The following is a 72,089-nucleotide window of genomic DNA, read 5'->3' on the forward strand; positions in this document are numbered from 1 at the left end:
TAAAGAGAAGAGATCCCTGTTCTGTGTTTTAGATGCCCACTTCTTACTTTCCACTGGGCTTCTTAAGTTTCTCCCATTTATATATGTCAGCCAGACACAGGTTTGGGGGTTCCTTCTTTATGTCTCCCTCCTTCCAGGATTTCCCTTCTTAATTTATAGCCACCTTAACACTATCCTCTCATGCCTCAAGCCAGTGCTGTTGCAGCTTCCTGGACTCAGAAAAAGTCACACAAACATGGATCTCACCCGGTGAGATGTTCCAATTATCAAATCCTATCCAGTTCCTGCCTGCTTTTGTTTGCTCTTTAGTGCTTGTATAAATACATTTTTTTTTTTCCCGTTTTCAGTTTATCAATCTGCAGAAGAGTCAATAAGATAAAGTTCCTCTGCTATTACCTACCTGCCCAGGAGTTTTGTCTTGATTATAGTTGTCATGTATTATGTATATAGTCTTTCTGTTTATGGACAAAGAAGTTGGGGTGTTACTTTTGCTTTGAAGGACTTAAAGAGTTTCTAAAAATTGGTGGGGGTATTGTCTGAGCTGTCAGCCCAGAGCCTGACATGGGGCTGGAATTCACAAACTGTGAGATCATGACCTGAGCAGAAGTCAGACGCTTAACCGACTGAGCTACCCAGATTTGTAAAAATTTGTAATTAAATCCAACAGCTATTTGAAGGTCCCTTATATAAGAATGATATCAAAAACCTGAAAGTGACTAATCTATTCCAGATAAGAGTAACTCACCTTTTAACTGGGGGTAACTAATGCAAAGTATAGGATAATCACTAAGGAGGAGTCTAAAGCTAGGGAGTTTACTTGGAAATAGAAATTATACCTGACTGAATGGACAAAGAAAAATTTCATGGGAAAATTAGCCTTTGAGACTATACTTGCTGGGGACAGATAAAGACATTGTGAAAAACATTCCAGGCAGCATAAAGGGGCATGGATAGAAATTGCATAGTAAAACTTTGGCACTTGAGTAGTAGGTAATGATAACTGACCAGTATTAATGGAATGCTTGCTATGTACTAGGCACTGGTCTAAGTCTTAAATATGGATTAATTTAAGTCTCATAACTGTGAGGCAAATGCGATTATCCCCATTTTATTGATGAGGAAAGTGAGGTACAGGAAGTTGAAACCTTGCAAACTTAGGAAGTGTGGCTCCAGGACCACTTGCCCTTTTATGCAAAGTGCTACACTAATTCCAAACTTGTATAATCTGACAACCTATCCTTCAAAGGAGTTGAGATTATTTTTATATAAAAAATAGGTAGAAAATGTTCTGCTATATGCAATGAGGAGCAAAGAGAACACACATCCTATAAGCAGACCCTATGATAAGTGGGGCTGAAAGAAAAATAGCTATTATTTGAGAAAGGATGTCCAGAAGATGAAGAGGAAGGGAATTGCTCTGTAGTCCCTCCTCAGATCCTGTTATACATGGTACAGAGACCAGGGAGAAGGACATTCTTAATAAGCAGCATGAAAGGTTGAAGGGGGCACCCTAAAACTAGCCTGAAAGATTTTGAAGCTGAGAGATGTAGCCTTGTTGGGAGAAACGTTTCATGAGAGGAAATAGGTATCTATTAGTGTTTTTCAGTAAGTACTGTTCAGTGCATTTTTTTTTTTTTTTTTTTATTTTACAATCTGTCAGTCTCTAAACGTATGGTGAAAGAACCAAATGTAGGTTAAGAAACCTGGCCTGACTTGGAATGTTAACTTTAAGTAATACCTGTGTACTCGGTTGGTCTTATGACTGGTTGACCAAATGTACTGCAAAGTCGCAGAGGTGTAAGGAGGCCCTTGGATTAGGGAGATCCATAAGTAGAGGAGACATTTCTGATCTAGGATATCAATTTTTAATTAACCCACCTAGAAATCTATGCCTTCATCATAAAACTTTGTCCCTTTTTGATACAATGCAGGGGAAAATAACACATTAAGGCTAATCAGGCATTTACGTTTTAGTATCATATGAGAATATCTATGTGTGTCTCCTCCAAGCCTCCAGCCATCACCATCCTCACCCCTACCCCCCTCACTACCCACCTACATATGTGCAAGTACTTCTGGGGATGGTGAGCATGAGCACTTCAGGAATATTGCCAGGAAAAAAAGGAAAGTGAAGTAGGAAGACTGAAGAAAGAGTAAGGGCCAGCAAGAAATGGTAGCCCAGAGAGGAAACATTTCTTCATATGTTATTGACTCTCAGAATTTATTAAAATAATTTATTTAGGGGGCATCTGAGTGGCCCAGTCAGGTAAGCATCCAACTTTGACTCAGGTCATGATCTTGTGATTCATGAGTTCCAGCCCCACGTCTGGCTCCGTGCAGACAGTGCAGAGCCTGCTTGGGATTCTCTCTCTGTCCCTCAGCCCCTTCCCCACTTGTGCTGCATCTCTCTCAAAATAAATATACTTTGAAACAAATACTTTATTCAGGTGGCTCATTTCTTATGGAATGCATACAAAATACTGATGTGAAAAGAAAGAAGAATGTCACAGGATCTGGGTTGAAAGACCATACTGATCTCTGCTTGCACAATTGAAATCCAGAGTAATGTTAATTTTTTAGTGGGGATAACTGGGCAACTTTTAATCCCCTTTTTGCTCATCTTGTTTTCAAAATTCATTATTCTCAATTGCACTGAAGGTGGCAATCTTGGACATCTTTTCCAGTTAGTGTTACGGGAACTTTATACCATTTTATTTACCTATATAATGTTACAAATACTAATGATTTTTTCATTATCTTTTGAAAGACATTCTTTAAATACGCTTAGCTTTAGGCAAATGTTACTTATTTTTTGTCAGGGAGCATTTTGGAAACGTGACCAGTACAAACTTGAATCAGATAATTAACAACTGCATTCCATTCCTCATTATTATGTGAAAAACTTTATATTTTCTACTTACATTTTCACTTAGAATACCAGTAAAACCTGGAGTTTATAAATACAGTTTTAATTCCTATGGAATTTATTTTATGTGTGTAATATATGTGTTCCCCAAAAGGTTTGTCGATGGGAAATTCTTGTTTTCCTTCCATCTGGCCATTACACAAGAAGTCAGCCATTCTCTGACAGCTGAGCTATGGAGCTGGTTACTTGATAAGGGAAGAAAGTGAAGTAATTGTATATGTAATGCTGTATGAGTAACATGGAAAGTGAATGTTTTAAATAATCATTCATTTTAGCTGAAATAAGTGCAATTTAAAGTTTCTGCAAGTCTCCCAATAGTTTTCAGTGATATTTTATGTGACTTGACAGACTATTTGTGGGTCTTTTGTGATTTATAATGTTTGATATTATAGTGGCTCTTTCTTTATGTTAGTTTTTCCATATATATGTATGTATGAAAACTTCCATGGACTATTTATCATCCAATGGTATTTTCTCAGTCTCAAGAGATAAATAATTCAGTTTGGAAGATCATAAATTTATTATCATGAGATCTTTGAATCTCTGGATGTACTCTCTTATTTTCTTTTTTTCTTTTTAATGTTTATTTTTGAGAGAGAGGGAGACAGAGTATGAGCAAGGAGGGGCAGAAAGAGAGGACACAAAATCCCAAGCAGGGTCCAGGCTCTGAACTGTCAGCACAGAGCTCGACATGGGGCTCAAACTCCTGAACCACAAGATCATGACCTGAGCTGAAGTCACATGCTTAACCAACTTTCCACCCAGGTGCCCTATCTGTTATTTTGTTAGTAAATTCCCAGTTTAATGTTTATCATTAAAGTTTAAGGGATTAGTATAATTTTACTTTCTTCCTAGTTCAGTTTTCCTCCATTTGCAAATTCTTATCAATTTGAAAGAATGGTAGTTTTTGGAAGAAAAGTATCTCATTATGACAAATAATTGGCAAGCATTTAAGAAGAAAACACTGATCCATATGGCCTTCATGTTATTAATGGTTTGGTAGTTTGGGTTTACTAGTTGATAAGGATAAATTAATCATGGTAAAAATTAGAATTAAAAATATTCTAATTTATAACTTTTATAATTATTAAAATAACTCTAACACAAGAAAATGATTGAATAAAATAAAAATAAGCCAATTTCCTAATTACTGTACACTAAGTTCTGATCAGTTGTCTTTCATCTAGAGCAGTAACACTGAAAAATATAGGACATTCAGCTGGCCTCAGAAGACCTGGATTCAAGTCCTGACTGCCTTCAACATGTGGGATACTAGGTAGATGAGCCTGCCAAGATCAAACGAGAAAAGGAAATACAGATGAAAATGATCTGATAGCTGTAATCACACACCATGTAAGGGATATATATTAGTTATTAAATGTGACTCAGGCTGTGTTCCAAATAGTTTAATTAACTTTTATTATATGTTTTGTATAATGTTAAATAGTATTAGATAATTGAATCATTACCATCTGCAGGAGTGTTGTGGAATGGTTTTTGACATTATTTAAAATGGAATTTTTTTCTTTAAAAAGCCATGGATTTGGGTAACTGTTTTGTGACCTCTTGGATACTTGCTAATTATTACAGTTAATGAACTTGTTTTCTTTTTAAAAAAACAGCAGTTTGATGTTCTAAAAAATGTTACATTCTTTAGAATTATATTAGTTGAGCTTTTTAATGATGCAAGGAAGAGATAAGGGGAATCATTGAGAATGGACAAAGAAACATAAACTAGGAGACGATACTGTCTCCCCATCTATGTCATCTGTCCCTGTGAGTCCCAGTGCTTATAAATCTGGAATGTATAGCAAACATTGTGGATAAGTTTGGACAACAGCTCAGCATCACTGGAGATAAACCAAGTTCAAAATATTCGCCATCTCTTTTGGTCCTCTATTTCCTTCTTTACACCAAACCCCACAGCAGTTCTAATTGGATCAGCCTACACAGCAGGATTGATTACATTAACAACATAAGTTACACATTGCACCAACTTTATTCAGCAACAGTCCTTTTAGAGCTGCTGTCATAAGAATATCCATGGATTGATCCAATTTAGGAATATATCATTCTTTATAACAAGTATTTTATTCTAATATTTTATTTATTTATTTATTTATTTATTTATTTATTTATTTATTTTTTAATATATGAAATTTACTGTCAAATTGGTTTCCATACAACACCCAGTGCTCATCCCAAAAGGTGCCCTCCTCCATACCCATCACCCACCCTACCCTCCCTCCCACCCCCCATCAACCCTCAGTTTGTTCTCAGTTTTTAACAGTCTCTTATGCTTTGGCTCTCTCCCACTCTAACCTCTTTTTTTTTTTTTTTTTTTTTCCCTTCCCCGCCCCCGTGGGTTTCTGTTAGGTTTCTCAGGATCCACATAAGAGTGAAACCATATGGTATCTGTCTTTCTCTGTATGGCTTATTTCACTTAGCATCACACTCTCCAGTTCCATCCACGTTGCTACAAAAGGCCATATTTCATTCTTTCTCATTGCCACGTAGTATTCCATTGTGTATATAAACCACAATTTCTTTATCCATTCATCAGTTGATGGACATTTAGGCTCTTTCCATAATTTGGCTATTGTTGAGAGTGCTGCTATAAACATTGGGGTACAAGTGCCCCTATGCATCAGCACTCCTGTATCCCTTGGATAAATTCCTAGCAGTGCTATTGCTGGGTCATAGGGTAGGTCTATTTTTAATTTTCTGAGGAACCTCCACACTGCTTTCCAGAGCGGCTGCACCAATTTGCATTCCCACCAACAGTGCAAGAGGGTTCCCGTTTCTCCACATCCTCTCCAGCATCTATAGTCTCCTGATTTGTTCATTTTGCCACTCTGACTGGTGTGAGGTGATATCTGAGTGTGGTTTTGATTTGTATTTCCCTGATAAGGAGCGACGTTGAACATCTTTTCATGTGCCTGTTGGCCATCCGGATGTCTTCTTTAGAGAAGTGTCTATTCATGTTTTCTGCCCATTTCTTCACTGGGTTATTTGTTTTCCGGGTGTGGAGTTTGGTGAGCTCTTTATAGATTTTGGATACTAGCCCTTTGTCCGATATGTCATTTGCAAATATCTTTTCCCATTCCATTGGTTGCCTTTTAGTTTTGTTGGTTGTTTCCTTTGCTGTGCATCTAATATTTTATACTATAACATTTTATAGTAAATTTAGATGTGTATGTGTGACTTTACTTTCCAAGTTTTTTTTTTCCTGAGAGCCCCATGAAAAACATAATTACAGGATTAATCAACAGTTATTTGCTAAGTGTCTGAGATTCTTCATTGCTGTAAAAGTATCCATCATTTAATATCAAATGAGAAGATAGGATAGAAGAAGATATATTCAGGAAGCCTTCTGTGAATTCCTCTCTTCATTACTGAATGTTTTTCTATTTTTCTCATAGTCATCATCACACCATGGAAATTGGCAGCTTCCTTGTCTTTATTCCTTACTAGACTAGTATGAGCTTCATGTAGTCAAAGACTGTGTCTGTTGTACTCACAAATGTCAGGCACTTAAACAACAAATATGCAATAAATTGTTTTTGACTGACTGCTTGAATAAATATGAATAACTAGATGCCTCAGGATGCTAAACTTTTAAATATAGAACTCTAGTCAGATTTAAATCTGACAACATTCTATGGAATTTTCATATCCTTATCTTTTATCTGATATTCAACTAGATACTTAAAGGCCAATATAGCTTTTTTAGTAGAATGCCTCCCTACCTTAAAATAAAAGTAATATATAAGATCCTCTAGCAGAAATTTAATTTATAGGAATATTCATATTATTAACACCTAGAATACTCTCTTTGTGTAAATGTTGAAGTATTTATTTTGAAATATATATATATCTATATATGGATTATTTAGAAACATTTACCACTTATTTGGAAATAACTAATGTTCTAAATAAACTACTTAGAAATGTGTGTTGTGTGAGTAGTAGCTATAAAAAGAAAATCCTGTATTTTTGATGATTAGAATTAGTTATAGTATCAGTTTGGTGATATACAATGATACAAAGCATTTGACACATATCACCAGTGAATGTCTTCCCAATACTATTTCAAATTAAAATATTCTTGCTTGTAAATGTATAGTGGGAAATCAAGGACAATTTATAGAAAGGACATTGAGACTACAGATAAGTCACTGCTCTTTGCAGCATCAACAGTTGTATTTGCAACCCATGTGTCTCTTTTCGTTTACCCCGTTTTAAAACAGAATCTTTTGTCAGTCAGTTACATTGATAAATTTTTCAGGTAGCCAATTTCACAGCTCTCTCTGAAGATGTGTTGGAGTTCTGAGTCACTGAGGTTTGGTTTGAATATTACATATTTGCTGTTACATTAATACTTTTAAAATAGGGGGCCATCATACCTAATTTTTTTTTGTTTTCAAATCAAGTCATGTCAAATAATGGTAACAATGCAGCATTAATTTTGTTCTCACTTGTATGCATAGTGATCTTCTATTGCTTAAATGTGAATGTAATATTCTTGCCGTTACATTTACTGGTGTTGAGGGAGGAAAGTTTTGTTTGTTTTCTATTTTTACATAAGTAAATAGGGCTGTTATTGGATGCCATCTTCTCATCATGGTGTTCCAACAAAAAATAACAGTTCCCTCATCTTTGGGTGCGCAGTTTTTCATTTTTGTTAACCACCTGGCCAATTAAAATAGACAATTCTTATACTTAATGAGAAAGTTCTTGTGCTTCTCAAAAGGTGACTTAAACCACAATAATTTAACCCATGCATGATATAATAGGAAGTTATAATCTTTATTAAGCAATTCTATAAAATTCTACATTCATAATCAAGACCTTTTTATTCACTTTTATAGATCAAAACATAAAGTAATATCCAAGAAAGTCATAATAGTTAAAACAACTATTTATATAGCTCATGATTCTGATTAAGTCAGCAGTGTGGAGTGGACTCAAATGGGTGATTGCCTACTGGTCTCAGCTAGACTCACAACTTCAGTTATACCATTCTGACAAAGAAGGTAGTTAACTGTTCACTGGGGTTGTCAGCAGGACTGGGCCACATGTCTCCAGCAGGCTGGCTTGTGCTCCTTCACATGGCAGCATTATGAGAGCTCCCAGGAGCAGCAAGAAAGGGCAAGTCACAATGCACAGGCAATTTTCAGTTTCTGCCTTTTTTTTTTCTGATTTTTAAAAAGTGTTTACTTATTATTTTTTTGAAAGAGAAAGAGAGCAAGCACAAGCAGGAGAGGGGCAGAGAGAGAGGGAGACACAGAATCTGAAGCAGTCTCCAATGTTGTGCTCAGGCTGTGCTTAGGCTGTTAACACAGAGCCTGATGTGGGGCTCAAACCCACAAACCGTGAGATCACGACCTGAGCCTAAGTCAGACGCTTAACCAGTGAAGCCATCCAGGTCCCCCAAGTCTCTGCTTGTTTTATATTTGCTACTGTTTCATTGGACAGAGCAAAAATCAAAGCTAAGCCAGAGTCACTATGGAAGGGTACTGCTAAAGGGCTTAGACAAAGGGAAGGGAAGAATTTGCAATCTCTTTGGATGGATTTTGGGGAAACTGATCTATATACTCCTATGTAACTGTCTTTTTAAAAGTATTAATTTATTTGTAATTACAACTGGTATCAAACACCAAGTTATTGATAGATTAAACAGCAAATGTTTGTACTGTCTTTTTTTTTTTTAATTTATTTATTTATTTTGAGAGAGGGAGAGTGAGAGAGAGGAGAGAATGTGAGCAGGGGAGGGGCAGAGAGAGAGGAGAAGAGAGCGATCCCAAGCAGGCTCCACAGTGACAGCTGGTAGAGCCAGATAGATGCAGGGTTTGAACTCACAAACTCAGATCATGACCTGAGCCAAAATCAAGAGTCAGATGCTTAACCAACTGAGCCTCCCAGGTGCCCCTCCACTCTCTTATGTTGCCAAATCTGGCAATTTTTAGCTTACCCCCTTGATATTAAATACTTAATTTTTATAATATATAAACTTATGTATTCTAAACCTTTCATTATCAGTTCACATTTTTTGGTTAATGGATTGAGAACTCATTGGGCATTTTTAGACATTTGGCTAAGATGGTATATATAACATTCAATATAACATTGAATTATGTGATTCTAAATCTCTCAAGTATTAAAAATATATAAAATCAGCAATAAGTCTTGAATTTTGTTCTGAAAGAGTAAAAACTTACCACACTGACCTTAATAAGTAACTGATGATATATATATATATATATATATATATATATCAAATATATATATATTTTATATATATGTTTTATATACGTATATATATTTTATATATATATAAAATAGTTCCCTTGTGGGTCTACCTTTATTGACATGATTAATCTACATTCTAAATATTCTGGACTCCCCTTCCTTAGAATTATTTTCAGAATTCTGAAGCCACATATTTGGAAAACAAAAACAGAACATTTCTTTATCATAGAGCCATAGACTACCAATTTATTTTTCTGTTTTTTTTTCTCTTCCTACTTCACTGAGTTCATTCAATGTTGTCCTTCTGCCCCTGAAGCCAATGGCAAAGGATCCTCAAGAAAAGGCTTTGTGGAGGGGTGCCTGGTGGCTCAGTCGGTTAAGCATCGGACTTTGGCTGAAGTCATGATCTCGCAGTTTATAGGTTTGAGCCCTGCATTGGGCTCTGTGCTGACAGCTCAGAGCCTGCTTCAGATTCTGTGTGTGTCTCTCTCTCTGGCCCTTCCCTGCTTGTGCTCACTCTCTCTCTCATAAATAGACATTAATTTTTTTTTTCTTTTAAAGAAAAGGCCTGGTGGAAATGAACACTGGAGCTAAACTAAAGCCTAAGAGACTGACAAGCCTAAATGAGTAGGTGATCTTTCTGCCCACTTCATCCATCACATTACTTACACCATGTTCCAGTGAGAATCTATCAGTGTAGGTAACAAAAACAACTACGATTTAAGCAAAAACAAAGTAAAACAAAAAGGAATTTATTGGAAGATCAAAGAAAGAACTTTAAGAATCTGAGCTCTCCCTAGAACCTCAGGGTTAGACCTGGGCCTCATAATTTCTTTTCCCCCATCTCTGTCTCATCTCTGTTTCTCTTTGCCTGTTAATTTACTCTCTCCTACTGCAGCCAGATTTCTCCACTCAGGCGGGAAGAATGACCAGCAGGAGTCCTTTGTTCATATCATGTCAGCTTGGCAATCACAGAGGAAGGAAGTATTTAGAATGAGGTTTCTTCCATCCATTACTTTTGATTATTCTGGCTCCAGCACTGGAGAAGCTTATTACCATCATTAAATACAAATTATTGGATTTTACTGCATGCCAGGTACTGTTCTGTGAGCTCTCCATGATTAACTAATTTAATTCTCACAGGAACTATTGGAGACAATCATATGAAGTAGATGCAATTCCATATTATGTGCATTTTACAGATGAAAAAATTGAAGAACAAAAAAATTTAACTTACAAAGTCACACAGCTAGAAAGCTGCAGAGCCATGATTCAATATGAGGAAGGCTGCTCCAGAGCGATGCTCTGGTCAGTCTGCCATGGTTCAGATGTTTTGGGAAAATAGTGGTTGAGTTTTCCCTACATTTCCACTGGACCCCTCCCAGGAAATGGCAATTCATGTTCTAAAACAGTTCTATATAATCAACAATGGTTCCTCTTTGAAAAAACTGAATTTGAAATACATTTATAGGTTTTTTTGTTTTGTTTTGTTTTTGGAAACATGCAATTTAGGGCTCTTAGAATTAGAAAACAATTAGCCTCAAGTTTATCCGGATAGCTGGGAATAAAAGGACTAAATATAATTGTGACTGGAGAGTAAATGATCATGTAGAGCAAAGATCTGTCAAAAATTCTTACCCCAGATTCATCCCACCTTCATAATCAAAATTACCCCTAGTTGAGCTTTGTGTAATTTCTTGTTCCTAGTGTGGACATTAGTTATCAATTTTATAAAGAGTATTGATTTTACTGTGATTCTCTGAAGAAGCATCACAAGTATTTTGCACTGCCAGATATAAATAAAATTTTCCTAAGTAGTGAAATGACTTCTAGCAATTTGTAAAGAAAAGTTCCATATTGCAGGGCAAATTCTGAATTATAGGTCTGCAGGACCTGCACTTTTGAAGCATGGTGTTGTGGAGCAAGCTACACCTCCATAAACAAGGAAACTCCTTTCCACCTTTGATTTTTTTGTCTACTGATACATGGCTTCTCCATTATATTTGAGCTGCAAAGAACCTCCTGAGCTCCTCATTATGAAAACTTCTGTTACCGGTGAAGAGGCTAGAAAGAGGTTGTGTGGGTTAACGATGCTGTCTCTCTCACTTCACTTCTTGGGCTGTTTCATCAAGTCCAGGAACAAGGCATCTTATTTTATTTTATTTAATTTTTTTATCACTGTCCGTAGCAAAAGAGAAAAAGAAAATCCCTTTAGAAACTAGCCATTGCTCTTAAGACACCATCGATAATGATGAAGAAGCAAACTCTAATCTTTCTGAAGTGAATTTTTGGCTGAAGACATTACATGTCTATAACCTCAAGAGACATTATTATCCAACTTTATATAGAGATGGTGTTGGGAAGGCCATATGGGTTCACATTCAGAAGAGAACATTTGTGTGTGTATGTGAACTAAAAAGCCATCTATACAAGTTTGTGCAAATCAGAATTAATACAGGATACCAAAGGACATATTTTTAGGCATTTGTCTAGAGATTTTTCCTGTTTTTCCTCCCCAAATTATTTATTGATCATGTGTCATATGCTGAACCATGACAAAATATTGACCCTGCCATCAGGAAAAGGGACAAAACTAACATTTTTTAAAAAAATTATATCTGTGGTCTAGAAATTGCCATTTAATCATCTGATGCATTTATTTTCAGAGCAGGGAACTGAATAATGAAGTAGGTAGACAAGGTCCCTGGTATCAGGGAAATTATATTCTAATAGAAAAGGAAAAAACCCAGTCAATGAATAAGATAATTTCAGGTAACATTAAGTGCTATGAAGAAAATTTTAAAAGTGTGATATGACAGAGGGGTAAAGAAGCGGACACTTGAAATATATAAGGGCATTTTGGAGATGGAAATATTTGCGTTGAATGCTGAACATGAAGAAGGAAATAGCTAAAGTGAATTGGTAAAGGAAGACTATTCCAATGACAGCAAGGCAAAGACTCTGAAATTTATACACACATTATCTCCTTTAATCCTCACTAGTTTTCTGTGAACCATGTAGTACTAGCCTAATTTTATAGACAGAAGAAAACACAGACATAACTTATAAAGGTCGCTGACTCAGTAAACATGACGTCATGACATGAGCTCAGGATTATCTGTTCTTTCTGCTACACAGGCTGCTTCATTGGGACTAAAGCACAGATTAAACATATGTAACAGAAAGGAATTCCAAAGGAAAAAAAAAAGATTCCTGTTATAAACACTGGGTTAAAAATGTCCTAGGTGAGGGGCGCCTGGGTGGCTCAGTTGGTTGAGCGCCCAACTTCGGCTCAGGTCATGATCTCCCGGTTTGTGAGTTCCAGCCCCGCGTTGGGCTCTGTGCTGACAACTCAGAGCCTGGAGCCTGCTTTGGATTCTGTGTCTCCCTCTCTCTCTCTCTGCTCCTCCCCTGTTCACGCTCTGTCTCTGTCTCAAAAATAAATAAAGATTAAAAAAAAAAAAATCCTAGGTGATCCTGATTCTTCCTTTTCTTTCTGCTAAGAAATACACAGCAAAGACTTACACTTGTCCAATTATTGATTCATGCAGTCAATAGATACTTTTGGGTGTCTACAGTTTGACTACAGCATGTTTTAAGAGTTTGGAATAAAGATGTGATGAATAGTATGAAGTACTTTCCTTCAAGAATTTGAAAGTGTTTTTTTTCATATATTGTTTGAATTTTAGCAGTGTAATTTGTTCTGTCGAAAGTTACACGGAAGGAAATAAATCATTTTATTTATCACTTTATTATATATTATATATTGTATTACTGAGACTGCCTCTGAATTCTGAGAAATGCCAAAGGAAAGACTTGAACATCTTTAATTCAGCCTTGTCTAGGTCTATTGTTTTCAATTAATTCTTTTTCCTTTGTAATTTCTGGCTTATTCTCTTACTGGCTAATGGCTAAATAGGACAATGGTTCAGCAAAAATAACAAAAGCATTTATTCATACTCATTTCCCTTAAATATAAATATGCATTTGTGAAAGGAAATCTATGGTTATTTAAGCCAATGCCTGTATTTAGTGTTTGCATAACTGTTCTCCTACCTGAAGTTTAAACAGTAATCTATCTGCAGATACTAAGTACTTAATATTGCTCACTGGAATATTGAAACACTGCCACATATTACTCTTTAACTTTTTTTTATAGTCTTTACTATCATTATACTATATTTTAATGTATTATTATGTGGCTTTACTAAGAAGTAAAGGAGACAGATCATGTAGGCCTTGTGGTATTGTAACGACTTTGGTTTTTACTCAAAGGAGAAGAGTAATCTTCTCCTATTAGAGAATCTTGAGCATGAATGCCCTGAGCTGATCTATATTTTTAACAGAACAAGTCTGGATGCTATTTTGAGTACAGGCTGAAGGGTGGGTGAGTAGAAGCAAGGACATGAGATAGCAGGCAAAGCAATAATCTGGATGCAGTTATTTGATATGTGTTTGGGGTGACAGAATGTGCCAGGGACTGGAATATAGGCATCAAACTGGAATGAACTTGGTTTTTTCTTTGCTATATCCCCAGGGCATGATATCATTGCTGGAGAATTATAGCAGAAGCTATTTGACTGAAGCTTGTTGACTGAAAGGATAGATGGAAAAACAGACAATCATTTTTATAGCTTCTGTCTTCTCCCCAGCTGTTTATTACTTAGTTTTAAGATCTAAGCTACTTATCCTCTCATTAAAGAAAAAAAAAAATAAGTAAAAGAGAAACAAAGTAGCCAGTTTCTTCTCAAATTTAATTGAATTCAACAAAAAACTTTTGAAGTACTTTAATGTGATGAATCCTTTTGGGATATTAAGGACATCAAATGCCAACAGAATGTTCCAACACAGTGAGATGAGATTATTGCTTAGGGTCAGGGCTATGCCATAGCACCAAAATTTACTTTAAAATTAAAATTGCTACATAGGATTTAATTTCCTCCTCAGAAGGGAATAACCTTTTCGTTGAATCAGACTTCACTTTTTCTGGGTACTATAAATGGAATCGCAACCTGAACATTACAGAGTGCCTACATAGCAGACTATATTAGAAAAGTTTGGGGAACAAAGGGCACCCAAGTGCATTTAGTTTGCAACATTTTCTGTAGGGAAGTGGAGAAATGAGACACATACTCACACACTTGTTTAGATACAAAGAAACACTGGATAGATACAGAAGTAACTAACGCTTCGTTGTCTATAGGGTGCAGGAGATAGAGTAAACTTTTTAATAGTTTTTTTAAATATCATTTTGATAATTGATCATGAGAATTATTACCTAGTCAATGAGTAAATAAATAAATAAAACCAATCTTTTATTTTTATTTATTTGTTTAATTCTTGTATAATTAACACAGTGTTACATTAGTTTCAGGTGTACAATATAGTTCAACAATTCTATACATTATTCAGTGCTCATTGCAATAAGTGTACTCAATCCCCTTCACTTACTTTTATCCATTCCTCCTACCCACCTACCCTCTGGTTACCACCAGTTTGTTCTCTACAGTTAAGAGTCTGGTTTTTTGTTTGTTTCTTTTTTTCTTTGGTTCTTAAATTATACATATAAGTGAAATCATATGGTGTTTGTCTTTCTCTGACTGACTTGTTTCACTTAGCATTATACTCTCTTGATCCATCCATGTTTTTGCAAATGGTGAGATTTCATTCTTTTTTATAGCTGAGTAATATTCCATTTATCTTTATTTCTTTATCCATTCATCTATCGATGGACACTTGGGTTGTTTCCACAATTTAGCTATTGTAAATAATGCTGCATTAAACATAAGGTGCATATATCTTTTTGAATTAGTGTTTTGGTATTCTTTGAGTATATGCCCCATAGAGGAATTACAAGATCATATGGTAATTCTGTTTTTAATTTTTTGAGGAACCTCCACATTCTTTTTCATAGTGGCTGCACAAGTTTGCATTCCCACCAAGAGTGCATGAGGGTTCTTATTTTCCACAATCTTGTGGGGTTTTTTTTTATTTTAGCCATTATAACAGGTGTGAGGTAACATTGTGTTTTGATTTGCATTTCTCTGATGATTAGTGATGTTGAACATTTTTTCTGTCTGCTTTAGAGAAATGTCTATTTATGTCTTCTGTCCATTTTTAATTAGATTATTTGTTTTTTGCTGTTGAGTTGTATAAATTCTTTATATATTTTGGATATTAACCCCTTTTTGGATACATTATTTGGAAATATCCTCTCCCATTCAGTAGGTTGTCTTTTTATTTTGTTGAGTTTCCTTCCTTGTACAGAGGCTTTTTATTTTGATGTAGTCCTAGTAATTATTTTTGCTTTGTTTCCCTTGCCTCATGAGACATATCTAGAAAAATGTTGCTACAGCTGATGTCAAAGTAATTACTGCCTGTGCTTTCTTCTAGGATTTTTATGGTCCTTGATTCATTTTGAGTTTATTTTTGTGTATGGTATAAGAAAGTGGTCCAGTCTCATTCTTTTGCATGTGGCTGTCCAGTTTTCCCAGCACCATTTGTTAAAGAGACTGACTTTTCCCCATTGTATGTTTTTACCTCCTTTGTCAAAGATTAATTGACCATATGATTATGGGTTTATTTCTGGGCTCTCTAGTCTGTTCTGTTGATCTATGTGTCTATTTTTGTGCCAGTAGCCTCCTATTTTCATTACTACAACTTTGTAGTGTATCTTGAAATCTGAGATTGTGATACCTCCAGTTCTTTTTTTTTTTTTTTTTCCAAGATTGATTTGGCTATTTGGAGTCCTTTATGGCTCCATACAAATGTTAGGATTATTTATTCCAGTTCTGGAAAAATGCTGTTGGTATTTTGATATAGATTGCATTAAATCTGTAAACTGCTTTGCGTGGTTTCAACATTTTAGCAATATTTGTTCTTCCAGTTATGAGCAAGGAATATCTTTCCGTTTGTTTGTGTTTCATCAATTTCTTTCATCAATGTTTTATAGTTTTCAGTGCATAGATCTTTTACCTCTTTGGTTAAATTTATTCCTAGGTACTTTATTATTTTGATACAATTGTAAAGGGAATGGTTTCCTTAATTTCTCTAGTAGTAGTTTTTTGTAGAGTCTTGAGGGTTTTCTACATATACTATTATGTCATCTGCAAATAGTGTAAGTTTTACTTCTTCTTTACCAATATGGGTGCCTTTTATTTATTTTTCTTGTCTGATTGCTGTGGCTAGGGCTTCCATTACTGTGTTGAATAAAAGTGGTGAAAGTGGATATCCTTGTCTTATTCCTGATCTTAGGAGAAAAGCCCTCAGTTTTTCATCTTTGAGTATGATATTAGCTGTGGGTTTTTCATCTATAGCCTTTATTATGTTGAGATATGTTACCTCTAAACCTTTGTTGTCATTATGAATGGATGTTGTACTTTGTCAAATGCTTTTCCTGCATTTATTGAAATAATTATATGGGGGCACCTGGGTGGCTCAGTTGGTTAAGCATATGTTCTTAATCTCAGCTCAGGTCTTGATCTCAGGGTCATGAGTTCAAGCCCCACATTGGGTTCCACACTGGGCATGAAGCCTACTTTAAAAAAAGAGAAAAAGAAAGAAAGAAAGAAAGAAAGAAAGAAAAGAATCATATGGTTTTTATCCTCTCTCTTGTTGATGTGATTGATCATGTTGATTGGTTTACCAGTATTGAAACACCCTTGCATCCTGGGAATAAATCCCACTTGATATTGGTGAACTATTTTTTTAATGTATTGTTGTATTTGGCTTGATAATATTTTGTTGAGGATTTTTTCATCTATTTCATCAAAGGTGTTGGCCTGTGGTTCTCTTTTTTGTGGTAACTTTATCTGGTTTGGGCATCAGGCTCATTCTGGCCTCATAGAATACATTTGGAAGCCTTCCTTCCTGTTCTATTTTTGGAATGGTTTAAGAAGAATAGGTATTAACTCTTCTTTTAATGTTTGGTAGAATTCACCTGTGAAGCTATCAAGTCTTGAATTTTTGTTTGTTAGGAGCTTTGTGATTACTGATTCAATTCATTGCTGGTTATTGGTCTGTTTAAATTGTCTATTTCTTCCTGATTCAATTTTGGGTGTTATATGTTTCTAGGAATTTATCTATTTCTTCTAGGTTGTTTAGTTTGCTGGCATATAAATTTTTATAATATTTTTTTACAATCCTTTGTCTTTTTGTGGTGTCAGTTAATATTTCTAGTCTTTCATTTCTGATTTTGTTTGAGTCCTCTCCCTTTGATTGATTGGTTGATTGACTGGTGAGTAAGGCTAAAGGTTTATCAGTATTGATCTTTTCAAAGAACCAGCTCCTGGGTTTATTGACCTATTCTATTGCTTTTTACGTAAAAATTTTTTTTGTTTAAAGTTTATTTATTTTAAGAGAAACAGAGACAGCACAAGTGGAGGGAGGGGTAGAGAGAGAGTGAGAGAGAGAATCCCAACCAGGCTCTACACTGTTAGTGGAGAGCCCAAAATGGGGCTCAAACTCACAAACCATGAGATCATGACATGAGCCAAAACCAAGAGGTGGACTCTTAATTGACTGAGCCACCCAGGTGCTCCTATTGGTTTTTAGTTTCTAATTTGTTTATTTCTGCTTTATTCCTTATTATTTCCTTCCTTCTACTTTTTTTGGGTTTTGCTTGTTCTTTTTTCTTTTTTGTTTGTTGTTTTTTTCTTTTTTCTAGCTCCTTTAGGTGTGAGGTTAGAGTGTTTATTTGAGATTTTTCTTGCTTCTAGGGTAGGCCTGTATTGCTATAAGCTTCCCTCTTAGAACTACTTCTGCTGCATATACCAAAGATTTTGGACCATTGTGTTTTCATTTTCATTTCCATGTATTTTTTTTTTTTTTTACTTCCTTTTGATTTCTTGGTTTATCCATTCATTGTTGAAGTCTCCTACTATTATGGTATTACTATCGATGAGTTTCTTTATGTTTGTGATTAATTGATTTATATATTTGGGTGCTGCCACATTTGGCACATAAATGTTTACAATTGTTAGGTCTTCTTGGTGGATAGACCCCTCGATTATGATATAATGCTCTTCTGCATCTCTTGATACAGTCTTTATTTTAAAGTCTAGATTGTCTGATATAAGTATGGCTATTCCAGCTTTCTATTGTTGACCATTAGCATGATAGATGGTTCTCCATCCACTTATTTTCAATCTGAAGGTGTCTTTAGGTCTAAAGTGGGTCCCTTGTAAACAGCATATAGATGGATCTTGTTTTCTTATCCATTCTGTTAACCTATGTCTTTTGATTGGAGCACTGAGTCCACTGACATTTACAGTGAGTACTGAAAGATATGAATTTATTGCCATTATGATGCTTGTAGAGTTGGAGTTTCTGGTGGTGTACTCTGGTCCTTTCTAATCTTTGTTGCTTTATATATATCTATATCTAGATATCTAGATATAGATATAGATATATAGATATCTAGATATATATCTATATCTATAGATATAGATATATAGATATAGATTTTTTTTTCATCTTTTCTCTGCTCAGAGAGTCCCCCTTAAAATTTCTTGTAGGGCTGGTTTAGTGGTCACAAACTCCTTTAATCTTTGTCTGGGAAACTTTTTCTCTCTCCCTCTATTTTGAATGACAGTCTTGTTAGATAAAGAATTTTTGGCTGCATATTTTTCTGATTCAGCACACTGAATATATCCTGCCACTCCTTTCTGGCCTGCCAAGTTTCTGTGGATAGGTCTGCTGCTAACCTGATCTGTCTTCCCTTGTAGGTTAGGGACTTTTTTCCCCTTTTTTCTGTCATGATTCTCTCCTTGCATGAGTATTTTGTGAATTTGACTATGATATGCCTTGTTGATGGTCGGTTTTTGTTGAATCTAATGGGGGTCCTCTGTGCTTCCTGGATTTTGATGTGTGTGTCTTTCCCCAGGTTAGGAAAGTTTTCTGCTATGATTTGCTCACAATAACCCTTCTAGCCCTATTTCTCTCTCTTCCTTCTCTGAGACCCCTATGATTCTGATGTTGTTCCTTTTTAATGAGTGACTGATTTCTCTAATTCTTAAATTGTGCTCTTTCACCTTAATCTCCCTCTTTTTTTCTGCTTCATTATTCTCCCTAAGTTTGTCCTCTGTATCGCTGATTCTCTGTTCTGCCTCATCCATCCTTGCCACCACAGCATCCATCTGTGCTTGCAGCTCAGTTATAGCATTTTTAATTTCATTCTATTTTTTACTTCTTTTATATCTGCAGAAAGGGATTCTAACCTATTTTCGACTCCAGCTAGTATTCTTATTATCGTGATTCTAAATTCTGGTTCAAACATCTTGCTTGTATCTGTGTTGGTTAAATCCCTGGCTGTCATTTCTTCATGCTCTTTCTTTTGGGGTGAATTTCTTCGTTTTGTCATTTTGAAGGGAGGAAAGGAATTAATGAGGTAGAAAAATTAAAATTAAAAAAATTAAATTAAAAAATTAAAATTAAAAAATTAAAACACACACACACAAAATCGAATAAATGATGCTAGATCCTAGGTGTGTTTTGGTCTGGGTGTTGAAAGTGGTTTGACAGATTAGAGGGAAAAAAGGGGGGAAGAAGAAGAAAAAAGGGAAATTGAGAATTTAAAAAAATGAATACAGTGAAGTAGACTAAAATGAGATGATGGGAGTAAAATAGAATTTGAAAAAAATTACACAAAAGTAAAAAATATAGTAAAATAATTAAAGAAAAATATTTTTAATAGAAATTGAAAGTAAAAATGAAGTTTTTCTCTTTCTGCATTCAAGAAAAATAAAAGAAACGAAAAAGAAAAAAGCAAAAAAGGAAATCGTTTGAAAATTTCAAAAAGTGAATACACTGAAGTAGACAAAAATAAAACGATGAAAGTAAAATAGAATTCGAAAAAAATTACACAAAAGTAAAAAAATAGCAATAAAATTAAAGAAAAATATTTTTAATAAAAATTGAAAATAAAAATGATTTTTTTCTCTTTCTGTATTAAAGAAAAAGAAAAGAAGTGAAAAAGAGGGAAAAAAGAAAGAAAGGAAATTGAATAGACGAACCTGCTAACAGATTGAAGTAGGACTGAAATTGCTTCGTTTTCCCCTAGAAGTCAGTCTAAGCAGCATTATATAGTCCATAAACTAAGCTGGCGGTGGGACTTGTGTTCTTGAAGAGCAAAGTTGACCCAGTTGGACGGGGCTCAGTGTAACAGCTCCGCTCACCATTAGATGGCGCTGCTAGCCTACTGGGGTGGATTGTTGCAGTGCTGTAGGTGCGTATGCGCATGCGCAAGAGTGGTGACGATGGCACCACCCACCTACACAGTCTGTTCTTCCGGATTAGCAATCAAGCACCCGACCCCTGTCTTCAGCTCTTGTCCACTCCCCGCTTTTTCACTCTCCGTGACCAGGCCCCAGGCAGTACCTCTTTCCTGAGTTTTGTGTCAGATGCGGATGTTTTCCTCGGCCCCTTACTTCCGAAGCAATGCGGCTTTGACCCATTCTGCCCCTCTGTGGGGGGGTCTCACCGAGCAATGGCCGAATGAACAATGGCCGAATGTCGGCTGCACCCAGGAACGCTTGCTGGACCCTGCTGCTGCCGGTGCCCGAGACTGCAGCCAGGTGCCAGCCCATCCCAGAAAAAGTTCGAAAGACAGTGTAGCAGCAGCGTTTCAGGGATTATGGAAAATCACAACACACATCTGGCACCAGTCTTCACCCCTAACGATCTTGTTCTAGCACCAGCGAATGTGGCCGTTTTCTGAGGTCTGCTGGGACCAGGTGGCTTCAACGGTCTCCACCAAATGTCCTTCTAGCAGTGGAACCGCTTTTCCCCGTGTGGCCTGAGAACGTCCTGGACCCCACTCTGCTCCTGCGGATTTGCCCTTCCCACCAGAGCACCATCAGGTATCGAGCTGTGGAGTTGCAGACTCTGCACTCCCCCTGTTTACAGTCTTAATGGAATTTAAACCCTCTCCTTTCTCCTTTCTCCCTTTTTATTTTAGTCACTGCGGCTGGGTTTCCAATTTTCCACTTTCTCCAACTGCTTTTGGGGAAGGGTGCTTTTCCTGTATTCTCCCCCTCCCCCCTGTGTCTGTCCTCTTTCCGCCTGCAAAAGCACCTCCCTTCCTGCGGCTTCTTGCTCCCCAAGTTCACCTCTCCGCGCCGCGTAACTGCTGAATTCTGTGGTCCAGATGTGCAGATTGTTGTGTTAATCCTCCAATCACTTTTCTAGGTGTGTAGGATGGTTTCATGTCGGTCTGGCTGTATTTCATGGACGCGAGACACACAAAAAACTTCCATGCTGTTCTGCCATCTTGGCTCCTCCCCTATCCATTCATTGTTTAGTAGCATATTATTTGTCCTCCATGTGTTTGTGCTCTGTCTAGATTTTCTCCCTTGGACAATTTCTGGTGTCATTGTGTGTGTTGTGGTCAGAAAAGATGCATGCTAAGACTTTGATCTTTTTGAATTTGTTGAGATTTGTTTTGTGGCTTAACATGTGCTCTATTCTGGAGAATTTTCCATGTGCACTTGAAAAGAATATGTATTCTGCTGTTTAGGATGAAATGTTCTGAATATATCTATTAGGTATATCTGCTCCAATGTGTCCTTCAGAGGCACTGTTTCCTGTTTGATTTCCTGTTTAAATGATTTGTCTATTGATGTTAGTGAGATGTTAAAGTCTTCTACTATTATTGTATTACTATTTCTTCCTTTATATTTCTTATTAGCTGTGTTATGTATTTGGGTGCTTCATATTTGGTGCATAAATATTTACAATTGTTGTATCTTATTGTTGGATTGTCTCCATTATTATTATATGTCAGTCTTTTTTATTTTATTTTATTTTATTTTATTATTTTATTTTTTTCAATATATGAAATTTATTGTCAAATTGGTTGCCATACAACACTCAGTGCTACAGTCTTTATTTTAAAGTCTACTCTGTCTAAGTATTGCTACCCAGCTTTCTTTTCACTTCTATTTGTATAATAAATGTTTTTCCATCCCTTCACTTTCAATCTTCATGTATCTTTAGGTCTTAAATGAACCTCTTGTAGGCAATATATAGAAAGGTCTTATTTATCCATTCTGTTACCCTGCACCTTTTGATTGGAGCATTTAGTCCATTTACATTCAAGGTAATTATAAGTATGCACTTAGGGCATTTTGTTACTTGTTTTATTGTTGTTCTTATAGTTCTTCTCTGTTCCTTTCTTCTCTTGCTCTGTTCTCTCATGGTTTTCTGATTTTCTTTAGTGATATACTTGGATTACTTAAAAAATTTTTTTTGCATATCTATTACCAGTTTTTTGATTTATGATTACAATTAGGTTTATATGTAATATCTTGTGCATATAGCAGTCTATATTAAGTTGATGGTAATTTAAGTTTGAATTTATTCTAAAAGCACCTAAACTTTTACTCCTCTCTTTCCCCCCGCAATGTTTTAGGTATATAGTGTCATACTTTACATCCTTTTCTGGGTTATTTACACGAATGTGGGTTTTATGTAGTTGTATCCATGTGGCAAGGTAAGTTTAGGATCCTCCCACTCCACCATCTTCCCCTAGAAGTCCTTAAAAACTATCTTTTAAAAAGTCATAGGGGAAAAAAGAAGAGCTTAGGGAAATGAAGTGAAACAGAAAATTGCCTCAAAAGTATTTATTTTGTCACCTTTCCAATCTTCCTAAACTGCATCATGAGCTCAGCATTCTCAGATAATGAAGGGAATGTATGTGAACACTGGGAAATGACAACTGGTTGTGTCATGTTCATTGTTTTTCCTTATAGAATGAGGTCCTACTCTATGGGCTGCTGATGCAAAGGCTACAAAAGCTGGTTGAAAAGAGCCAATCTATGAGGACACCTGGAAGCTCTTTGGTTCTTTCAGAGGCTAAAGAAAGTAAAATTCTGCTAAGGAGATGGTCTGCTTTCGAGAAGGGGTTACAAGAATCAAGGTTTCCAACATGTCTGTCCTCACCCTGTGTGCAATGCTGAGAAGGCTTCTGGGCATCCAGCCGTTGCTGGCACCATCGCTGTAGCAATGTAGCATCGCTCAAGTGTGAAGCTCCTTACGCTGTTGGGCTCAGCCTGGAGCAAGGTGGCACATGCTACAGCTACACACAGACTCTCCACGCTTGTCAGTAACAGCTGTGAAATCTGCCCCTCGTCTCCTCTCTAGGTAAGAAATTTCCTCAATCAGAATAACACCTGGCCCTTGAACAGAGTTGTGTATTTATAAAAATGTTTTCACCTATGTTATTCCATCTTATGAATTCATAGAAGCCGAAAGCGGAAGAAATCTCAGATGTTGTGACCCCCATGGAGCAAAAGGAGAAATTGAATCCGGTAGAACTGATCACTTTGCCTAAAATCAAATAGCTATATAGCTGCAGAACGGAAACCAGTATTTAGTTCTGCTCTCAGCCCGGTGACTTTTCCACTATCATCACATGACATTCACACTTGTTTCCATGGGTTTCCTCCACCTTTTTCTTCTGTCTTATTAAATATGTCCTATTTGTCTTCTTTTTTTCATTTATGCATTAAGGGTGACCTACTTATATCAACATCTAATAATATCTAATTTTGTTGATTCTTTCAAAAATTGCCTAAAGACTGATTATTTTGCCAGTAAGCAGTTACATTTTCATCTTTAGGTTTCCTGTCTCTCATACTGAAAAATTAAGTATGAGTATAAATGTTAATTGGAGTTGTTTTCCTTGTCATTGCAATGATTTATACTTGAGTTGTTTCCTATCAGCTTTACCACAAGATGGGATCTTCGAAGTAAGTACTCCTTTACATATATTCTCTCTCAGTGGGCAGACACTAATGAAGCTTCTGTCAAAAACCTGGCAAGAAAATGTTTCTTAAAGTCATAGCTGATGCCAGACATTAACTGCATCAGATTTTCTATTCTGTGGTGGGAAAAGAAAAACAAAAGCATTTGTATCTAACTTCAATTTTGCTAAAAGGGAAAAAATTATATCCGGGTCAAGGTCCAATCCAGTAAGGTTTGAATAAATGGAGATATTGTATCTTCAAAATTCAGTGCTTGGTGTGCTTAACACTCAAAATTGTGCTAATAGTTAAAACAGCATTGTACAGAGTTGGAATGATATCCCTTTGCAAAGGTGTGCATTCTCAAAGGATACTGATTCTATACCGACTGCCTTCCCCACTCAACATTTATAGGCTCCACAGTTACCAAAATGTTGCTTTGGTACCACAGCACCAAAAGGCATATGCTCTGGCTACTAAGAGGAGGTTGCTGAAAATTGTCATTTAAGAACCTTCAGAGACATCCTCTTGATTGATCAAAGATATTACCATTCTCTTCTGTTGTCCATAATCCTACTCCATGCTGCTAATTTCATAGCAATTTTCTGCACGATTTCCTATTTGAAAATGCTGTGGTAGCAGTTAGAAATCTTAAAATTTTCCTAATTCACTCTACATTTACTGCCAACACCTGTTTTGTTTTCTCCTAAAATGGGGAGAAAATTACTGTTCCAACCACCAACTACCTTGTGTATATTCAGTGAAACATTTTTTTCTAGTTATAAATTTGTGTAACTTAATTGACACGGGGAATCCTTTTTTTAAAAAAGTAAAAATAAAATCTTAAGTAAATCTAAAAAGGTTTTCTTTGTCACTAATAATACTGACTTCAAAATAACTATGATCAATAAATTATTTTATTACAATTGAAATAATTATAGTATTGGTTCATAATTATATGTTATTTGACTCAAGGAAACATCTTTCTAAACAGGATACAGGATATTTCAGAGGTCCTTCTCATCTTCTGCAAGACTCCTCTTTTTAGGGACAGAAAGCCAGAAATTTCCTACAAAATTCAAGACACAGATTTTAAGGGTCTAGTGCTTCTAAATTTTAACAAAGAAATTTGCATTGGAAAAGACTGTTACATCCAAGAAAATGCTTTCATGCTAAAGGTTAAATTACAGAGAGAATAACTCAACCTCCAAACTTTCCCACTGCTTAAAGAAATTGAGAAGAATTCAGTGCTGCAACATGAGCCAGCCACACAAGCAAATTTTTCAAAAATAGTATGTATAGACCATGCACCTTTCACAAAAGTTAGTGCAAAATGACGCAGTTACTTAAAAACTCTAAAATTTTCAGAAGAAAACACATAGGAGCAAATCTGCTCGACCTTGGGTTTGTCAATGGGTTTTTAGATACAATACCAAAGGCAAAGAAAAAATGTTAAGTTGAACTTTATTAAAATTATAACTTCTGGCTCTTCTCGGAGCCACTCACTGCGTGGTAGAGTCTGGTGCCCCTGCCGCCGCCCCGTGATGACCACCACTACCCCCTGCTCTGTGTCGCCGCCACCTCGGGAGCAGCTGTGTGATTAGGCCACAATCTTCAATGAGTACACATATTCCTCAGTTCTGTGGTGTTCTTGGTCACACATTTAGGGAGTTTCTGAAGGACAGTGAAGATTACTTCTAGGCACAGCACGACCCCTATGGAGACAAGTGAACTGTAGAAATTCATGACTACTCCACCAAGAAGCCCCCATAAGAAATCTTAAATGAATGAAATCACTCATCATTAACCTGGACACAGAGTGTTGGCTTGAAATCCACAGAGCATTTTACAAGAGTTCTGACCTGGAGGGGATAAACCTCAGTGCACTTTTTTTTCTATTGCCTCAGTATTACTGGATTGAAGAATTGCTCCTTCTTGTTAGGAGGTTCATTTCATTTCCCACCACACTCCCAACTTCATACTCAGAGCACTGAGAATTTCAGGGGGAGTATGTTGAAGTAGACTCAGTTTCTTTGCATCATTTCTGCATTCAATTTTAAAATTCTTTCATAACCTTATTGAGTGTTTTTTAACAAGAGTAACATGGCTCGAGTGAACTGCCCAGCTCCTGTGAAAGTCACATGCAAGAACCTGAGATTTCTCATTTTGCACAATCCAACCAATGCGACCTTAAACAAATTTAGAGAGGAACTTAAGAAGTATGGATTTACCACAATATTAAGAGTGTGTGAAGCAACTTATGACACTACTCTTATAGAGAAAGAAGGCATCCATATTCTCGATTGGCCTTTTGATGATGGTGTACCACCATCCAGCCAGATTGTTGATGACTGGTTAAGTTTTGTAAAAATCAAGTTTCGTGAAGAACCTGGTTGTTGTATGGCTGTTTGTTTTGTTGTAGGCCTTGGGAGAACTCCAGTGCTTGTTGTCCTAGCATTAATTGAAGGTGAAATGAAATACGAAGATGCCGTACACTTCATAAGACAAAAGCGGTGTGGAGCTTTTAACAGCCAGCAACTTTTGTATTTGGAGAAGTATTGTCCTAAAATGCAGCTGCGCTTCAAAGACTCCACTGATCATAGAAATAACTGTGGCATTCGATAAAACTGGGGTGCCTGATGTCATTACCTTGGAAGTGAAACTTGAAATAGGACCTAATTTGTTGTACACATTAGCCAACATGTTGGCTTAGTGAATAAGTATAATGAAGCTTCCATAGGAGTAGTGGAAAGCAGCTTTATTAGGCCACAAGTTTGACAGAATTGCAACCTCTATGCTTGGGTTACGATCAACCTGTTTGGACACTTAGCAAAAGATTCTGGCTGTTCAGCATTTAAAATGTGTTTATCACTTGTACCAGTTGACCTTTCCTGAAATCATGCAGTATTGAGTTATGTCTTTAAATCTATTCCCATGCCCAAAATCTTATCAATATATAAGAAATTTACAAAGATTAGGTGCCAAAATACCCAGCACAATATTGTATATTTTTAGTGTTATACAGAACTAAAATCCCAGGAACTATGAACACTCTGGACCTTATAAGGTTTACTCCTTCAGTCATTTCAAACATAGAAATTAGGGCCTATATGGTTATTTGCCTGCTCACTTTATGTTTACATCTCCCACATTTGTACCAGTACACATCAGGTTTGCTCAACCATTTTTTTTTTTATTTTTACCAAGTCTTACAATAATTGTTTCATGTCTTTCTACAAATTTTACTTTGTGCTGTTATGGAAAACCTCCATTTTGAAAATCTGCACTGTACAGAAGCACATGTCTTCACTGTCTCCAGACAAAAAAGCCTTACAGTTAATTTTAATGTTTGCACTTTCAGGTGCAACTTACAGGGAGGGCCTGAAAAAAGAACAGGAGGGGGCTATTAAGTATTTTTAGTAAAACATTGCCTTTGTCTTGCACAGAACATGTAGAATATGCTCTTTAATTTAGTAAATATTTTTAAAAGGTAGAGGTGCTTTGTTATTGTAGCTAAAACAATTCTTAATCATAAAATTTCTGAAATACTTGTATTTTGTTTTCTTATCTGAAGTTGTTTACCAACTTATTTTTGTTTGAAGTGTGATTTTTTCTTCCTTCTCTTACCAACCTCTCTTGCAAAAAAAAAAGAAGAAGAAGAAGAAGAAGAGGGTTTCTGCTAATTAACTGAGCAAACATCTAATATTTTATATGCCTCTTGACCTGTATAACTTAATATTTGGATACCTGATAATTTGACTTATTAGGTAATTGATAAAATGGTGATGTGTATTAATGTTAGTTCAACCATATATTTATAGTGTCTGGGAATGTGTGGTTATATTTCTGTGGGAGAAATAATTTGTCAGTGTTCACTAGCTTGTAAAAATCTAGTTCAAGAACTTAAACATCTAAATAAATAATGAAATGCATTTATCATCAAAAAATAATTAAAACTTCTGCCAAAGACACTGTAAAAGAATGAAAATGAAAACCACTGACTGGAAGAAAATATTTGCAAATCACACATCTGATAAAGGACTTGTATCCAGAATATACAGAAAACTCTTCAAGGTCAACAGTTAGAAAGCAAAGAGCCCAATTTAAAAATGGGCAAAAATAGGAGCAGAGTTGTCATCAAAGATGGTAAACAGATGGCAAATAAGCATAAAAATGGATGCTCAACATCATCTATCAGTAGTCAAATACAAATTAAAACAGCAATGAAATCTCATAACACACTTATTGGAATATCTAGAATACAATGACATGCAGAAGAATGAAACTGTGTCACTTTCTTACACCATACACAAAAATGAATTCAAAATGGATGAAAGACCTGGAGACTGGAAATCATCAGAATCCTACAGGAGAAAACAGGCAGCAATCTTTTTGACCTCAGCTGTAAAAACTTCTTATAAGAGATGTCTCTGGAGGCAAGGGAAATAAAAGCAAAAATAAACTATAGGAACCCTATCAAGATAAAAAGCTTCTGCACTGCAAAGAAAACGATCAACAAAACTAAAAGGCAACCGACAGAATGGGAGATGTTTGCAAATGACATATTGGATAAAAAAATCAATACGCAAAATCTGTGAAGAGCTTACCAGACTCAACACCCAAAACCAAACAATCCAATGAAGAAATGGGCAGAAGACATGAATAGACACTTTTCCGAAGAAGACATCCAGATGGCTAACAGACACATGAAAAGATGCTTTTAACATCACTCATCATCAGGGAAATACAAGTCAAAGCCACAATGAGATACCACCTCACACCTGTCAGAATGGCTAAAATTAACAACTCAGGAAACAAAAAATGTTGGCGAGGATGCAGAGAAAGGAGAACCTTTCTTCACTGTTGGTGAGAAAGCAAAGTGGTGCAACCACTCTGGAAAACAGTATGAAGATTCCTCAAAAAATTAAAAATAGAGCTACCCTATGATCCAGCAATTTCACTACTAGATATTTATCCAAAGGATACAAAAAAAATTATGGAAAGAGCCCAAATGTCCATTCACTGATAAATGGATAAGAAGACGTGGTGTTTTCCATTGTCTGTACACACACACACACACACACACACTGGAATTCTACTCAGCAATCAAAAACAATGAAATCTTGCCATTTGCAACAACATGGATGGAACTAGAGTATATTATGCTAAGCAAAATAAGTCAGTCAGGGAAAGACAGATATAAGACAGATATCATATGATTTCACTCATATGTGGAATTTGGGGAACACAACAGATTAACATAGTAGAACAGAAGGAAAAATAAGGCAAAAACAGATACGGAGGCAAACCATAAGAAACTCTTAAATATGGAGAACAAACTGAGGGTGCTGGAGGGAAGGGTGGAGGGAGGATGGGCTAAAAGGGTGATGGGCATTAAGGAGGGCACTTTTTGAGATGAACACTGGGTGTCATATGTAAGAGATGAATCACTGGGTTCTACTCCTGAAGCCGGGACTACACTGTATGTTAACTAACTTGAATTAAAAAAAAGAATATCTAGAATATCAAAATCTGAGAGTACAAACTGATGATAATGATGTGTAGGAACGGAAAACGTCATTCATTGTTGGTAGGAATACAAAATTGTAGAGCCACATTGGAAGACTGGAAATTCCTTATAAAGTTCAACATAATCTTACCATACAATTTAGCAATTGCACTACTATTTACCCAACTAGTTTTAAAACATATGTCCATGCAAAATCCTGCACACAAATATTTATAGCAGATTTATTTATAATTGCCCCAAACTGGAAACAACCAAGATGTCCTTCCATAAATGAATGGAAAACAAACTAATATATATCTATATAATGTAATACTATTCAATAATAAAAAAGGAGTTCTCTATAAAGGCATGAAAAAACATGAATGCAACATAAATATATATTGGCAGGTGAAAAAGCCTGTCTGGAAAAACTCCATGTTGTATGATTCCAATTAGATGACATTTTGGAAACAGCAAAATATGGACATAAAAAATCAACCACTGGTTGCCATGTGTTTGAAAGAAGGAGGAGGCTTGAATAGGTGAAGCAGAGGGTTTTCTTAGGGTGGTTAAACTCTTGTGTATGATACTGTAATGGTGGAAAGTGACCATATGTGTTTGTCAAAGCCCACAGACTTCTACAGCACAAAGAGTGAACCTTAATGTATGTAGATTATAAAAAGTCAGTTGGTAGGTCTGGAATATCAGGATGGAATACAGAATGTAACAGAAACGTCTAACGGTATTATGAGTGTATGAAACGACCTCACCAAAGGGAGTTGGGGAAAATGGTTCTGAATGGAAATAACTATTGTCTATAAGACTCAGCAAAACATGAGCATATACTCTACTTGATAAAGTTCCCCACAGGGTGATATGGGTTAATTCTGAAACCACTATGAATGGATACTAGAATTGAGGTGTTAAGTAAATAGGGGCACCGGGGTGGCTCAGTCAGTTCAGCATCTAACTCTTGATTCTGGCTCAGGTCATGATCTCATCGTTCGTGAGATGGAGCCCCACGTCTGGCTCTGCTGACAGTGCACAGCCTGCTTAGAATTCTCTCTCCCCTTCTTGCTCTGCTCCTCCCCCTCTTGCACTCTCTTGATCTCTCTCTCAAAAATAAATAAATAGACATTAAAAAAGAGATTAAGTAAATAGATGGTGAATGGTGGGAACATTCTTACTGTTGGTATGGAGGGTTTAAATAAGCAAATAATGGAGGTTAGAAAGATCCATGTCATAATAAATCAGAGGTATCACACTGGAGATAACAGCATTAACTCATGTTTAGTTTAATATAAGCACAGATGGCTCCATATAGAGCATAACCTGTACACACAGATTTGTATATACACACATATAGTACTTTCTTGCTCTGTCAGCTAAGAAAACCTAGAAAGAATGAGACTCCAATAGCAGCAAGCAGTCCTTGGTTTCTAATAACATTTGCCAATGAAAAGAACCCAGCCTCCTTGGAGAAATGACTGATTTTATGACTGGGATAGGAAATATGCAAGAAGTTCCTGGTGTATCTTGTAGTGCGTAAAAATAAGACAATGTTAAAAAAAAAATGTTAAATGTAAAAAAAAACAAAAACCCCTCAATGATGGACATTGTGTCTCTGTGTCAAATGGGGTTGCAGGAGCCAACTGAAAGAGCTCTCAATGGCTGAAGTTGAAACAATTTGAGTAACAAAGTAATATTAGATTATAACCCAAAGGGTAAAGTGAATGTCCATGAGTCTATACTGATAGTGACTGAAAATGACTGAATATATATAAATGGAGGCAAGTAGATGAATCTCCTATCTAGAGGAAGTCTAAATAACTTATGTAGAGACTCCACCCTCAAGGAAGTGGACTATAACTTACCACTCCTTGTTTGTTTTAAACTCCCTACTCTTTAAGTGTGGACTGAAAATAGTGGATCCCTTCTAAAGAGTACAGTACAGAAAGGGGGAAAAAGTAAATTTACCATGGAGAAAACTGACAAACACTAGCTCAACCATGTGATCGACGTGAATGTCAACAGTGATTAGTCATGTTGATAATATGTACCCTTGCTATGCTGTGATGAAAATGACACTTACCTGTTTGGACTTTCTCCTCAAAATCCATAACTCCAATCTAATCATGAGAAAAATATCAGACACATCCCAATTGAGAGGCAGTCTACAAAATATCTGACCAGCACTCCTCTAAATTGTCAAGATCATCATAAACAATAAATATCTGCCAAATTGTTATAGCCAAGAAGAATCTAAGGAGACATGAAAATTAAATGTAATGTGGTAGCCTGGATGGGATCCTGGAAAAGAAAAAGGATATTAAGTGAAAGCTAAACAAAATCTGAATAAAGTGTGGACTTAAGAATAAATGTATCAATGGGACACCTAGGTGGCTCAGTCAGCTAAGCGTCAAACTTTGGCTCAGGTCATGATCTCAAGGTTCGTGAGTTTGAGCCCTGAGTCAGCCCAGGCTGACAGCGTGGAGCCTGGAACCTGCTTTGGGTTCTGTGTCTCTCTGTCTCTCTGCCCCTCCCGCTTGTGCTCTGTCTCTCTCTTAAAATAAATAATAAAACATTAAAAAAAGAATAAATGTATCAATATTGATTTATTAATTGTGACAAATTTACCATACTAATAGATAATAATAGGGAAACTGGGTATGTGTTTCAGAAGTTTCCTATACTATTTTCACAATTTTCTATAAATCCAAAGCTGTTTTAAAATTTAAAAAAAAAGTTTACAGGGGCGCCTGGGTGGCTCAGTCGGTTAAGCGTCCGACTTCAGCTCAGGTCACGATCTCACGGTCCGTGAGTTCGAGCCCCGCGTCGGGCTCTGGGCTGATGGCTCAGAGCCTGGAGCCTGCTTCCGATTCTGTGTCTCCCTCTCTCTCTGCCCCTCCCCCATTCATGCTCTGTCTCTCTCTGTCCCAAAAATAAATAAACGTTAAAAAAAAATTTAAAAAAAGTTTACATAAATAATTATGTTATGTTTTTATCAGATTAATACTAAGTGGTGCACGGGATGCCAGATGGTGAGCCATGGTTCAACAACAGACCTCATGAGTTAATGAACTAGAAGTACTGACGGGGCCTGGAAGAAATACCTGGCATGCCTCCAGGGGCCACATGGGAGGTAAAGGCAGAGTGCAGACAGGAAGTCAGGACCTGGGGCACTGCCTTTAATAGGGTCTGTAGGTGGAATGCTTAATTCAAACCGAAAGAGTGGAGTATTAGTAAGCCAAAAGGGGAAGACACTGGGGAAACAGAAGAGACTATTGATCACAACGGCTGTTAGCTTATATTTATATTTGCTTGTGACTCTGTGCACTGCTATGGAGAGTTTAACAAAATTACTCCATAATATTTTTGTCTTAGCATCTGTTCCCTGTTGCCAAGATGCCTGGGGGGGGGGGGGGGGCCTTGAACTGATACTACCACTCCCTCGAGCCCACTTCCTAGATAACAGCCCACAGAATCACAAGTCAACTGCTCTATCCTTGTGAGAAACATTCTCCTCTGCCCCCTCAGCCTTTCCTTGTGCACCCCTTAGACAAGACCCCCTTGGTGCTTACCAAAGTCTTGCTCTTTTGGTTTGAATTGACCAATCTGAGCTTAATCTGAAAACTTCAAAGCAGTCCACCCACTGATCCTAATAAAGGCAGTGGACCTGGTCCTGACTCTGTCTATCTGCACTCTGCCTTGACTTCCAGTTTGGCCACTGGTGGTGTACTGGGTACTTCCTTGAGGTCCTGTGAGTAATAATCTATAATTCCAGTACTTCCTTCAGGACCTATGAATAATAATCTATATTTCAATCCCTCATGTGGTCTGTTGTTGCACTGCAATGCTCAGAGGCTCTATTTAATGAATATTAATTTAACAAAGTCACAACAACTGCCATGTTGGGGCACACAGTTGCATGAGGGGGCTAATGTCAGCCTAAAGTCACTGAAGGCAGTTTGGCCAAATACAATGGATGATAAGGCAACAATGCTATGGAGTAGCTTAGCTGAACTCTCAACATATGTACCCAAAACACCCCACATGGCCATTAATGAGAATGTAATTAATGTGCTTGACTCTCCAAGTAATTTAGTGAAAGAATTAGCGAAAGACATGAACCAAACTAAACAGATTAAAAAGGGGCAATTGCAAATTCTAGCTCTGAAAAATAATTACGTATAAACAGGAAATACTAGTAGTAACAAAAATTATGACATAAAAGTATGGAAAAGATAGGGACTTAAGGAATGCGTGTATATTGTAAGGCAAAATTCCACAAACCATGTATCTGAGTTGAAGAATCAAGGACAAGCACTTACATTCATTTAGAGCCAGAAATAGGAAAGAGCTTGTGCAGTTAAGAGCGGTTGCTTCTGAGTACCAACGTTCAATGTTGAGACTGTTGTCAACTTTAGGAAGAATGAGACTCGCAGAAACTTTTGAATTTTGAAACTATATTTTTCTTTAAAATATATTAAGAATAAAAAATAAAAAAGTAGTGTGTTTAATGTAAAAAACATTAGGCCTAAATTTAGGAACCTTAAGCTCATGTGCTAAAAAGTGATAAACTTTGAGCACAGCACCATTTCAGGTCTTCATTTTTTCACTTGTAAACTGAAATATTGGACTAAATGATTCATGAGGATCTTCCACTCTAAGATTCTAAGGTAGTAAAAAAATATACACCAATTATTTTATAAAGGGAGTTGCCATGAAAAGCCTTTTTGTTTTTTAAGGAAAAAGTAAAATTTGAATGACAGGCACACACACACACACACACACACACACACACACAATTCCAGCATTAATGGTTTAAGTAACTACAGTATACATCAGAGAGATGTCATATAGTTATTTAAAATTGCAAGGGATGGCGAATAACCATTTTAGGGATACAGTGTGAGCTAAGACACTATTCTGACACATTGTATATTACACAGGTGGGGAAGAGTATGTGATTGCATCAGCTTTACCGGAACAGATGATTAATGAAAGTTTGGAGAAATGGGTGGAAGTCATAACACAGACGGCTGTGCAGATCAGTTAAAGAGCTTTTATGACTTTATCTCATGGTCAAAGAATGATGTAGAAGAGGCAAAATATGAAAAAAGTTTAGGACTATTAATGTGGTAGTTGTGTGGAGGAAGACAATGATACAAGTTAACAGATGACTTCAGATTCCCATGTATGTAGGTTGGAACCCTGGTTCTGTATGACCATCAGCAAGTCACTTAAACACCTTAAGCCCCCAGTTTCCTCATGGGATTATATGAAATTAAACGGTATATTCATATAATACACTTGGCATAGTGCATGGCTCAATAATCAAAAACTAAAAAAAAAAAATGCTTTGCAAACAAAAAGTGGGTACAAAGGGCAAAGTTTAGTGAGACCATTAAAATAGTTTAAGGAGATGTCAATGAAAGTAAGATTAAGGAATGAAAGAAGTAATAGGCCTTAATGACTAGCCAAAGGGGTGAAGAAGTATGAGGGGTCACCATTGACTCTGAAGCTTGGTGTCTGAGTGACTGTAAGACCCAGGGCTCAACCTGTCAGAAATATGAACTCCAATAAAGGGGAGGAACGGGCTCAGGAATAGAAGGAGTATGATGAGTTCTGTTCTAACTGTCTTGGGTGTGAGGTGACAAAGAGATTTCTAGGTAAAAACGTCTAACAGGCAACTGGAGACATAGATTTGTGATATCCTCCTCCAACTACTACGTGGACATATATATTAAGGTTCTGTTCCCATTCATGTTCTTGTATCTATAGTCTCCCTCTCAGTAATTTCAACCAATTCCACCCTTTCAACAATCACACTGTTCCTGAAAATCTGAGGCCTACTGGAAATTTCTATTTCAATGTCTCATAAATACCTCAAACTCATTGTATCCCAAATCAAAAACTGTCTTTATCCCTAACCAGGCATTTATTCCTGACTTGTCTCATTCTGTTAATAGTACCTCAAGATCACCCAGAGTGGGCAACTTGGAGAAATCATTTATGTCTTCTCCTTTCCTGGTAAAGTCTTGTTAAATGAGTGCTGTATGAAAGGAGAGGTTAGTACTCTTGAAAAAGATGAGAAGAACCTAGTTACTAATGTAACACATTCATGGTTAAGGGATTGCTACGCACTTCATGGCCTCTCATTATGATGTTGCACAAATTGTCGGAGATACAAGTGGTATATCAAACTGCATTAACATTAACGTTTTTTTTCTTCATTAAAACACAAAATTAAGAGAGTCAAAAGGCAATGCAGTGAGTGGGAGAACTTATTTGCCACACATATCTGACAAAGGAATTCTATCAAGAGTACTTAAGAAACTCATCACTTCACAAAAGAGGACTTTGAAATGGCAAAAAAGAAAATAAAATATGGTAACTCTACTATTTATTTTAAGGAAATACAAAATGAAACCCATGAGAACAAACTACTGTATACTCACCAGAATGACTGGAATGTTAAAGACAGAAAATGCCAAGCACTGGGAAGGATATGGAAAAACTGGAATTCATATACTGGTACGTGAGCATTAATCGCTACAACTATCAGAAAAGGAGTTGGTATGATCTACTACAGCAACATGTGTGTGACCCAGGAATTAAATTCCTACATGTATATCCAACCAAAAATCATTCACCCAAAAGTCCGTGGCAGCATTATATGTTATTACTCCAGACTGAAAACCACCCAAATGCCCGCCAACAGTTGAATGGGTAAATAACTATGGTCCATCTATGTGGTATAATGCCATACAGCCATGAGGACAAGCTAACATACTTGGATAAATATCACAAGCGTGGTGTTGAGTTAAAGAAGCCAAACAGGAGGGAATATCATGGAAAATTGCATTTATGTAAAATATGAAAGCAATTGAAAGTAATGTGTGGTGTGAAAGAGCAGTAGAATGGAGAGAGGTAGAGATAGAAAGTGGGGTCTTCTGGGGATGGTCTCTTCCTTGATATAGGTGCTGGTTTGTGATAATTAAGGTAGTTTATATACACCTGAGAGTAAACAAAGATATGTACTTTTTTTAACATGTGTATTATATTTCAATTTAAAGTCCTATAAGTTTGGCGACTTCATTATTTTTCAACTTTGTTACCTCCTTAGCATCCAGTGTTCACCTTTTTATCTCAGACCCTTACTACCTTCATCTAAACAATTGTTGATTTTCCACAACTTTCTCCCTTTTAATTTATTTTAATTACACTTGGTCTATTAGTCTTTCAGAAGCAGAGCTTGGATCATGCAGCTCCTTACCGACTATGACATTAAGTTTAAATACCCAAGGTGGCTTTCTAGGCCTCCATACATTACTTCCAAAAAGCTTTCTCACCCATTTTGGCTTAAAACTGAATAAACAGAAAGATTTCCTATTAATGTAAGTGTGATTTTGTTCCCTGCTGGTCTCATGCTAGTCTTCTTAAAAAAGTTTTTACCACCTTTTATGTTGAAACTGTGTTTTCTTCCAGTCCCAATTCAAACATCCAGTCTGTATTCTTGGCTACTGCCTTTTACCCAGTTTTGGAATACCTTCTCTCCTTTTAAGAGTCCCTTGACAATTATTGCATGCTTCCTCTTACGGTTTGCATTATCTCTGCCATGATTTTTTTTCTTTCTTATCCTACCCTTTTAATTCTAACCACCAGTGAGATAATAGAAAGTTTGTCTCACTTCTCTTTCCACCATTTAATTCACTTAGTTGTAGTTTGTACACACCGATCAGTAAACATTCTAAAACTTTTAAAAATTAATTTACTCTAATAACTTACAATATTTGCTGTTCTATGTTTATCAACCATGAGATTATTTTTGATTAAGTGATCGAATTTTACTAGGCAATGTGCTTTATATAAGTGGTGTTCCTCTGCATTCTTCCAGAAATTAAAACTGCAGAGAAATTTATCATGACTTATGCTGTGAAAGAAAGATAAATAAAGGAAAAACAGAAACAAAAACAAGTATATATAGTTTGTTTTGGCTCAGGTCATGATTTTGGCTATATGTATTGTGTATACATATAATATAATATAATATAATATAATATAATATAATATAATATAATATAATATAATATAATATATAATATAATATATATACACATATATATGTGTGTGTGTGTATATATATATATATATATATATATATATATATGCATATATATATAGTTGATCTTGATTTTTGGCTCAGGTCGTGATATCACAGTCCTGAGATAGAGTCCAGCATGGAGCCCAATGCTGGGCATGGAACTTGCCTAAGAGTCTCTCTCTCCTTCTACCTCCCTCTGCCCTGCCCCTGCTTGCACTTATGCAAGTTCTCTCTCTCTTTCTCTCTCTCTTATGAAAGAAATAGTTAACCTTAAAATGCCAAAGCTGCAGCTGCCTTTTTATTTCTACATTACTCTAAATTTGAGGCTGCTGTTAGCTAGTTATAAGACACTGCCGTTTGTTTTGTCTTACAGCGTTGAGTTGATGTCTTCAATAATATTGAGTTAATGTTTTTGAAAAATTTCCTATATGTCTGAAAGTTGCACTATTTCAAATGACTGGTAGAAGAGGATAAAGAAAAAGGAAAAGCTGATGTATTCCTGTCATTTGCTCTTTTGGGATTAAAATGAAAGACTAAGATTGGGGTGGACTGATTAGAGAAAGAAATGAAAGAAAAAGATGCTCTTGATAGCTTACATTTTTTGAGTGTTTTCTCTGTCACATCCTGTGATATCACATTATATCCTTACAAATATCTGGAGAGGTTAACCCCCTCTGTGACTTGCCCAAGGCGAAACAGTACGCAGGTGGCAAAGCTGTCATGCACCTAAGCAAAATTTACAAAAGGAGCAGCTTCCTTTCAGAAGAGTAGTAGGCAACAGGAGAGCCAATAAGGATTATCTTTCAAGTCTTGTAGCTGATTAGTGCATACAGTTCACTGAGTCTCTATCAAATTAGAAACTTTCAAAAAGAGAAAAAAATGAAAAAGCATAAGCTAAACATAAAAAAATCCTCTATGTTTCTCTCTATGTACACAAGAATTATAGGGCCCCTAAAGAACACCAAGATTGGAGGGCACCTGCATGGCTCAGTTGGTTAAGCCTTGCACTCTTGATTTTGGCTCGGATTGTGATCTCTCAGTTCATGGGATCGACCCCGCATCGGGCTCTGCACAGTCTGTGTGGAGCCTGCTTGGGATTCTCTCTCTGTACCCACCCCACAAATAAATAAACATGAAAAAAATTTAAAGAACTCTGAAGTTGGAATCTGAAGACAAAATTTTAGTTTTTACTCTGACAGCTTCTACCTACATATTGGTGTTTTGCCTTTATGAGTTGATGTTTTCTGATTTATAAAATGGAGACAATATCTATCCTACATATCTTACCTAATTATTTTAAGAAGGATGTTATGAATGCACACTGTTTTTGTAACCTATAAAAAGCAGTTCATGTATGCATTATTGTAATTATATATTTTGAGACTGCATAAGGTGGTATTTCTAGGTAATAAAACTGAAAAACAATGCATTTAGATTTCACAGAAATAACAAAAAGAGTAAGCATCGTGCTTCTGAATGTTAACAATTGCGACAGCAATCAAACAACTGGTCTGGAACATTATCATCATTGTAACTCAAAATGACACCAGAGCTATTTGATGCCCAAGCCTATCCTGGTGTCACATTCAAAGTAATATCAATCCAGCATCAAAAAATAATTGAGAGCTATTTTATATTTTTATTGCTTTCTCTTAAAAAATCATAGTGGTTGCATTCATAGCATACAAATAAACTTTGAGAATTTTTCTCTCAGCCCTTATCTTCAATATTTCATAGGCATGTTATCAAAAGATTAATATTTTCCTTTCTCCACTTCAATTTTCTAAAAATTGTCTCACTTTCAGTCCACAGATGTTCTTTATCCTCCTCAACCTTCCTAGTTTCCTCTTTTTACTTGGTGACTAGTTGGATCTCTTGCAGATGAATTCAAATAGCCTCTATAGGACTTCTTTCTTCTCTTTCACTATCTACTTTACTGTGCATAGTTTAAACCTAGTAGTCAACACAGGATCCTCCCTCCTGAGTGCAGAACAGCAAGAGGCTGTGGATACTAATCGATTAATCTTTTTTTTCCACAATGCAACTACTATAACCAAAGCACTGTCTAGCTATTGTGGGAGATAAAAAAAAAAAAGAGAGAGAGAGAGAGAAGGACAACAATCAATTGTAAGTCATGGCCCCATTCCTAAGGAATATCCCAACTGGAAAATCAGTGTCCATTAGGGTAGTCAAGTGAGTGTTGTCCTGCCCTGTGTTTTCTACGTTATTTATTTATGCATTCTACTACAATTTCATTTCACTAGAGGATTTATAAGCTAAAGAAATGTGCTAAATATGGTTGTGGCACAGGTTTTGATGTGAGAAACTAAGAAAGAGATTGGATGGATTTGGATTGCTTCAACCATGCATAAAACCTGAAGCTGGGATAACTAGGTTCAGGATGAAATGTGAGAGGAGGCATAGTAAATATAAACATGCAATATATTTGGCAGTTAGATGCTATGGACAACTAGGGGAGAATAGCTCAAAAACTGATTCCAGGTAGCACCACTGAAAAAGTGGGAAAGTTATAGGAGGGAGCAAATCCTGGAGGCAAAGATGATGATAGGTTTGTTTTGTTAGATCAAGTGCATCTCCACTGTGGCCATGTCAACTCGGAAAGATAGGAGGACCACTAGGGCATATTTGGAAGCCAGGCACTTAGCAATGACAGCAGAAAGAGAATGGATAGATGAACCAAGTTATGGTGCATAATGTCCCACAGATTTTTGTAATGAGATTTTGAGTGGCTTTCACACTGAAGTGTTTTTTTGTAAATGTTCATTGGTGCTAAAAGTGGATGCCTTCATTTCTCTGAACTCCTAACTCTTCATACAAGATACTTTTTGCATCCTAAATTATTTTAGAGTAAATACTGAAACATTTTAATAAGCATTTTAAGGTTTTTCTTAAAAAAATAGGAATTCCTATTTTATTTAGATCTTTTCAAGTACTTTAATTTCAAGTACTGTGCTTATGGAACCCTAGCCACAACATCTGACGTGACCTCATATAGACTTTTAAAAAATATCCTTCTGGCTACTGTGTGAAAAATAAATGAGTGGATATAAGATGATGTGCAAGAAATGTATTGCAACCATACAGGTATAGATGATGGCAGTCAAGTCTGAGATGGCATCAGTGGGGATGGAGAGAAATAGATGAGTTTTAGGGTAAACTTTATGCCACCAAAATTCACATGTTGAAATCCTAACCACCAGTGTCTCAGGATGACTACATTTGGAGCTAGAGCCTTTAAAGATGTAATTGAGTTATAATGAGGTAATATGGATGAGCCCTAATCTAATGCATCTGATGTCCTTATAGAAAGAGTAGACTCAATCTCAGAGGTGTGAAAGAAAGAATGAAGGCAAAGAAAGAAGGTGGCCACCTGCAAACCAAGAAGAGAGACAGAATGAAACTAACCATGATGATACCTTGATCTTGGGATATTTACCTTCCAGAATTGTGAGAAAATCAGCTTCTCTTGTGTAAGTCACCTTGTCAGTGGTACTTTGCTATGGCAGCCCCAGCAAACCAATACAGAATACATGCAAGATATATGTTACATTTGGAATTGCTAGGACTTGGGGATGGGTTAAATGGTGAGGAGGGTAAGTTTAAGGGATATATATTAAGAATAATTTTCCCGGTTTGAGCAATTGCCTAAATGGTGTGGCGATTATTTTACCTCTAAACTGAGGTATACAGGCATACCTCAGAGATATTGTGCGTTTGGTTCCAGACCACCTCAGTAAAGCAAATCTCGAAATAAAGCAAGTCAAATGAATTGTTTGGCTTCCCAATGCATATGAAATTTATGTTTGCCCTGTACTATAGTCTATGAAGTGTACAATATCATTATGTCTAAAAAAACACGTACCTTACTTTAAAAATACCTGATTACTAAAAAATGCTAGCAATTATCTGAGGTTTCAGTGAGTCATAATCACTGATCACAGATCACCATAACAAACATAATAATAATGAAAAAGTTTGAAATACTGTGAGAATTACCAAAATGGGATACAGAGACATGAAGTGAGCAAATGCTGTTGGAAAAATGACACCTATAGGCTTACTCAAGGCAGCGTTGCCTCAAACCTTCAATTTGTGAACAATGCAATATCTGCAAAGTTCAATAAAGTGAAGTGCAAGAAAAGAGGTATGCCTATAACTTCTCTAACTCCCTCAGTTTGGAAGGGGTAGCACTGGGACCGTCTGACTCTAAAGCTATAGTCTTAACCTCTATGTTGCTATCCTCCTCAGATTTAAAAAAATAATGTGTTTAGAGCTATATAAGCTTACAAGCAAAAATGAGCCACAAACATCATTTAACTTGGCTCCTTCATTCTATAGTTAGAAAACTAGGGCCAACGAGAAGTGATAGGCCTCTTTACTTTAAAAGAATAATTTCAGCTTATATTTATATAATAAGAGGAACTGCAATAAGCATTCTACCTGCTATTTACAGGGACAGAACAAATTTTCTTAGCTGATTAGAGGTACCCCTTTGAATACTGAAAATCAAAATCATTAGCATTTCAAATAATAGATTTAGCCAAACTTCTCTTCATCTGGTGATTTTGTTTAATAAAACACTACAAGGCATGAAACCATTCATGACTGGCATTAGCTGAATTTAAGTCTTACTTTTTCATTGTAGAACACTGTAACTTAGACTTGTGGTTCCCAAATGTCTGCTCTTTTCTTCCTTGTGTAATCTCACTCTCTTTCTCCCCTTTTCTCCCTTTTCCGTAGTTGTACACCTACAGAGAATATATATATACTCACAAACAAACATCTCAAACAGTACATATTGGAAATGACTACCAATATCAAAGTCTCCAGTGGAACTCAGTCAACTAAGGTGAAGATCAGAGAAAATCTTAAATCCTGGGAAAACAGGGGCTACATTGAGAGGAGCAATGAGTAACACCTCCCCAACCCTCCTCTTCCCAACACCAATAACATTATCAACACTATCATCACTGCCTCTTCTACCACAAAAAAAAAAAAAAAAATCCACACCATATCTCAGTCTTATAACTCCAGTCTGCAGGCGCTATTATAAGGTATGATGCTAGGATGTGAGACAAAGCATGTAGAGTTAGTGAGAAACATTATTCTCATGTTATTTCCAGTGGAAATCCCATTGGGCTGTTAATCTGGTAATCAGACTTTTAGTAATGAACAGCATTAATCAGTCATCTGGCTTTAGTTAGCCCATAAGTATCTCTAATCTTCAATTCTTTTGTCTATAAAATGAGAGAATTATTTCACAAGGATACAATACAGTATAAAGTCCAGTGTTTAGAGTTAAACAGATTGACTCAGACCCCAGTTATGCTAGTGTTACCTATTTAAGCTTTTCTGAACCTGTTTCATCATCTATAAAATGAGCCTTGCATTATTTAAATAAGATTGTATGGAAGGATTAAGTGGGATAATACAATTAAAGCACAGCTGCTAGGTAGACTCTCAATAAATATTCATTCTTTCAAGGTCTTTCCAGGCTCCATGACTTTAAATCTGATTTGAATGAACAAACAGGAAATGTTCTGGAAGGTAAAAGAAAAGAGAAAGGCAGTACCACCTCTTTTGCTTTAGTAGCGGTGATGATGGTGATGCTGGTAAAACTTCATAGTTGATTAATTGAGAAAATATTTTTGGAATGCTGGACATTTTGCTTGTCATCAGGATACAAAGATGCTTATTATATAGTTTGTGCTCTCAAGGAATTCACAGTCTCCTCAAAGAGATGAACACATAACAAACATAAAGCCCTGTAATAAGGGCAGTGATAAAGCTCCATACACGATATTCCAGTCACGTCCAGGAAACATGTTGCCCAATCTGGGGTAGATTCCAGGCACATGAATGAGTCTCTGGTCTCTTCTTACCATCCTCTGATATAATGACTTTCTCTCTTGGAAGCCATGATAAGCTTCACATCTGAAAACTTAAGGAATCTAGGAGCAATCATCTCGATTTGCAAAGGATATTTTTTCAAATGTTGGAACAATTCTTGGGATGTTTGGGTGCTTAGCTCTGTTTTTGAAACCCTGATTTAGAGAATTTCATTATTTGTAATAGTCAAATATTTTGTTTTCATTTTTTATGAGGTCTTCTTAAAGACCACATGACAACATCAGTTTACAAATTATCTTAACAGATACAAGGCTCTATTGCATGTGGGGAAAAATGGTTTTAATTATATACATACTACACTGAAAGGGGGTCATATGCTGATTAAAGGAAAGGTAAAAATGCTGGAAGGCTTTGACTTGTACATGATATTGAAAGTGCTATTGTTATACAGGGGCCCAATGCTGAGAGTCATTCAGACTCTGAGATGCATGGTTCTTTCTCCAGAGGTCCTTCCATTTTTAAATTTTTCTGTGCATTTTGCAGCAGTTCATCTCTGGTATGGTAACATTTTGCTTTCTCCTTGATCTTCCTCATTCTGGAAAGGGAGGGACTGAAAAGAAAAAAAATTTCCTGGCCTGTGCTACAAGGTGTGGGAATTGCACTCTGTTTTCAGAAAAAATAAATATCTGGACTGGTTAATTAGACAAGTTGATACCATGAGATTCTTGGGACTGTTAAAGTGAAAACCTGAAAGTTATAAAATGTGTCTTGGCAAACAAAGTAATGAAACATTTGAATGGATGCATTCATGTAGAAAAACCCTGTCATAAAATATTCTGGGGACATTTTTATTTAAAGTGACATAAAATTCCTAAGGAGATGAGACTCTCATAACAGAAAAATCTGTGAATGTGTATAACAGAAATTTACTAAAGTTTTCTTGTCATAATACTTTCCAATCCAATTATACAAAAATAGGCATCCTTGTATAGTGTAAGAGTGTGTGTGTGTGTGTGTGTGTGTGTGTACACGTGTGCACGTGTCTATGGAGAGAGAGGACCTGGGAAAGAAGAAATTCATCAGTTCTTGGTTATTGAGTGCCAACCACAGGGGTTCTACAGTAGAGAGAAAATCAATGGGAGATGCCCACCATCGGGGGGCTAATTCCCAGTGAATTGATTTTTGGTGTGAGGTGATAAGAGATACAACCTAAGCTTTTAGCATCCAGTATCTGCCGCTTTGCCAGAGGCTTCATAGAGTACCTATTTCAGCTGACATAAAGCAGAGCCCATGGAACTATAAGGATCAAATGCAGCACAGAGCCTGGAGTAGTGGGTTCTGCCACTCTGTTTAAATTAAGATGCAACATATTATAACAAGAGACATAACAATTTGTCTCTCAAAACTATTATTCCCTCCACTTTGATGTCAAATATTCACTATTGAAATGAATGGAAAATAGGTCCCAGTTTTTAATTGTATGCTAAAGGATATTAATAGATCTTATTAAAAATCATAATTATAAAGTTTGGGAAACCCTATATTTAAAAAAGGCAAGCAGGCTCTCGGGTGGCTCAGATGGTTACGTGTCCGACTCTAGATTTCAGCTCAGGTCATGATCTCACGGTATGGTTGGGAGTTTGAGCCTGCATCAGTCTCCCCACTGAGAGCGTAGAACCTGCTTGGGATTCTCTCTCTCCCTTTCTCTTCCCCTCTCCTGATCATGCTCTCTGTCTCTCTCAAAAATAAATAAAAAATAAAACTTGAACAAAACAAAACAAAAACAATTAAAAAGAAGGCAGGAATTTCCAAAGCTATTACCATACATCAGCAGACTATAAGATGGCAGGGCAGAGAATACAGTGCTTTTTCCATTTTGAGTCGACTATAGAATCAGTAGCAAAAGAAGGGAAAATATAGAGTAGTATCAAGCAACTAGCCCTCCATTCCCTTTAAGACAAAAAGCACTTTGTTTGCCTTTCTCTTCGGGAGCAGTTTGAGTAGGTTTGGCTAAGGAAGGTTTAGACGGTTGAGTGCAAGAATGTTTTAAGACCTTTATAGCCTTGGCACTATTTCTTTTGGAGGCCCATTCCACGATTTATCAAAATTTTTAAACGCCATATTAAATAAAATGTTTGCTGTAAAAATAATCTTAAAGCATTTTAGAAGGTTGCTTTTTTTCTGACAGCACCATGATAAAGTTTAATAAACAATGGTGGGGGCACTTGGGTGGCTCAGTTGATTGAGCTTCAGACTTTGGCTCAGGCCATGATCTCACAGTTCGTGAGGTCAAGCCCCACATAGAGCTCGCTGCTGTCAGACTGTCATTGCAGAGACGGTGTCAGATCGTCTGTCCACATCTCTCTGCCCCCTCCTGCTTGCGCTCTCCCCCCAAAATTTTTTTTAAATAAAAATAATGAACAAAGACAATGTAATGCAAAATCTGAAATATGAAGGAAGTTGGCCATCAGTGGAAGCATTAAGAAAAATGTCAAGGAAAAATAGATCAGCAGTACACATTAAAATCTCATGTAGGAAAAAGGGTTTCTACCATCGCCACTGTTGCACAAATCCAGGGGGTATCATTTATGTAGACTGTCATGAAAATGGTACTTGCTAAAATTGTGCTACATGGCAGTTCTGTCACTGCCTGGTGCAGGAACAAACCCATCCTGTTTAGAAGGCAGGTGCATTTGTGGAAATGAGCACATGCACTTGTCAAACCTGGAGGCCATTAGGCGCTGCAATCAAAGCCCCAGCAAACTCTGCTCTGATTCCAAGATCACTAAGAGCTCTTGTGATTATAATTTGATTTCCCATTCAGCTTCTTACAGAGAAAGAATACAATGGTCAAAGAAATGAGTATCTGTTCCCCTTGGCAATTGTTTTTCTCAATGTAAATGAAATCAGCATTATCCATTAGTCCACTGTAATCTTTATTACAGTGAATAAATATCCCCAAGTTTGATCCAGTCTAAGAAGCAGATAAGACCAAGTTTTGAGTTTGAAAATATGAAGATCAAACCCTGGCCTGGTATAATTTTGTAATGCTTCTTAAGGACAGTCAGTGGATCGAAACTGTCATTGCAGTGGCTCAAACACCTATACATTTGAACTTAAAAAGGGTGAGATCCTGAGTAATAATTAATAGCTCCTTTGAAGTAGAATTTGAGAAATAAAGACAGTTGGTAAAGGAAAGAAAATATCAATTGTATGTATGAAAATGCTTTTATTTACATAATTTCATTTAAATTTCAAGGACTTATGAGGTAAATTAATGTTATCTTCAATTTAGTGAAGAGGGAATGGGTGCTCAGTGAGATTCCCACACAGTGGGAAGGCCACACAGCAGCCAGGAGTCAAAATGAATCACAGGGTTACTGGGCTTTAATTGTATATGCATACTATGGTTTCACGTAAGTAAATTGAATGAAATTGATGAATCTGTCTCATTGGAGAATGGAGAAATATCTGAGAGGAAAGAGAACTGGAGAATATTCACAAGACCAGGACTTGCCGAGGAGGATATTAATATAATTAGTGAGCTTAGAATATACTAAAGAAAAGCAATAAGTGGTGAACACTGTAACAAAAATAATATCCTTCATCAAGATGTCAAGATATAGGGAATGACTAATTTATTTGATGTATATTGGTTACAATTTGAGTTAGATTGTATATTTAGTTACACCTGTGGGCTGATCTGTTTCTTTATAAATAATCCTTTAGTTGCAAATAGCTAAAGACATATCCATATAAAAGAACGGAATGAAATTTGTGGATAAGTGAATTTTGGAAACTGTGGAGTTATACACATTAAAAAGAATTTTTTAACTAACATAAAATAATTTTTAATAGGTGATTTGAGATATACAACTTCAAAAAATTCTTGAAATTGCATAATTACTGCAAGAGATAGCTAGTCAGGCATATGTTGATTTCCAAAGAAATGTATGGCATTCTCAATGTCAGAGGATCAGATATAAAGGACTCTACACCAGCTGGGTCTGTGTTGCCATCTGATAATCAGAAACTTGGCAAAAGTGTGTTCACACAGATCACAGTGTGGTTGCTTTTGAGTAGAAACACCACTGTGGTAGTTTTAATTAGAGACGTGTCAAGTAATTCAGTGTTAACGGTGGTCCGGATGAACTGGAGCTCTTTACAGTCTGAAAAACTCTTTGGATGTCTACTCCATGTATGGGAATCACTTGGCAACATCTCTGTGAGCTGAAAATAATTCATATTATGTCTGCTGGTCATTAAGTCATGTCCCATTGTGTATCATGCCATGACTAAATGAAAAAAAAAAAAAAAACAAACCACAGGTGTGACAATTAAAAACTAAAAGTGATACCCATTTATTTTTGGCCAGAGAATTACTACACAGACTGCATTTTTTCTTTTCTTAGCCAAAGTGATGGCTTATGTAGAGTAACTATTATTTTACTACTGTTTATGAATAGTTCATGAATCATAAGCAACACCAAACCACCTGCATGTTTCTATTTTAAAACCATTTTAAAATATGCTTATTATTCATTTATTGAAATTTCTCTAAAGTCCTGAAAAAAATGTGGTATGTGTGTTGCCCCTCACCTTTTTTTGTAGCCAGTTTGGCTAGCAAGTTAAAAAAAAGTTAAATAGCTGATATAAAAGAGCAGTTTGAACAAGGCTTGGACTCAAATTTATAAGCATAGATACAGAGCATAAAGAATGATATTTCCCAAGTCTGCAGCATACGTATTGCAAAAACAAATTGGCTATACTCTTGTTTGAATGTAACTGACCAAATTCGCTATTGATCTATACAAGTATGCTTTTAAGATGACTGAAAATATCATATTAAGTAGGATTTTGAAGATTTATACAGGTTAAATATTTGGAAATATATGCTTTTGAAAAGATATTCAAAAAATTTAAAGACATTTAAAAATAAAAGATATCTTCTACTGTTATGGGGCTGACCATCTAGTAAGGGTATAACACAACTAGCTATAGTTGTGTAACTATACTTCATAAGTAACTAGACTCTAAAACAAAGTATGTTAAATATGTTAAGGTTGAATATGCTATGTAGGATCATGGTAATAAGCTATGACTGAATACAATTCCTATAAAAATTCCAGATGAATTATTTGAATAAATTGGCAGGTGGACCCTAAAACTCATATGAAAACGAATGGGGCCTGGAAGGGCCAAAACAATCTTTGAAAAAGAAGAAAAAATTGAAGGACTAACTTTTCATTTTAATATTTACTACAAAGCTACAGTAATCAGGATGTTGTGGTACTGGCATAAAGGGAGACATATTGCTCAATGAAATAGAATTGAGAGTTTAGAAATATACCTTCACATTTATGATCAATTGTCTTTGATAAAGGTGTCAAGACAAATCAATGGAAGAAGAAAGGTCTTTTCAAAAATCTGTGCTGAGACAACTGAGAGCAACATGCCAGAGAAAGAACTTGAAACCCTACATTGCATTACATGCAAAATTAATCCAAAATGTATCAAAGACCTAAATGTAGGGGCTAAAACTATTAGACTCTTACAGAAATATATAGGCATCAATCTTTGTGACCCTGGAGTAGGCAATGGTTGCTTAGATATGACACAAGTACAAACAACAAAAGATTTAAACTAGAAAAAATGGGCATCATCAAACGTAAACATTTGTGCTTCAAAGGGCATCATCAAGAAAGTGAAAAGACAATGGAGTGTTATTATCAAATGGTAACAAAAGTCATTACTGATTTCAGTCTCCCTTACAAGAAGACCAACTAGCAACTATCTCTAAATAAGACACCATTGTGAAATCCCAGAACCTAGGACATGGCTGAAGTACCACCCTGGACCACTGAGACCAAAAAGCCCTGCATTCGAAGGGTAAGAGCAGCTACATTCTGACTGCCTTGGGCCTTCCCCAGATTAGCATAGCACTGCACCAAGAGGGTCCTCTTGGACCTACATTTCTTCCCGTGGAGAAATGAGAGCCCAAGATGGACATTCAGATCCCCCCAAATTGCAGAACACTTCCAATTCAAAAGAATGAAACAGGTATCCTATCTTGCAACATTCATAAAAATGAACTCAAAATGATTAAAGATTTAATGTAAGATCTGCAACCATAAACCTCTTAGAGGAAAACATAGGGAAAAATCTCCTTAACAGTTGGCATGTCAATGATTTCATGGCTGTAACACCAACAAAAGCAAACATGAACAAAAGCAAAAATGAACAAGTGGGAATACATCAAATTAAAAACCTTCTGCATAGCAAAAGAAATATTATCAACAAAATGAAAAAGCAACATATGGAATTGGAGAAAATATTTACAAACCACATATTTCATAAGGGATTAATATCCAACTATATATATGATTCATTATATATATATAACTCATTATACATATATATGTATGTATATATATACATTTATATGTATATACATTTGTATACAAATGCATATATATATATATATATATAAACTCATACAGCTAAATAGCAAAAAAGCAAATAATCTGAGTAGGAAGTGGGCAAAAATTTATTGTAATGTTATTCCCCATAGCCAAAATACAGAAACAACTGAAGTGTCTGACAGTGGACAAATGAATGGATAAAAAAGATGTGGTATGTATAAATATAATAGAATACTATTCAGCTATGAAAAAAAGAAAATTTTGCATTTGCAACAACATGGATGGGCATTATGCTAAGTGAGATAAGTCAGACAGGGAAACACAAATACTGTACATTATCTCCTATATGTGGAATGTAAAAGAAGTTGTAAATGTGGACAGTAAAATTGTAGTTACCAGGGCCCAGAGGATGGAGAATGAGCAAGTTGCAAGGGTGCATACTTGCAACTAGCTGATAAATCATTCCTGGAAACCTGATACACAGAACAGCATTTATAGACAGCAAAATGATTATTATAGATAATAAACTTGCTAAGAGAGTAAATTCCAATTGTTTCCAACACTAGAGGAAATGATAATAATTTGATATGATAGAGGTGTTAGCTAACACTACAATGACCATCATGTTGCAATATAAATATATCAAATAAATATGTTGTGCACTTTAAATTTACACAATGTTATATGCTAAATATATCTCAATTAAAGATAAGAAGGAAATAAGCAAGGAAAGAAGGGAACAAAGGCAGGAAGGAAAGGAGGAAGAGAGAAAGAGAGGAAGGGAAAAAGGAAGGAGACAAAACTATTATGTTGTCTTGTAATACAATGATCTTTCTAGAAAACTAAGAAGAAACAATTAAAGAAATAATTAAAAATATTAATACAAAGATTCTTGTTTAAAATGGTACAAAACTAATAGCTGTATTATATAGCACCTGAAGCAAGCTAGAAAATATAATGGAATACAAAATATTCCATTCTTCATAATCCCCCAAAAGTTAAATATCCAGAAATTGACTCATGAGAAAATATGTGGAACCTATATGAATTAAGTATAAAATCTTACCAGAGTGTGAAAAATACTTGATTTCCTGGATACAAAGACTGACCACTAAAAATTTGAACTCTTCTCACTGATTGGGTTGGTTTAATGCAATATCAAACATACTGCTAATGAGCTTTTTTTTTTTTTTTTTTTTTTTTTTTTTGCATCTTAAGTGTTTTAAAGTTCACTGGAAAGAATAAATTTATGATAATGTAAAAATAATTTCTTCTGGGGCACCTGGGTGGATCAGTCAGCTAAGTGTCCGACTTTAGTTGAGGTCATGATCTCATGATTCATAAGTTTGAATCCCGTTAGGCTCTGCACGGACAGCTCAGAGCCTGGAGCCTGCTTCACATTCTCTGCTTCAGATTCTTTCTCTTTCTCTCTCTCTATCTCTCTCTCTCTCTCTCTCTCTCTCTCTGCTCCTCCTCCACTTGTGCTCTCTCCCTCAAAAATAAATAAAATAAATGTTTAAAAAAATAAGAATTTCTATTGAGAAACTTAACAGATGAAAATAGGGGAAGAAAAGGAAAAATAAGATAAAAACAGAGAGGAGGCAAACCATAAAAGATTCTTAAATAGACAGAACAAACTGAAGGTTGATGGGGGTGATGGGTGGGAGATGGGCTAAATGGGTGATGGACATTAAGGAGGGCACTCTTCGGGGTGAACACTGGGTGTCATATATAACAGATGAATCACTGGGTTCTACTCCTGAAGCCAACACTATACGGTATGTTAACTAATTTGAGAACTAAAAACATAACAAATAATAATAATTTCTATCAGGAAGAGATATTAAAGGACACTAATAATAATAATAAAATATCATTTTATAATATTTTAAATATTTCTGTAATAAGAATAGAGAATTATATTAATGGGTCAAATTGGAAAGCCTCCAAATAAATCTTAGAATGTAAGAGATTTTACATTCTGATTTTTGTAAAGATGACATTTCAAAGGAGTAGAGTAATTAAATAAATAATACTTGTCAATTTACTTATTAATTTAAAAAACTGAGAAAAATAAGTCAACATTATACTGCTAGGAAGAAAAAAAACTTACTTGATAAACTAAAACCAAATGCTTTCCTATCACATGGACTTGTTACTCTTGTTACCAGGACAAACTTGGCCCACTACCTATTTTTGTAAAAAAAAAAAAAAAAAAAATTGAACCCAGCCATATCCATTCATTTACATATTGCCCAGGCTGCTTTTGCACTATGATGGCTGTACTAAATATTGTGGCAGAACCTGTTGGTTCACAAAGACAAAAAAATCTGTGAATCTTTAAGGAAAGTTTGTTGACTCCTTCTCTATAATTTTTGAGCTATTTTAGACTTACTTAGGTATAGACTTTTAATTGTATACACTTCTTGTCTGTAAATATAAAAATTGAGTAGAGGTGCAATAAAGCAATTCAGATATGAATAAACCTACTTCCCAAAGTCTAGCTCTTTTAATTCACTTTTTTTTTTTTTTTTTTTACTCAGAGTTATTCATGTCTATATTTTCTCCCCTATACAGTAGTATCCTCTGTTTCAATCTAGAACTTTGGTGATGTGGCATTTCTTAAACGCATGTTCTAACTAGTGTTTCTCATGTTTGCTTCCAAACCTCTGACATTCATTCTTAAGGGTGATTTTGACACTGTCTTGATATTATCAGACAGAACCAGGCAAGACTGCAGCCTGGCAACGATGGTAAGACCTCCAGGAATTCTGCTTTCACAGATGTTAAAATTTGACAGGTGTATATCTTAGAATTAATGAAAGACAGTTGATACTTTCCTCACACCATCTGAGAATAAATTCTAGGTGAAGCAAAGAGTTAAATGTAATAATGAAAACATAAAAGATACAGAGGAAACAGAGGTGTATATAATCTGGCAGTGAATGCATCTTTTCTAAAAAAATAGTAGCATAAGAAGAAACCATGATGGAAAACACTGAGAAACTAACCTGCCTTTTGACCTTGGGCTGGACTTTTTATCTGTGCCTCACTCTTCCGGTGTTTAAGAGAAGGATAACAATATTGCATACCTCATAGAGTGTTTTGAGGATTAAATTAGTTGATATGCATAATGCATTTAGAATAATGCTTGGTACTTAATAAGTGCTATATAAAATATAGCTCCTTTTAGTATTTGATAAATGAAAGTGGGAGACTAGCGTTTAAAAAAAAATTTATCATATATATCTCTGTTCTGTGTAGATTTTTTTTCCTCTATGAGTGTGTACGTTGGACTCTGTCTTAAATAAAGATGTCTTCACTCTTTGGGTTCAAACACATTTTAATTACAATGAATTGTATGTTATAAAACCTAAAAGACATCAACTGGTCAGTGTTTAACATATTCTGTTAATCTCTATTCATTTAAAAACCCAAATGATATTAGATATCCCTACATTGCTTTTGCTGTTTACTTGAATGCAGAAAATTTTAATCTTCTGGACTCTTATTTCTTATGCATATTTGGAGTGACTGAAGGCTCAAGGAAGGTGTGGTGTGGTGTGTAGGTCTGTGTTATTTGAGTGTGTATGGGCATATGTGGATTCAAACAGCAGCTTATAACTAAGCTGCTTCTCACACGACTGCAGAGTGTCTTAATCCCTTTCTTAGAATTTCACATAGTGGAAAGCAGAGCTGTGACTGATAATAAAATCCACTCACAGCTTTCACAGGGATTAATCCCATTATATTATGCCAAGTTCCCATCTAGGAAATCCTATTAGAAAGTAAACAAATCCTCTCTAAACAAATCATCTCTCCAAACAGATCTAAACAAAGGCATGGAATTTACATATTTTGCTCATGATTCTCAATGCAAACATGCAACTAGTTAACATGGGGAGCAATGTGTTTTGGCAAACATTACCTAGAAAAAATAATTATAATATTCGCTATTCCCATAACTAGTGAAAAGTTTTCATGTTCTAGCACAAAGATAATTTTAGTCTTTATGTGGAGGGTTTCTGTAAGAATCTACTCTGGCACCATGCATTTAAACAAAAATAACAGATAAAAGTAACCTTAGAATGGAATAAAAGACAAATTACAAATATAAAAAAACCTAAACTATGTATGACATATCTAATAATTTCTTATCATGTCTTATTATAGTGTTTTAATTTATTATTTAATCATTGTATTTTAATTATTAAAAAGATTATTATTATCTTTTATATATGAAGAGATCATAGAGTGAAAGAATGAACATCACATCTAGGACAAGATGAACACATAAATCTAGGGCATTTGGAAAAAAGAAATAAACAGTCTAATAAATTATTTGAAAAGATATGTATCCATCCTAGTAATCACAGAAATTAAGTTTAAAATGTGATGCTATGCTTCATCTATTATATTTGTGGTTTTTAAGATTTTTTAATGTTTGTTTATTAATTAATTAATTTATTTATTTGGAGAGCAGGGAGGGGCAGAGAGAGAAGGAAAGAGAATCCTGAGCAGGTTTTCTGTTGTCAGTGCAGAGCCTGATGCCAGCTTGATCACATGTGCCATGACATCAAGACCTGAGCCAAAACCAAGAGTCAGGTGCTTAACGAACTGAGCAACCCAGGTACCTTCCAAATTTATACCCTGAATTCGTAAACTTTTTAAAAAAAATTATTGTTTTTTTAAATTTATATACAAATTAGTTAGCATATAGTGCAACAATGATTTCAGGAGTAGATTCCGTATGTCCCATACGCATTTAGCCCATCCCCCCTCCCACAACCCCTCCAGTAACCCTCTGTTTGTTCTCCATATTTAAGAGTCTCTTCTGTTTTGTCCCCCTCCCTGTTTTTATATTATTTTTGTTTCCCTTCCCTCATGTTCATCTGTTCTGTGTCTTAAAATCCTCACATGAGTGAAGCCATATATTTGTCTTTCTCTGACTGACTAATTTCACTTAGCAAATATCCTCTAGTTCCATCCACATGGTTGCAAATGGCAAGATTTCATTCTTTTTGAGTGCCAAGTAATACTCCATTGTATATGTATACCACATCTTCTTTATCCATTCAACCATTGATGGACATTTGGGCTCTTTCCATACTTTGGCTATTGTTGATAGTGCTGCTATAAACATGGGGTTGCATGTGTCCCTTTGAAACAGCACACCTGTATCCCTTGGATAAATACCTAGCAGTGCAATTGCTGGGTCGTAGGGTAGTTCTATTTTTAGTTTTTTGGGTAACCTCCATACTGTTTTCCAGAGTGGCTGCACCAGCTTGCCACCAACAATGCAAAAGAGATTCTCTTTCTCTGCATCCTCACCAACATCTGTTGTTGCCTGAGTTGTTAATGTTAGCCATTCTGACAGGTGTGAGGTGATATCTCCTTGTGGTTTTGATTTGTATTTCCCTGATGATGAGTGATGTTGAACATTTTTTCATGTGTCAGTTGGCCATCTGGATGTCTTCTTTGGAGAAGTGTCTATTCATGTCTTTTGCCCATTTCTTCACTGGACTATTTGTTTTTTGGGTGTTGAGTATGATAAATTCTTTGTAAATTTTGGATACTAATCCTTTATCTGATATGTCATTTGCAAATATCTTCTCCCATTCTGTCAGTTGCCTTTTAGTTTTGCTGATTGTTTCCTTCGCTGTGCAGAAGCTTTTTATTTTGATGAGGTCCCAGTAGTTCATTTTTGCTTTTGTTTCCTTTGCCTCTGGAGACGTGTTGAGTAAGAAGTTGCTGCAGCCAAGATCATAGAGGTTTTTGCATGCTTTCTCCTCGAGGATGTTGATGGCTTCCTGTCTTACATTTCGGTCTTCCATCCATTTTGAGTTTATTTTTGTATATGGTATAAGAAAGTGGTCCAGGTTCATTTTTCTGCATGTCGCTGTCCAGTTTTCCCAGCACCATTTGCTGAAGAGACTGTCTTTATTCCATTGGATATTCTTTCCTGCTTTCTCAAAGATTATTTGGCCATATGTTTGTGGGTCCATTTGTGGGTTCTCTATTCTGTCCCATTGATCTGAGTGTCTGTTCTTGTACCAGTACCATACTGTCTTGATGTTTACAGCTTTGTAGTATAGCTTGAAGTCCAGGATTGTGATGCCTCCTGCTTTGTTTTTCTTTTTCAAGATCGCTCTGGCTATTGGGGATCTTTTCTTGTTCCATACAAATTTTAGGATTATTTTTTCTAGCTCTGTGAAGAATGCTGGTGTTATTTTGAGAGGGATTGCATTGAATATGTAGATTGCTTTGGGTTGTATCGACATTTTAACAATATTTGTTCTTCCAATCCAGGATCATGGAATCTTTTCCCACTTTTTTGTGTCTTCTTCAATTTCTTTCATAAGCTTTCTATAGTTTTCAGTGTATAGATTTTTCACCTCTTTGGTTAGATTTATTCCTAGGTATTTGATAGGTTTTGGTGCAATTGTAAATGGGATCAATTCCTTGATTTCTCTTTCTGTTGCTTCATTGTTGGTGTATAGGAAAGCAACCGATTTCTGTGCATTGATTCTATATCCTGCAACTTTGCTGAATTCATGAATCAGTTATAGCAGTTTTTTGGTGGAATCTTCTGGGTTTTCCATGTGGAATATCATGTCATCTGTGAAGAGTGAATGTTTGAACTCCTCCTGGCCGATTTGGATGCCTTTTATTTCTTTGTGTTTTCTGATTGATAAGCTAAGACTTCCAATACTATGTTGAATAACAGTGGTGAGAGTGGACATCCCTGTCTCGTTCCTGACCTTAGAAGGAAAGCTCTCAGTTTTTCCACATTGAGGATGATATTAGCATTGGGTCATTCATATATGCTTTTATGATCTCAAGGTATGCTCCTTCTATCCCTACTTTCTTGAGGGTTTTTATCAAGAAAGGATGCTGTATTTTGTAAATGCTTTATATGCATCTATTGAGAAGATAATATGGTTCTTGTCCTTTCTTTTATTGATGTTATGAATCATGTTAATTGTTTTGTGGATATTGAACCAGCCCTGCATCCCAGGTAAAATCCCACTTGTTCTGGTGAATAATTCTTTTAATGTATTGTTGGATCTGATTGGCTAATATCTTGTTGAGGATTTTTGCAATCATGTTCATCAGGGTAATTGGTCTATAGTTCTCCTTTTTAGTGGGGTCTCTGTCTGGTTTTGGAATCAAGGTAATGCGGGCTTCATAGAAAGAGTTTGGAAGTTTTCCTTCCATTTCTATTTTTTGGAACAGCTTCAAGAGAATAGGTGTTAACTCTTCCTTAATGTTTGGTAGAATTCCCCTGGAAAGCCATCTGGCCCTGGATTCTTGTTTTTTGTGAGATTTTTGATTGCTAATTCGATTTCCTACTGATTACGGGTCTGTTCAAATTTTCTATTTCTTCTTGTTTCAGTTTCATTAGTATATATGTTTCTACGAATTTGTCCATTTCTTCAAGATTGACCAATTTATTGGCATATAATTGCTCATAATATTCTCTTATTATGGTTTTTATTTCTGCTGTCTTGGTTGTGATCTCTCCTCTTTCATTCTTGATTTTATTTATTTGGGTCCTTTCTTTTTGTTTTTGTTCAAACTGGCTAGTGGTTTATTCATTTTGTTAATTCTTTCAGAGAACCAGCTTCTGGTTTCATTGATCTGTTCTAATGTTTTTTTTTTTGGTTTCGATAGCATTAATTTCTCCTCTAATATTTGTTATTTCCTGTCTTCTGCTGGCTTTGGATTTTATTTGCTGTTCTTTTTCCAGCTCCTTAAGGCATAAGGTTATGTTGTGTATCTGAGATCTTTCTTCCTTCTTTAGGAAGTTATGGATTGCTATATACTTTCCTCTTATGACCACCTTTCCTGAGTCTGAGAGGTTATGGGTTGTGGTGTTATCATTTTCATTGACTTCCATATACTTTTTAATTTCTCTTTAACTGCTTGGTTAGCCCACTCATTCTTTAGTAGGATGGTCTTTAGTCTCCAAGTATTTGTTACCTTTCCAAATTTTGTCTTGTGGTTGATTTCGAGTTTCATAGTGTTGTGGTCTGAAAATATGCACGGTATGATCTTGATCGTTTTGTACTTATTTAGGGTGATTTGTGTCCCAGTATATGGTCTATTCTGGAGAACGTTCCATGTGCACTGGAGAAGAATGTATATTCTGATGCTTTAGGATGAAATTTTCTGAATATATCTGATAAGTCCATCTGGTCCAGTGTGTCATTCAAAGCCATTGTTTCCTTGTTGATTTTTTGATTAGATGATCTGTCCATTGCTGTGAGTGGGGTGTTGAAGTCTCCTACTATTGTGGTATTACTATCGATGAGTTTCTTTATGTTTGTGATTAATTGATTTATATATTTGGGTGTTTAAATATATATTTGGGCACATAAATATTTACAATTGTTAGGTCTTCTTGGTGGACAGACCCCTTGATTATGATATAATGCCCTTCTGCATCTCTGGATACAGTCTTTATTTTAAAGTCTAGATAATCTGATATAAATAAGGTACTCCAGCTTTCTTTTGTTGACCATTAGCATGATAGATGGTTCTCCATCCACTTATTTTCAACCTGAAGGTGTGTTTAGGTCTAAAGTGGGTCTCTTGTAAACAATATATAGATGGATCTTGTTTTCTTATCCATTCTGTTACCTTATGTCTTTTGATTGGAGCATTGAGTCCGTTGGTGTTTAGAGTGAGTACTGAAAGATATGAATTTATTGCCATTTGTTGCTTGTAGAGTTGGAGTTTCTGGTGGTGTTATCTGGTCCTTTCTAATCTCTGTTGCTTTTGGTATTTATTTCTATATAAATATGTAAATATATAAAAATAATATAATATATAATATTTATATATTATATATACATGAAATATATATGTGTGTGTGTGTATATATGTGTGTATATATATTTATATATATGTATTTTTTTTCATCATTTTTCCCCTCAGAGAGTCCCCCTCAAAATTTCTTGCAGGGCTGGTTTAGTGGTCACAAACTCCTTTATTTTTTGTCTGGGAAACTTTTTCTCTCTCCCTCTATTTTGAATGACAGCCTTGCTGGATAAAGAATTCTTGGCTGCATATTTTTCTGATTCAGCACACTGATTATATCCTGCCACTCCTTTCTGGCCTGCCAAGTTTCTGTGGATCAGTCTGCTGCTAATCTGATCTCTCTTTCTTGTAGGTTAGGGACTTTTTTCCCCTTGCTGCTTTCATGATTCTCTCCTTGCATGAGTATTTTGTGAATCTGACTATGATATGCCTTGTTGATGGTCGGTTTTTGTTGAATCTAATGGGGATTTTCTGTGCTTCCTGGATTTTGATGTGTGTGTCTTTCTCCAGGGTTAGGAAAGTTTCCACTTTGATTTGCTCACATAACCCTTCTACCCCTATTTTTCTCTCTTCCTCTCTGAGACCCTTATGATTCTGATGTTGTTCCTTTTTAATGAGTCACTGATTTCTCTAATTCTTAAATCATGCTTTTTTGCTTTAATCTCCCTCTTTTTTTCCTGCTTCATTATTCTGTATAATTTGTCCTCTATATCGCTGATTCTCTGTTCTGCCTCATCCATTCTTGCCGCTGCTGTATCCATCTGTGATTGCAGCTCAGTTGTAGCATTTTTAATTTTATTCTGGCTATTTTTTTTACTTCTTTTATCTCTGCAGAAAGGGATTTTAATCTATTTTCGACTCCAGCTAGTATTCTTATTATCGTGATTCTAAATTCTGGTTTAGACATCTTGCTTGTATCTGTGTTGGTTAAATCCCTGGGTATTGTTTCTTCGTGCTCTTTCTTTTGTGTTGAATTGCTTCATTTTCTCATTTTGAAGGGAGAAAAGGAATAAATGAGGTAGAAAAATTAAAATTAAGAAATATTAAAATTAAAAAATTAAACACACACACACAAAATCGGATAAATGATGCTAGATCCTAGGTGTGTTTTGGCCTGGGTTTTGAAAGTGGTTTGACAAATTAGAGACAAAAAGGGGGGAGAACAAAAGTTAATAATTTGAGAATTTGAAAAAATGAATATACTGAAGTAGACTAAAATGAAATGATGGGAGTAAAATAGAATCTGAAAATTTTACACAAAAGTAAAGAATATAGGGGCGCCTGGGTGGCTTGGTCGGTTGAGCGTCCGACTTCGGCTCAGGTCATGATCTCACAGCCTGTGAGTTCAAGCCCCGCTTTGGGCTCTGTGCTGACCGCTCAGAGCCTGGACCCTGTTTCAGATTCCGTGTCTCCCTCTCTCTCTGCCCCATCCCCACTCATGCTCTGTCTCTCTCTGTCTCAAAAATAAATAAACGTTAAAAAAATTTAAAAAAAACAAAAAAAAGTAAAGAATATATACAAAAAAATTAAAGAAAAATATTTTTAATAGAAATTGAAAGTAAAAATGAAGTTTTTCACTTTCTGCATTCAAGAAAAAGAAAAAGAAAAAAGAAAAAAACAAAATCGTTTGGAAATTTAAAAAAGTGAATACACTGTAGTAGACTAAAATAAAATGATGGAAGTAAATAGAATTTGCAAAAATTTACACAAAAGTAAAAAATATAGTAATAAAAGTTAAAGAAAAATATTTTTAATAAAAATTGAAAATAAATGAGTTTTTTCTCTTTCTCTATAAAAGAAAAAGAAAAGAAGTGTAAAAGAGAAAAGAAAGAAAGAAAGAAAGAAAAAAAAAAGAAAATTGAATAGATGGACCTGCTAACAGATTGAAGTAGGACTGAAATTACTTTGTTTTCCCCCTGGAAATCAGTCTATGTAGCACCCTATAGTCTGTAAACTAAGCCAGCAGTGAGACTTGTGTGTTTTTTTTTTTTTTAACATTTATTTATTTTTGAGACAGAGAGAGAAAGAGCATGAATGGGGGAGGGTCAGAGAGAGGGAGACACAGAATCTGAAACAGGCTCCAGGCTCCGAGCTGTCAGCACAGAGCCCGATGCCGACCGCGAGATCATGACCTGAGCCGAAGTCGGCAGCTTAACCGACTGAGCCACCCAGGCGCCCCGAGACTTGTGTTCTTGAGAGCGAAGTTGGCCCAGTTGGGCGGGACTCAGTGTAACGGCTCCGTTCTCCACTAGATGGTGCTGCTAGCCTACTAGGGTGGATTGTTGCGGTGCTCGTAGGTGCATATGCGCATGCGCGGCATGGGTGAAAATGGCACCATCCAACTACCCAGTCTGTTCTCCTGGACTAGTAGTCGTGCACCCATCCTCTGTCTTCAGCTTTCGTCCGTTCCCCGCTTTTTCACTGTCCGTGACCATGCCCCAGGCAGTACCTCTCTCCTGAGTTTTGTGTCAGATGCGGCTGTTTTCCCCGGCCCCTTACTCCTGAAGGACTGCGGCTTTGACCCCTTCCGCCCCTCTGTGGGAGGGTCTCACCGAGCAATGGCCAAATGAACAATGGCCGAATGTTGGCTGCACCCAGGAATGCTTGCTGGACCCTGCTGCTGCTGGTGCCCAGAAATTGTGGCCAGGTGCCAGCCTGCCCCAGAAAAACTTCGTGAGGTAGTGTAGCAGCAGCGTTTCAGGGATTACGGAAAGTCACAACGTACATCTGGCGCCAGTCTTCACCCTTAACGAACTTGCTCCAGCACCAGCGAATGTGGCCCTTTTCTGGGGTCTGCTGGGACCAGGTGGTTTCAACAGTCTCCACCAAATGTCCTTCCAGCAGTGGAACTGCTTTTCCCTGTGTGGCCTGAGAACGTCCCGGATCCCGCTCTGTTCCTGGGGATTCGCCCTTCCCAGCAGAGCACCGCCAGGTATGGAGCTGTGGAGTTGCAGCCTTTGAGCTCCCCTTGTTTACAGTCTTAATGGAATTTAAACCCTCTCCTTTCTCCCTTTCAGTTTAGTCCCTGCAGCTGTTTCCAATTTTCCACTTTCTCTCCAGCTGCTTTTGGGGAAGGGTGCTTTTCCTGTATTCTCCCCCCATTCCCCTGTCTCTGTCCTCTCTCTGCTCACAAAAGCACCTCCCTTTCTGCACCTTCTCTCTCCCCAAGTTCACTTCTCTGTGCCGTGTACCTGCTCAATTCCGTGATGCAGTTTGTGCAGATTGTTGCGTTAATTCTCCAGTTTTCTAGGTGTGTAGGATGGTTTAGTGTTGTTCTGGGTGTATTTCATGGACACGAGACACACAAAAAACTTCCATGCTGTTCTGCCATCTTGGCTCCTTCATCTATTGTATTTGTAAAGATTATAAATAATAATAATTAACAATATGGCATTAAATTCTGGAAAACATAATTTCATACACTATTATTGGTATTCTTTCCATTTGGTGTCCTATTCTTTAGGCCTGCTTCTATCAAAAGCTTTAAAACATATGAATATACTTTGAATAATTCCATATCTGAAAACATACCTTTGAAAAATAATAGGAAAATTGAACACGATGTGTATACAAGTAAATTTATTTCAGCATTATCTATAATGTTGAATTATTTGAGATAAACTAAATTCCTCCAAATGGGGACTTGTTAAAATGTGTCACCTATTCTGAGGACTCTGCTCCTTTTCTTCTCAGGAGGCTTAGGCTCTAGGGATGGGATTGGGCAAGATCAAAGGAATATGAAATAATTGCCAATATACTTAAAATCACATTCATAGCACTATTATAATAACACTTCTTCATCTGGCCCAGGCTGATAGACTTCTTGTCTCATGGTAATTTCCTTCATTTTAGTATTATCTCCCTTTCCACACTGCTTTCTTTGACCATTTAAAATAGATAAATAAAAATAAAAAAATAAGTATAATATATAATATATTGTTATAATATAAAATAAATATAAAGAATATAATTTCCAGGGGATCTAGAAGACTGCACATATGAGTAGGGCTATACACTTGCCAGGAAAGTCCTATGAGAGTCTTAATCACTTGCTTCTTGTTAAACTTTTGTTCCTGTAAAAACAGGAAGTGAAGATCTGAGCTTTGACAGTATACTCCAACACACAGAGTTTTTCAGCAAAGGTAGGAAAACTGATTTGTTGAAAGAATATAAGGAAATTATCAACAATTATGAGCTGACCAATAAGCTAGCTGAAAAGAGACTTCATCATCATCATCAAATTGTCAAAAGTCAAGGACAAAGAACTTTACAGTAGCAAGACAAAAAGAGTTTACCATGTACTATGCATTCTCAAGAAGATTGACAGTTGAATTCTCATCAGAAGCCAGGGAGAGCAGAAGGCAGTGAGATGACATTCAATAATTCAAGAATTCTGTATCCAGCAAAACCATCCTTCAAAAAGAAAGAGTCAAGACTGCTCAGATAAGCAAAACAACCTGAGATGGTTTCACTGTAGATCTGTCCTACAAGAACTTGTAAAAGTGAGCCCTTCAGGCTGAAATGAAAGGACACTAGACAGTAACTCAAGTCCACACAAAGAAAGAGCACAAGTAATGAAACTATGATGTTAAACATAAAGACACTGTAAATGTATACTTTCTTTTTAACTCCTCTCCTATCTGATTTTAAAGACTGCTGCATAAGGCAATAATTGTAAAATTACGTTCATGGGCTTTTAATGTATAGAGATGTAATTTGTATGACAATACTCTTACAAAAGAGGGTGGAGAAAATGAAGCTTTATTGGAGCAAAGTTTGTGGGCACTATTAAAATAGTGTAATGGATGTTACAAAAAAAGTATTAGAACTCATAATTAAGTTGTAGGATACAAAATCAACATAAAAATCACTAACAAGAAAACACTAACAATAGTAACAATGAACTATGTTAGAAAGAAATTAGGAAAACATCCCATTTACAATAGCATTAAAAAGAATAAAATCCTTAGGATTAAACCTAACTAAGGAGAGAAAAGACAGGTACACTGAGAACTACAAAGCATTGATGAAAGAAATTAAAGAAGACACAAAGAAATAGAAAACATCCCCTGGTCACAGATTGGAATAATTAATACTGTTTAAATGTCCATACTATCCAAAACAATCTACAGATTGAAAGCAATTCCTAGCAAAATTCCAATGCCATTCTTTACAGAAATAGAAAAAAAAAATAATTCTAAAGTTCATATGGAACCACAAACAACTTCAAGTAGCCAGAACAATTCTGAGAAAGAACAAAACTGAAGGCATCACACATCCTGATTTCAAAACATATTAAAAAAACACTGCAATTAAAAAAGTAGGGTACTGGCATGAAGACAGACATATAGACCAATAGAACAGAATAGAAATCTCAGTAACACAGCTATGCATATATGGCCAACTGATTTTTGACAAGGGCACCAAGATATACATGGCGAAACGATAGTCTCTTCAATAAATGCTGCTGGGAAAACTGGTTATCCACATGCAAAAGAATGAAACGGGTCTCTTATTTTTTTTTAGTGTTTATTTATTTTTGAGATAGAGAGCACCAGTGGGGGAGGGGCAGAGACAGAGAAGGGGAGAGAGGATCCAAAGCAGGCTCTGAACTGACAGCAGCGATGCTGATGCAGGGCTCAAACTCAGAAACTGTGAGATCATGACCTGAGCTGAAGTCAGACATTCAACTGACTCAGCCACCCAGGTGTCCCAAAATTGGACTGTTATTTCAAGCCAAACATAAAAATAACTCAAAATGCATTGAAAACTTATGTACAAGACCTGAAACCATAAGACCCCTAGTAGAAAACAAAGAAAAGCTTCAAAACATTGATTTGCATAATGATTTCTTGGATATGACACCAAAAGCACAGCCAACAAAAGCAAAAAGAGAAAAGTGGGACTGCATCAAACTAACACCCTTCTGCAAAGGAAAGTAAACAATCAACAGAGTGAAAAGACAACCTATGGAATGAGAGAAAATATTTGCAAACCATATATCTGATGAGAGGCTAATTTACAAAATATATAAGGAACTTCTCTAACTCAATAGCATTATCATCATTATCAACAACAACAACAATATAGTTCAATTCACAAATGGACAAAAGATTAGAATAGACATTTCTCCAAAAAAAGACCTACAAATCGCTAATGGGTATATGAAAAGTTGTTCAATGTCACTAAGCATGGAAATGCAAATCAAAATCACATGGGATATCATCTCACACCTGTTAGAATGACTATTAGGGAAAGACAAGTGGCAAGGGTTGGCAAAGATATGGAGAAATTGGAATCCTTGTATACTGCTGGTGAGAATGTAAAATAGTGCAACTGCTATATTAAACAGTATGGTGGCTCCTGAAAAAACTATAAATAGAACCATCATATGACCCAGCAGTCTCACTTCTGGGAATGTATCCAATGGAATTGAAATTCAGATCTTGAAGTGATATTAGTATTCCTGTGTTCATTGTAGCACTACTGTCTATACAAGATGTGAAAACAGCTTACATGTCCACTGATGGATAAATAAAGAAAATGTGGTATATACACACAAGGGGATATCAGTCAGTTTTATAAAAGAAGGAAATCCTGTAGTATAACATAACATGGATGAACTTTGAGGACATTATGCTAAGTGAAATAACCCAGTAATAGTAGGACTAATATTGCATGATTCTACCTGTATGAGCTATTTCAAACAAAGCCACAGAAGCATAGAATAGAATGGTGGTTGCCAGGAGCTTGGATGATGGGGAAATGGAGAGTCACTATTCAAAGTTTCAGCTATGCAAGTTGAATAAGTTCTAGACATCTGCTGTACAACATTTTGCCTATTGTTAACAATACTGTATCATGCACTTAAAAATTTAAGAGGGTAGGGGCGCCTGGGTAGCTCAGTCGGTTGAGTGTCTGACTTTGGTTCAGGTATGGTCTCATAATTTGTGAGTTCGAGCCCTGCATCAGGCTCTGTGGTGACAGCTCGGAGCCTGGAACCTGCTTCACATTCTGTGTCTCTCTCTCTGCTCCTCCCCTGTTCACACGCTGTCTCTCTCAAAAATAAATAAAGATAATTTTTTTTTAATTTAAGAGGGTAGATCTTAACATTATGTTTTTACCAAACACAAAAATAAAATAAAAAGAAAGTGAAGAAAATTGGCCTGAGCATGTTCATTGTAGGTACCATTTTGTCAGTCCCTAATCATCTGTTATTAGAGTATTATTTTAATTTAGCAAAATATTGAAATTATATTTAATTTTTCATTTCCTATTTTCCCATTTATTCCTCAAACTAGAACTGCCTAACTTCTCTCATCACCCCTCCAACAAAAAATGAACAAAAAACCCTTCCAACCAAAAATAATCAACGGGCAATTTTTTTCCTATCTTAACCTCTCAACAGCATGGGGCAGGTTAATTCTTTTCTTCTAAAAAATTCCTTTTTTTGCCCTGGATTCATTGGCTTCACACAACTAGGTTTATTTTTATTTCTATAACAGTTTTTTGTTGCTGTTGATTATTTTGTGAGTTACACATTTTCTACCTCTGTGTTAGTAATATTTCCCCAAAGGTTTGTCCTTGATCTATTGCCTAAGTTCCTCAAATGATTTCATGAACTCTCATCCTTTTAGTTACAACTGATACAGCATAGACTTGTGGTTAAGAGTTTAGGCTCTGAAGGAGTACCTAGGAGTCTCAGTCTGTTGAGCATCCCACTCTGCACTGGATCAGGTCCTGATCCCAGAGTTGTTGGTTCGGGCCCTGTACTGCGTGTGGAGCCTGCTTGGGATTCCCTATCTCTCTCTCTCTCTCTCTCTCTCTCTGTTCCTCTGTCCACTGGCACTCCCTCTTTCTCAAAAAAAAATTAAGGTTCTGGAACAAGATATTCTTGTTTCAAATTCCAACTCTAAGCAATTTTCTTAATCTTTTCGTGCCTCAACTTCGTTTTCTGTATAAGAGGAAACAAAGTACCTATTTCAGGTTTGCTGTGAGGATTAAATATATGTAGGCAAATTGTTTAGAAAAGAGTGATACACCATAAAGCACTGTGAATATCAGATCTTATTGGTACTAGTACCCTTATGCTTGTAAAATTCATATATATATATATGAATATATATATATATGTATATATACACATATATAAAATTCTGTCTTCTGAGATTTTTTCTTTATTTTTTTTGTATCACTCTACTTATAATGTACAAATATAGTCTTTATACCAGAAAACATTTAAAATGCAATTTTAAAAGAATTTCAAAAGAATAATCTACCTCATCATTCAATACTTATGTGATTTTTATAGTATGTATTTCCAATCACAAGTTAGAAATCAATAATCTTATTTTTAAATGAGTGGACAGTTTTATTTTAATGGCATGGTTTATTTAATTTTCTACAGTCAAACATTTATGTTATTTCCAGAATATTTCTATAGTGATAAATTATTTATTAGAAAAGCATTTATTGTAAGTTCATGGCTGTAAAAATGGTAGACTAGAAAGCTATTCAGTTGCTTACATTTGAAGCATGTGGTTCACAGTTTAAAAGAGTAGGCTGTAAAACATGAATGTTTTACATTCAGCTATAGCAGACTCCTTGCAAGGACATTCCCTGTCTTCAGAGATGAACTGGTTAATTAGGTAGGTAGAGAAATACAAAGAGTGTATCTAAATTTATTTATTTATTTAAAAAATTTTTTTTTAACGTTTATTTATTTTTGAGACAGAGAGAGACAGAGCATGAACGGGGGAGGGTCAGAGAGAGGGAGACACAGAATCTGAAACGGGCTCCAGGCTCTGAGCTGTCAGCACAGAGCCCGACGCGGGGCTCGAACTCACGGACCGTGAGATCATGACCTGAGCCGAAGTCGGCCGCTTAACCGACTGGGCCACCCATGTGCCCCCAAAGAGTGTATTTAATATAAACTTTTTAAATTTTATTTTGAGAGTTTCAAAGACATGGCAGAGGCCTGCAGTATTGGACTAAGCCAGGTCTCACAAAGAAGACACTGATATTTTTAAGGTTAGAAGCCTATTCTGACTCATTTCTTAGAAAATACAAGGCAGATACTTAAGTAGACTGCCCTGGGTGACTGCAGAAGTCCCAATGGCAGTGACAACATAGCAGCAAGGTTTTTTGGTTTCTAGATGTGAGTCATTAAGCTAATTCCCAAGTAATATAATTACTTTTCTTCTTTATAGATTGACTACTTGCCAGGCATCATTTGGCACTAGAGATTAAAACGTAAATATGGCATAGATTCTGATGTCCCAGGGCTTGTGATTGAGCAGAATATGGGACATTTAAACATCCTAAGTGTGGACACACTAAAGAACATCATAGGAGAATAGTACTGCCTTGACTGAAAGCTTCACACAACATGAGCTTAGTCTTAAAAAAATCAATAGGAGTTTCCAACTAGAAAAGTAGAGAAACGACATTTCTGACAATACCAATAGTATGCACAGAAGAACACTGGCATGTTGTGATGTATTTGGTAAGAGGACAGACATTTTAACACTCTGGAAGTGAAAGACAATCAAATGAAACAAATCTGAAAAGAAAACAAAAACAAAACCAAAACACCACATCTGATATTCTGTCCTTCACGATCTCCTCTCCTACTGTCCACACACTCTTCAAGCAAGAGTTGGTATTTTATAAGAATCCAGTAATCAAGGACTTCTTCCTCTTTCTGGAAGTCTATTAGTAAAATTCCTGGCCGTTCTCATATTTCAACAAGTATGTATTACTTACTATTTTCAGACTTTTAAAAAAGTTTACGATATAAATAATCACTAAATTACCCAAACTATGGTAAACTTGCTGGTAGTGTAGTATTTGATTGGTGCCATAGACTGAATATTTGTGTCTCCTGCCCTGCCCATATTCAGATGTTGAAACCTAATCTTCGGTATGGTGGTATCTGGAGATGGGGCCTCTGGGAGGTGATTATGTCACAAGGGTGGGACCCTCAGGAATAGGATTCGTACCCTCATAAAAAGGCCCCAGAGAGTTCCCTCACTTTTTTCTGCCACATGAGGGTACAGCAAAAAGATGAGATCTGTGAACCAGAAAGGGGGATGACACCGGACATAGAATCTTCCAGCACTTTATCTTGAACTTCTCAGCCTCCAGAACTGTAACAAATAAGTTTCTGTATAGACACCTAGTTAATGATATTTTGTTATAGCAGCCCAAATGGACCAAGACAATTGGATGTCTGGGGCAATATTAAAAAGACCTAAGTGCTCCAAAGTATACAAAAATACTAATTTGAAGGGACATGTGCACCCTGATGTTTAGAGCAGCATTATTTACAATAGGCAAATTATGGAAAGAGCCCAAATGTCCATTGACTGATAGAATGGATGAATAAGATGTGATATATGTATATATACAAATATATTTACATTTTTATTTATTTATATTTGTATATACAAATAAAGAATAGCATAATACACTCTAGTTCCATCCATGTCATTGCAAATGGCAAGATTTAATTATGTGTGTGTGTGTGTGTGTGTGTGTGTGTGTGTGTGTATATATATATAGAACGCTGAGCGAAATAAGTCAGTCAGAGAAAGACAGATATGGTATGATTTCACTCACATGTGAAATGTAAGAAACAAAACAAATGATAATAGAAGGGAAAAAGAGAGGAAAACCAAATCTTAGTCTTACTAATATGATTATATTCATTAGTGAACTATCCTTAGATTCATGGTATAAATTCCACTTGGTCATGGTGTTTTTGCTTAATGTGATATTGAAGTCAAGTAGTTAATATTTTACTTAGGAGTTTTGACTCCATATTCCTACATGATATTGCTCTACAATTTTATTTTAATTTTGTGCTATTTTTGTTAGATTTAGATGTCAATAGTGTATTTGCTACATAAAAATGATTGGAAAGATTTCTCTTTTTTCTATGCTCTAAAATAATTTACCTAGCAGTTGAAATACCTTGCCTCGAGGTTAGAATTTACTTTGAATCCATCTAGGTCTATTTTTTTTTTTCTATTAGTTGGATCCTTGATATAATTGTCTACCTCATCTGCGGAATTTGTCTTTATGAAGCTTTCAAATTAAAAATCTATATTTTCCTCAGATACTAGGCATTTCTTTTGGGATTTAAATTTTACTTGTTTGAGAGTGCACAAAATAGTATCATAATATCTTTTCGTTCTCTCTGTATCAATATAGAAATTAGGACATGAATATCTTGGTGGAAGATGGTGTCCTTATTCAGCTTACCACTGTCTCCTCTCTATAACTACTCTTGGAACCAAAATGTGTATCAGTCAGTGTTCCACCAGGGAAACAAACAGTGGGAGATACATATTTAGAGATTTACTGAAAGGGTTAGTTTACACAGTTGTGTAGGCTAGCTGGGCAAGGTCTAGCTGGGTCTTTTGTTTGTTTCTCTCTTTCTTTTTAAAACTCTTGCTCACATAATTTAAAGAGCATTTTTATTTAAATAGCTACATCCCCACTGTGCATAGAATTTTTTCTATTTTATTATTTACTCCCCTGCCTTCTCTGTTTTGAATTCTGTATGCACTTTCATATAGATTTTAGAACTTTTGATTCTGCCTTTCATGTTTATAATATTTTGTTTTACACCAGCAACCTATACATGTGCACCTTGTACTGAGAAAAACGTTCATGTTCATTTCCAGCTAACTACTTCTTTCTTTAGCTGTATGCCTATTTGTGATTAAGGACAACTAATGAGACTTTAAAAATATTTTAATTTCTTTACTTTTAGTTATTTCTCTTTTATAAATTTAATATCTACTCAAAATCTCATTAGGCAATCTGGTATGCTTAATTCAACTTCTTTTTTCTTTGTTCTTCTACACTTTCTGCAGTATTAGTTCATTGATTGATTAGTTTCTTTTCCTGGGACCCAGATCTTTGGTGACACTTGCTCTCTCTGCTCATCTGAGGATTTGATAGTCACTGTTCACAGCCCTTGGCTGCTACTTCTGATGAAACGAGCTTGTCTGCAGTGTGAGGAGAAAGTAGGAACAGTATATGCTGTCAGAGAGGGTTTTCCAGTTTCAAGTGATCTCTGTTCTCTTTTCATTGTCTAAATATTAGTAGATAAGGAGCATACATTGTATTACTCTCAAAAGAACATGTGTAAATAAAATTGAAAATAAAGTTTGAAAAGAACAGTAGAAATGGCTTAACTGTTAAATATGTGGGTCTTGAGGCTTAATTAGAACAAATTAAAACTCCTAATGTCTGTTACGTGTTTAGAAACAAATGAGGTGATATTTGTAGAGTTCTTTTGGAGCCAGTTCATTATTACCACTTCAAGGGTTTCTCACTAAAGTTAAATGTCCCCCCAGATAAGACATTATGTAGGAGAATTTATGCAGAGAATAGAACCACCCATCTTAATACATCATTATATTATTATTATGAATATAATGAATATACTATTCTTAAAATGCTGGAAATAATATTAATTTTAGAAATTTTTATGTAGTAAAATGAGATCACTGTTGCCTCATAAAATTGTTTGGCTTATGTTCTTTGTGTTTTTGTGTCAATGGTACAATTTTATAATTCTAAGGTTAAGAATATACTTTATAACAATGCTGACTCAAAGGGGCAGTTGCACCCCAATATTTGTGGCAGTGTTACCAACAATAGCCAAATTATGGAAAGAGCCCAAATGTCCATTGACTGACAAATGGATAAAGAAGATGTGGTATGTATATACAACAGAATATTACTTGGTGATCAAAAAAAATGAAATTTTGCCATTTGTAACAACATGGATGGAACTAGGACATATTATGCTAAGTGAAATAGGTCAGTCAGAAAAAGACAAATACCATATGATTTCATTCATATGTGGAATTTAAGAAACACAATAGATGAACATAGGGGAAGGGAAGGAAAAAAATAAGATAAAAAAAGAGAAGGAGGCAAACCATAAGAGACTTTTTTTTTAATGTTTATTTTTGAGAGAGAGACAGAGTGTGAGTGAGGGAGGGGCAGAGAGAGAGGGAGACACAGAATCCAAAGCTGGCTCCAGGCTCTGAATTGTCAGCACAGAGCCCAATGCAGGGCTCTAACCCATGATCCCGTGAAATCATTACCTGAGCTGAAGTCGGTGCTTAACCAAGCCACCTAGGCACCCCAAACCATAAAAGACTCTTAAATAAAGAGAATAAACTGAGAGTTGCTAGGAGGTGTTGGGTTGGGGGGTGGGCTAAATGGGTGATGGGCATTAAGGAGGGCACTTGTTGGGATGAGCATGGGGTGTTATATGTAAGTGATGAAACATTAAATTCTACTCTTGAAACCATTATTATACTATATGATAACTAAATTAGATTTAAATAAAATTTTTTAAAAAGAATATACTTTAAAACTGTTATGAATTACAAAAGTAATTGGCATACCCAGA

At 36.0% G+C, this 72,089-nt stretch overlaps 1 non-coding gene and 1 pseudogene across 1 annotated transcript; both read left to right on the forward strand.

Annotated features, from left to right (window-relative positions):
• The first annotated feature begins 26,022 nt into the window (after positions 1 to 26,022).
• LOC132660351 (protein tyrosine phosphatase type IVA 1 pseudogene) lies at positions 26,023 to 26,645 on the forward strand (annotated as a pseudogene).
• Positions 26,646 to 35,480: 8,835 nt separating this feature from the next.
• On the forward strand, positions 35,481 to 35,601 carry LOC132660500 (U6atac minor spliceosomal RNA). Its single transcript, XR_009601839.1, has one exon. It is a non-coding gene; the product is annotated as a U6atac minor spliceosomal RNA (small nuclear RNA).
• Positions 35,602 to 72,089: the final 36,488 nt, after the last annotated feature.

Source organism: Panthera onca, chromosome B4, assembly GCF_046562875.1.
Source record: "Panthera onca isolate mPanOnc1 chromosome B4, mPanOnc1 haplotype 2, whole genome shotgun sequence".
In the NCBI taxonomy this organism is placed as follows: domain Eukaryota; kingdom Metazoa; phylum Chordata; class Mammalia; order Carnivora; family Felidae; genus Panthera; species Panthera onca.